The sequence below is a fragment of the Leguminivora glycinivorella genome, chromosome 20 (assembly GCF_023078275.1).
Source record: "Leguminivora glycinivorella isolate SPB_JAAS2020 chromosome 20, LegGlyc_1.1, whole genome shotgun sequence".
NCBI classification, from domain to species: Eukaryota; Metazoa; Arthropoda; class Insecta; order Lepidoptera; family Tortricidae; genus Leguminivora; species Leguminivora glycinivorella.
This window is the reverse complement of record NC_062990.1, coordinates 8,685,772-8,757,860: the sequence shown is the minus strand read 5'-3', so window position 1 is coordinate 8,757,860 and position 72,089 is coordinate 8,685,772. Positions and strand designations below refer to the sequence as shown.

The window sequence follows — 72,089 nt, the reverse complement described above, 5'->3', positions numbered from 1 at the left end:
AATTGATACTATTATATACTAATTCTAAGTTCTAACTAAAGTTAGTCAAAGATGTGTTGTTGATTGTAGAACGTATTGATTTGGAAATTCAAGTTAAATATAGCGATACCTTTGGGTTCAATTGGCGTAAAGGACAAAATGCAGGTTTTCAGGAGAAGCAAAAAACAACTTTTTTTTTAGAAAAATGTTAATATCTTTTTTGTTTTTTGACCTATATTTGTGACGTATATAGAAAAATATGTAGATTTTTAGTATCCTTCACCTAGTGTAGCAACCGTAGTGATAAACTAAACGGTTTAGAAGTTAGATGGTTGTAAAGGACACGTCAAAATGCTATGGACGTCCTTTACACCCACGATTTTTTTGAACAATTAGAGTTGATAGGGTCGTAAATGACGGTCTTAGATGATTTTTATACAAATTCGGGGCGTAAATGTAACCGGAATGGTACAAATGGCAACTGTTTTTAGCTTAGTTTACAATTGAGAAACTTGAAAAATGTATCAAAACGTAGTTAATATGGCATAGAATAGCCACATTAGTGTTACAGTGTATATTTATCTAAATATTTAGCAGAGACAAAGAACAAGACTATTTTATATCCAGTTTTGCAATAAAGAAACAACATTTGCTTAAAAACTATCTAATATTTTGGAAATTTATTATTTTAGTACTCGCCGCTCGGCTGTCTCAATAAGTTACGCATTCAGTATTTAATTCTAGCAGGGAAACGCTTTCGTAGTTTAAGTAAAACACTAATTGTAATCACGTAAACTTTAATCAGCAACTGTGAATAGTAGACTATATTAATACGACAGTAATTTTAAGTCTAAAGTAGAAAGAAGTTTTAAGAATAACTAACAATTAAGTACTTATTTATAAACGCAAGTTAGGACGCGTATACAAACTGTAGTCAAGACTACCTACTATGTTGATTCATATTTTTGATAATTTTAAAACAGAAAATTGTTATTTAGTCTTAAACCTGTTAAATAAGAATAGTCTTAATTATGAGTTCAATCCTAAAAATATTATAGTCAATGCTTTAAGTACCTGGGTACATAGCCAAGTCACCAAACGCTAACGCTCATTCGCTAGCGAAACGCACCTGTTATTGTCGCACTAAATGTTAGTGTAGTCTACTGTTAAAGTTTACTGCCGGCGTAGCTGAATGGCAATCGTCGATGACAGACGCCGACAAAAATGCAGTCTGGTGCAATACGCAAGAGCGATAAAGATATATAGCTACGAAATAGATATTATCGTGAGCGTTTGTGCATTTGGGTACGTACCCTGATTACCATAATGTTTTTTTTTTTAATTACCTACATCTCGCCGCAGTATAATAATACTACGAAAGCGTTTCCCTGCTAGAATTAAAGACTGAATGCGTAACCTACTGACTATTCAGACAGCGGCGAATACTAAAAAATAACTTTGAATTTGTTGCCAAAGTATTATAAGTAGATAGTTTTTAAGCAAATATTGTTTCTTTATTACAAAACTGGATATAAAATATTAGTCTTGTTCTTTTTTGTTGCTAAGATAGCTTAGATAAATAATACACTGCATTAAACTGATGTAGAGCTATTCTTTGCCATATTAAGTACGTTTTGATACATTTTTCCAGTTTTTAATTGTAAACTTAGAACAACATTTGTACCATTTCGGTTACAATTACGCCCCGACTTTGTATAAAAATCATCTAAGACCGTCATTTACGACCCTATCAAATCATGGGTGTAAAGGACGTTGTAACATTTTGACGTGTACTTTACAACCACCTATCTTCTAAATCGTTTAGTTTATCACTACGGTTGCTACACTAGGTTAAAGATACTCGTAATCTGCATATTTTTCTTATACACGTCACAAATATAGGTCAAAAAAACAAAAAAAAATGGGTTTATCTTTCTCTTGGAAACCTGCATTACATGTCCTTTACGACATTTGAACCCAAAGATATCGATTACAGTTGCGTATAAAATATTTTTAGTGCTGGTCGTAAAGGACGAAGAACAAAAAAACTTGTCCTTTACGCCCAACTTTAATACACTACTATAAAAAGTGATCCTTAGAAAGCAAGGGCTTAAAGGGCAACAATATATAACAAGGTGACTTACGATTATATTTTTATTTGTAGATTTCCTTTACGGCACAAATAATAATTTATAATTAATGACTTGATATTTACGCCCCTTCAGAAAAGCTATTTTTGCAAGTCCATAGTAGAAAATCTTGGTCGTAAAGGCAACTTTTTAAGAGATATCGAAATTTTAACTACACAGATCGATAGCGCTTGAAATTCTGAACAAAACTGTATATATAACTCATTTTCGCCAAAATGTTCTTTACGCCAATTGAACCCAGAGGTATCGATAGGTTTATGCAGTATGACGCGATTAATGGACGCCCCCTTAATTATATTATCTGACTAACTGAATGCTTGAAAATCTCGAAATAATAGTAATCCAATTAAATAATAGTACATTATGATACGAAAAAAAGGAAGTTCGAAAGTGGCGAAAAATGTTTTAAATCGACACGAGTTACGAATTTCCTTTTCGCACGTGTATCGTGCGAAGTTTTTCAGTATAGATGGCCCTCCGAAGCAGTGTTAGGGAAAAGTTATCTACTAACGATTAACGATTAAAATAAGACGATTAATTAGATTTAATCGATTGCAAAGGACGATTCATTAGTTGTAATTGAACAAAGAAATTGATCGTCGACTAATTGGACGTAGTTACGCAGAAACGTTCCAATCCATCTGAAATTGTCATTGAAATGAAAGACTTTTGTTCTTCATACAAGGTCTAAAACTTAATGACAATTTCATGTGGAATGCAACGTTTCTGCGTAACTACGTCCAATTTTAAAGATTATTTTTTTAATCGATTAATTAGTCGAATAAAAAGTTAATCGATTAAAACCTATCTCTGGTCCAGGCAAGGCCTTTAATATTTTATATACAGGGTGTGAAGCTAATACGGGCGATTGACGGCCGAATGGCACAAACGCTCACGAAACGAAACGGTCGTACAGTGTAGTGCGAAAACGGTTTCCTTCGTATTTTTCCGGAAGCGTTCGTATTTGTCATGCTAGTTCAATCAATGTCAGTACATCTTGTATTGACACTGTCTGAAATAGCATGACACGTTCGTACGTTTCCGTAACAATTCGAAGGCAAATCTTTTCGCAGTACATCTGTATGAATAAAACTATACATAATATATTATCATGATTATCTTTATTACTTTGCATTCATAAATACAACAGCATACAAATTAGATGAATAAATAGATCTGATTCGAAGGAGTTTCTTTCATTTCAATTCATCCCACTACGGACGAACTCTTAAAACTCGAAGATAGATAATAATTATGTACTACAACGGTATTGGCGACATTAACAACTGAAAAATAATTCTCCCTTTAAAATTATACATTAAATTTATACTAGAGGTGAGCAATTCCCGGCAACTTTGTACATAGGCACGTCAGCAAATTTTAATTGATCCTATTTTGTTACCAACATTTAGTAATATAAGTCGACTTTCGTAAGATATATACGGGTTAATTGTTATAATTAAGAAAATATAGATACTAGAGAACCTTAATACTTAATGAAATAAAACTTAATAAAATCTCAATTCATCAACAAAATCTTGGTAACAAAATAGGAATTAATAAAAACAAATTTAACTTTTTCCTTAATTTTTGTACAAACTTTTCGAGAACTGCTGAGGTACAAGTCACGGCACGTAAGTTTAGCGCTGACCGTTATTACTAGGCTTGTGTAGTACATGTAGGTACTAATAGTACAAAAGACACGATTCCCTGCACTGTACTAGACCGAACTACTCCCAAATGATTCTGCTCTCTAGTACATTTAGTACACTCACAAGCGCAACAGAATGGGAGTGAAGAGCCGGGATGTGACAATGACAGCAAAGCGACCCCTGTGATCCGACCGCAACCGAAACATAATCGACTGACTCGGACCGAGAGCGCGCGAAAACGGCCGATCAGCTCTTGGCTAGTACGAGCGAACGTTACTGTACGCCATATGCACAAGTTTTCTCGCTCTCTCGGTGTACTACTGTACTAAATGTCCTAAAAGAACGAACTAGTACACTTTGGAGATCGTACTAGTTGGGAGCGATCTTTTCAGTGAACGAGCAGGCACAACTCTGGTTATTACGCAGAAGTCAAAAAAGGTATCTCAGGATATTACAGGGGGCGAAAGGTATGCGTCCCCATGCGCAGCTATCTACTTCACATTTCACTCAGCGCTAAAGTTATGTGCCGCGACTTGTAATGATCAATAGAGTATAAACTATATTATTGATAGCTAGGTATAGCATGGACATAATATGTTATGTAACTCCGTATAGACTGATAGTCTAAGAAAAATTCGTACCTCGTAAAGCCGTTTTCACATTATCCGATCCGATATCGGATGTCGGAAGGATTTCAATAGAAAAATCCAAGATAGCGCCTATAATGCATGGGATATCGGTCCGACATCCGATATCGGATCGGATAATGTGAAAACGCACTAAGTCGTAACGTAACAATCAAATGTATGGTCGCTAAGGTAGCGCTACACGTTTAGTTGATACTTAGTATCTTGTCTTTATTTATTTATTTAGTCAAAGTAATCATCATTCTCTTGCCCTTATCCCAGTCACTTGGGGTCGGCGCAGCATGTCTTTCTCTTCCATACATCTCTGTCACTCGTCATCTCATCATGAACTTGTTTTAGTTCCATATCATGTCTCACACAGTCCATCCACCTCTTCTTCGGTTTTCCCCTCCCGTAATACTTCCACCACCTTCCACATTCATTCGTAATACCTTTCTCGTCACATGCCTTTCATACCTCCGCATTACATGTCCATACCATGCTAGTCGGTTCGCTCTTACTTTTTCAACAATCGGTGCTACTTTCAGGCTTCCTCTGATATACTCATTCTTTATCTTATCCATTCTTGTCACGCCACACATCCATCTTAACATTTAGTCAAAGTAATCATTGGTTCCATAATAGAAGTGGTTCATTATGACCTAAAAAGTCACTATGCAAAGTTTGAACGGTCCTTTTCATTTCACCGTGTATGTCTTTTGCTATACCTATACCAACAGTCATCATCATCACCCTCCTTGCTTTATCCCGGCATTTGCCACGGCTCATGGGAGCCTGGGGTCCGCTTTGACCACTAATCACAAGATTTGGCGTAGACACTAGTTTTTACGAAAGCGACTGCCATACTTACAGTCTAACCAAAAAGAGTAGAAATGAAAAAGTGGCAACATCGTAGTGTCGTCCCGTTTTCTCACACATATTGATTTGAAAGGGATGACACTAACAATGTTGCCAATTTTTAATTTCTACTCTTTTTGGTCAGGCTGTACAGTGTGCGTAGCTGAATGCACAAACGCTCACGAGAAGATAATATAATATATCTTTCGTAGCTGAGCATTTTCTTTTTTTTTTTCGCCACTTTTATAAAAAGTGATATTTTTGAAAAAAAAAAATGATATTTCTACTCAGAACCACTAGCTTTTTTAATCCTAGTAGTTAAAAAAATTGTCCCATACGATTTTTTCTTATTTTGTTACCATTTTGCGTACATGTTGTGTGGGGTAACAAAAAAGGAAAGTAACAAAACCGTATTCTGAAAATTCTGGGACACTTTTTGTCTCCCAGTGAGATTGAAATTACTCGTGATTCTGAGTACAATTGACCTAAAATTCCCTAAAAAAATAAAAATAAAAAAAATGACAAAAAAAAAGAAATGCTCCACTATCTATTTCTATCGCTCTTGTGTATTGGCGCGACAGAGCCAGACTACATTTCTGCGGCGTTTCGGTGGCGTTTCGCGTCGGAGAAATTCCATTCGGCTACGAGGCCTGTCTACGTAAATAGTTAAATACTTACATACATAAATACATACATACAATCACGCCTGTGTCCCATGAAGGGGAAGGCAGAGCACATGAAACTACTCAGGTTTCTGTGCCACTCTTGGCAAATAAGGGGTTGAAAGAAAACGAAACTGTGACATTGCAGTGACAGGTTGCCAGCCTCTCGCCTACGCCACAATTTAACCCATATCCCATATCCCACAGTCGCCTTCTACGACACCCACGGGAAGAAAGGAGGTGGTGAAATTCTTAACCCGTCACCACACGGGCAACGTAAATACTTACATGTCGTTAAAATGGTGAGAGGTATAGAGTAGTTCTTATTATCTCTTAAAACGATTACAAAAACACCAATCATTAAATGTATGATAGTGATTATCAAAACTTTTACAACATAACATCTTTTTGCCCATAGCTTATCCTGTAAAAACAAACATAATATATGCCACTTTAAATAATATGTTAAAGGAACAGAAATACCTACGTTTTTAGGGTTCCGTAGTCAACTAGGAACCCTTATAGTTTCGCCATGTCTGTCTGTCCGTCCGCGGATAATCTCAGTAACCGTTAGCACTAGAAAGCTGAAATTTGGTACCAATATGTATATCAATCACGCTGACAAAGTGCAAAAATAAAAAGTGGAAAAAAATGTTTTATTAGTACCCCCCCCTACACGTAAAGTAGGGAATGACTTTTTTTTATTGCAATCCTAACGTGTGATATATTGTTGGATAGGTATTTAAAAATGAGTAAGGGTTTACTAAAAATCGTTTTTTGATAATATTCATATTTTCGGAAATAATCGCTCCTAAAGGAAAAAAAGTATGCCCCCCCCCCTCTAACTTTTGAACCATATGTTTAAAAAATATGAAAAAAATCACAAAAGTAGAACTTTATAAAGACTTTCTAGGAAAATTATTTTGAACTTGATAGGTTCAGTAGTTTTTGAGAAAAATACTGAAAACTACGGAACCCTACACTGATCGTGGCCCGACACGCTCTTGGCCGGTTTTTTCTCTTGGAATTTCGAAAAGAAAGCGTTCTTACTGAAATACAGTGTCTTTCAGAGTCGGCGTCTAAACTACCATCTGGTTCGTTACGGTGCACCAAATAAAGAGATACAGGTATTGCTTACTTAGGGCAGTCCATTTGTATGGGCCTGGTTATCTGTGCTAGTATTATGTGATCAGTATCAGCGGCACACCTCGGACAATGGCGATCAAATATATGAAAGAGGCGCGTTCCTACGTACACAGTCTAAGCTCGTGTAAGTGAACGCTTACTATGCTTGTATGAGTGATATGACAGGTCGACTGTTCGCATTCTTGACAGGCGGTAACTGTGAGAAAACCGAGAGCGGGTGGGCGGCACTTTCAGCGGGGAGCGAGAGTGGCTATACTGTGCGATAGTACTCTTTATTATACTGTGTCAGCGGTATGGAAAATCGCGTCGTTCGACTTTAGGAATACAGTAGGCTAGTAGCTAATAGTTAGAGGTATGTCTAAAGTAGAATTAGTTATTACCTTCCAAATACCAAAATACAAATAAATCCCACTTTGGCATGCTATAATTATGACCCATGTATATATAATTCCGGCCAAGTAACCACCTGAAATAACAATATATGAAAAATTATTTAAGGTTCAGCCATGCTGCTGCTCAAAAATCGATCGATTACTTGTAGATTAAGTCCGCCTTTTGTAACTGTATATTTTTACTGTGCAATAAAGTTTAAATAAATAAATAAATAGATTGGTGTTAAGTGTCACTTTCGAGCCATAAATCTATGTCGAAAGTAATTCTTAACGCCATCCTACAAGTATAATCAATGGCAATAAGGCATTTTTTTTTAAAGATAAGATAAGATAAAAGACATTCATGACGCTCACAAACATGTACACAAGAAAAGAACAAAAAAAAACAGAGAACAGAACATTAAGTGCGCATCACGAAGTGGACCCAACTCAGCATGATACTAGCTGGAAGCCAGCGCTGATCTTCCGTAGGGCCCATTCGGTGATTTTAGTGGCGCCACTTACTTTGTGCACGATTTTACATACATACACACAACATACATACAATCACGCCTGTATCCCATAAAGGGGTAGGCAGAACACATGAAACTACTAAAGCTTCAGTGCCACTCTTGGCAAATAAGGGGTTGGCAAAGAAAACGAAACTGTGACATTGCAGTGACAGGTTGCCAGCCTCTCGCCTACGACACAATTTAACCCATATCCCATAGTCGCCTTCTACGACACCCACGGGAAGAAAGGGGGTGGTGAAATTCTTAACCCGTCACCACACAGGCTACGCACACACAGGACCACTTACAGGCACGCTTTTAGGCGGTCGCATTTTAATGTATGGGATGGTATAATTTTCTTATATTAAATCTATAGTTTGGGCAGCTAAAACAATTAGTATCGCTTATTTTAGACTTACTCTACGTGTCCTTGTAAGTTGTAATATGTAGATTAGAGTACGTACTAGTTTTATCGAATGCCATATAGGCTAAGGCAAGAAGCGGCTCTATTATGTATATGACTGCGATTATGATGCAGCCCGTTCTCAGGCTGACTGTGTAGAAACAGCTCTGGCACGAAAGCGAAACTCTGGGCGCCATCTCTGAAACATAACACCCGTAGTCTATTTTACAATAGCTTATACCTGGGTAAATCCATTGACTAAAAGGTTGCCATGCTAAAAGATGAATATTATATTTTTTTATATAATCAACTTTAAAGCAGAATGGATTTACCCGTTTGAAGTTAAGCGACACAAATATTGACGCTGAGTAACAATTTTACTATCGACACACCTCGGACACGGGCGATCAAATATATGAAAGAGGCGCGTTCCTAGCACACAGTCTAAGCTCGTGTAGGTGAACGGCTACCATGCTTGATACTTGTATGAGTGAAATATGCATTCTTGATAGGCGGTGACTGTGAGCTAACCGAGAGTGAGTGAGCGGCACTTTCAGCGAGGAGCGGGAGTGGCCATACTCTCTCCGATAGTACTCTTTATTACCTATACTGTGCTATCGACCCAGATATAGGCACAGAATTGTCAGTGTGTAATATATGTAAGTTATAACGTAATAAGCATATGTGTGTATACCATTATTTCATCTTGTAATAGGTACTTTACTCACGTTTTCAGGCGTTTCTTATCGTATAAGTACGTAAAATAAATTAGCCTGGAGTGTTAATAGGAATATAAATTATAAAGTCCACATTTAAAACGATTATGCCGATGTTTATTATTAATACAAACGTGGTATCATAATTTGACGTTATGTATTTCTTAATGTCATATTGGTTGACGGATGATCATAGATGCAAGGTTTCTAGATAGTGAAAAAAAAAACATGAAAAAAACCGTGAAAAAAAACAGTTCTTTTTCTGGAGTATGTTTTTATTCTAAAGTACGAAATCTAAAAATTTGCAAAGTAGTTAATACTTTTATACGGTTTTTTAGACTTAATGTTAACTATTAAACGAATTTAATCAAATAACTTTAATTTCTGGTCTTATAAAAGTAACATTTACGAAATCTGTAGTTTGTAGTTATCACTATTTACTGTTGGCAACACCACCGCCTCTCCACGCTACACGCCGCATCGGGGATTCCCCAATAAACGTTTGTATACTGAATTAAAATGTACGTTATTGTTATTGAAACACGTTACAACTCACGAAAAACCGTTATTGTCGTATTACTTGTTCATCTGAAAAAAAAAAAACATATTTAGAAAAAAAACCAAGGTGCTCGGTTTTTTTCATGTTTTTTTTTCATAATTCTGAAAAAAAAACATTTGGTTTTTTTTCTATTTACAACCCTAGTTGTGTGACTCCTAGAGTAAAAGTCAACTAAAGCCCGACCAACAGAAATAATTATATCGTCACTACTTTAAAAAAATCTCGTATGTCACGCTGCTCCTCAAAGTTAAAACGCAGTAAGTCTATATGCATTCCATACATACTTACTACAATTTTCTTTTCATTGACAGACGAAGATACAAGTTTTTTTAAAAGTAGTGATGATATGATTCATTGATTATTGCAAGGAGGTCGCTGCTATTCCGATGTATGGGGTGACAGTTCAGTTTAGTATGAAGCATCTATTCTCCATGGTATGAAGAAAATTAGTTCTAATAAAATGGCGCGTAGTCAAGTCAGGCTTTAAGAGCCCTGAGCCGCGAACTTCCTAATTTTCTCAAAGATGAAACTTTGGGATAATCTAGAGTTAGTATAGACATTCAATGTCTGCATATTACGTAATTAGGCCCGACGGCCATTTTATTGCTACAAGGTTTTTTTTAATCACTAACTCAATAGATCAAGAGCCCAGGCCCGCCAGACCTTCCTCAAATTCTCAAGGATGAAACTTTGGGACAATGTAGAGTTCACATCGGCGTTTAATGTGTGCATATTTTCTAGTTCGGCCCATCGGCCAATTTTTTGCTATCAAGTGATGAAGGTGAAAAAAAAAAGTGCTTACTTTCCTTAAATTCTCAAGGCTGATTTTTATATATGTGTTAGAGCACGTTGTTAGAAATTGGTTATCATCAATGCCAGACCGTTTCCGCCGGCCATAACTTTTACCAGACGCGACAAAGTTGGCAAAAAACGACTCTAACTTACCTCATTTTCTCAAGCCTGATTTTGCCAAGCCGTGCAATTTTTCTCAAGCCGGTCTGGCATTGATGATAACCAATTTCTAACAACGTGCTCTAACACATATATAAAAATCAGCCTTGAGAATTTAAGGAAAGTAAGCACTTTTTTTTTCACCTTCATCACTTGATAGCAAAAAATTGTCCGATGGGCCGAACTAGAAAATATGCACACATTAACCGCTGATATGAACTCTACATTGTCCCAAAGTTTCATCCTTGAGAATTTGAGGAAGGTCTGGCGGGCCTGGGCTCTGGGTCTACAACGTTCCTTAAATTTTCAAGGCTGATACTACTAAGGGTTGAGTCAAAGAGCATTGAATCACTACGTTTTGGGTTGAGTGGTAAAGCCAAATAAATCTTGACCAGAAATATATGACCCTTGTCAAATGGATAAGAGCTTATGGTCAATGTGGTTATATGTATATTTCTGACCAGGTTTTAGTGTTCTGTTATATTTTCTGCCTATTTTAAGTTAATTACTCATTTGACATATGTAGGTGTTTAAAAATGCAAAATAAGCTGGATACAATATTTCATTATAAAATATTTAATTCATGTCAATAAATCTTAAAGTTACATTAAAAAATAAACAGTTATAAATATATTTTGACGACAACCAAAACTCAGGACGAAAACTGACAGCGGGACTAAGTGCCGAGTTAGTCTTAATATATCTTAAAATTGAACTTAAACTGAATGAAAGATTTATGTTAAAAACAACTATTTTTCAACACTATTACAGTTTCGTTCAGTTTTCTTTCTATATGGTATCTTTACAATATTTAAGTAAAAAAAAAATTACGAGTAGGTATTGTAATTTAATGGTAAGTATTCGTAGTTTAAGCATATCACTTTTATAACTTACAAAACATGCAGTAATCTCTATTGTGAGGACAGTCACGTAACGTCGGCGGTACAAGTCGCGGCGCGTAACTTTAGCGCTGACCGTTATTGCGCAGAAGTCAGAAACAGGTATCAGAGGGGATTACAGGGGGCGAAGGGTATGCGTCCCCATGCGCAGCTGTTCCTTCCACATTTCACTCAGCGCTAAAGTTACGTACCGCCACTTGTAACTACTTATCTCGCGGATCGGTAGCTACTGCTGATTACAGGGGGTGAAGGGTATGCGTTCCAATGCGCAGCTATCCCCTCCACACTTCCCTCAGCGCTAAAGTTACGTGCCGCCACTTGTAACTACTTATCTCGCGGAGCCGTAGCTACTGCTATCAGCGCTGTAGCCCCCACTAGCGGAGCTGGACGCGCCACTCACAGAGCTCACGTTAGCGAGCCGGGAGTTCAACACGGCGCAATTCAGTGCCGAGTTTATCTCGTGCTTGTAACTGTGCGCCACTATGAAGAAGTAGAAGTTGAGGACTGGAAGAAGAAAAAATGTTTTTAAGACGATACGGTAGGGGCACAGTATAATAAAGAGTACTATCGTACAGTATGGCCACTCCCGCTCCCCGCTGAAAGTGCCGCCCACCCCCTCTCGGCTACCTCACAGTTACCGCCTGTCAAAAACGCGAACAGTCGACCTGTCATATGTCACTCATACAAGCGTAGTACGCGTTCACCTACACGAGCTTCGACTCTAACGCGCCTCTTTCATATATTTGATCGCCAGTGTCCGAGGTGTGGTAGGGGTCAATTCTCCATACAAACGCTCTCGACTATTTCCTCTCTGGTTTTTGAAGATAGAGCAATGATTTTTTCAACACAAATTGTTATTATTTTTATCTATGTCGGACCGTTTTGATTTTTTTGATATTCTGCTTTTTAAAGACTCTAGAGCCAATCAAAAATTTCCAAAAACGGCCTTTTTCATTGTGGCGCAAAAAAAGGTGTGATACTCAAGATTGGTAACAATTAACCAAAAAAACTAAACGGTCCGACATAGATTATTTCATTGTTACTCAGATTCTCAAATTTCGTTCCGATTGATTAAGTTTTGAAGGAGGAAAGAGTCGAGAGCGGAACCTCGATATTAAAGATTTTTTTGAAATATCTTTTGACTGAGTTGTTCTTAATGGACAATTTTTTTTCGATAAATCTAGTTAATAACACTTGTATATTTAACTAAAATTCCCAAGTTGAAAGGGGGATCCTTTCCATTTTAGCATTTTCGCTACTGTATCCTCTTAAAACTACCTAAATCCTACTACTACAATACGCTCTAATCGTGAGCGAATCGTGAAGCGTATGTGCATTTGGCTACGCACACTGGCTCTGTCAAGTAAAAGAGGCACTTACTTGTAATAATTATAGCTACGGAAATGGCGTAATAGTGTATATGTTCTGGGTCCCAAAGAGTGTCTTTATCCCCGACTCCTACAACCAGGAAAAATAGTGCCAACGCCAAATCCATTGCTAGTTTAACCGCACAAGCCTCCATGAAGAAAACTTTCGCAAAGTCTTCTACCTATAAGAAAATTAACATAGAACGGTCATTCTCAAGACGTAAGGGTGAATTCTAATTACCGCGACTCATTTGTTTTCAGTGGAATTTCAGTTCTAATTCTACTTTATCAGAATGCAAATTCCACTGCAAATAGAAGCGCCGCGGCAATTAGAATATAGACTAGACGATTGATAATTACCGAGACCTGGGGCCCGTTTCTCTAAAGGTACAAGCCTTGTATCACAAGTGCGGGAACTGTCAAATCGTATGGGTTGTCATGGAAACACTCTTGTAATACAAGGCTTGTACCTTTCGAGAAACGGGCCACGAGTGAGTGCATAAAAATTATGTGTGTATGTAGTGCATATTATTATAAATGGGCTTACTCTTGGCCACAGACTAGCCAAAGGCAATGACGTGGCGGACGATAGAGTGAGCTCGCCCAGAAGATGCCTCAGAGCATAATTAGAATACTAAAGAGCGGACAAGCCGCCGGTGGACGTGTCACAATTGTTATAGTACGAATTTTCTGAGATGTTTTTTGGCTTTTCCCGTAATCTGTTAAACAAAAGCCTTTGTTTCTATTATTCACGGCGGCTAGCTCCTGTTTCCACAGCACGTGCTAAAGTCTCAGTGTAGTTAAAAAGCAACTTCGTATTGTCACGGAAACGTACATACGAACGTGTCATGCTGTTTCTGTACTGACATTGACGGAACTAGCATGACAAATACGAACGTTTCCGGAAAAATACGAAGCAAACCCTTTTCGCACTACATCTGTAGGTACACTTAATATTTAAAAAATAGATATATTATGTACATTACCGGTTTCATACTGATAAGAAACGCAAGGCTGTTAAGTACTTCAAATGATGGAGGAAAGTATATGATAAAAAATATCCACCAGTAATCCATGAAGGGATCTGAAAAATAAATAAACAGTTCCGTCCATTATCTTCTTTAAAAAAATATTTTAATAGCGCCAGCTACATATTAAAGAAAATTTATTGCAATAACTAAGGAAAAGACTGAAGGGAATGTTTTGCGAGGGTCTGGCAGCGCGTTTTCACATTATCCGATCGGATATCGGATGTCGGAAGGATTTCAATGGAAGAAATCCAAGATGGCACCGGTAATGTATGGGTTATCGCTCTTACATTCGATATCGGTAAACATTCCCTTCAGTTTTACACTCCGCATTGCACTTGACTCTGTAGGGTCGAGCGCAGTTCGATATCAAGCACGCGACTTTCGTGCGTCAGTGCACTTTAGCCTGTAGGGTCGGGTCTAACCCGACATTTCATGCATGCGAAGCGCGCTATCAGGTATTCAGCAGTGCTCCTGGACGCTTTGGGCCTTCAGCTCTGGGCCAAGCTCGGCCTTCGGCCATCGCCTTTAAACAATTTTACTGTTTCTCCATTTGAGCACTGACTTTCTGCGGTTCCTGCCTACGTGGAGCGTAATATTCGTACCTACTTACTTACTTCACGGCTGCGGCCTCGGGTACCCAAAAATGATCTTGGCCTCCGACACAATAGATCGTGATTTCGCCCTAACCTGTGCCATTATTCGCCAAGTAGGTATTCCGAGTGTAATTAGGTAGATGTTTTAGGTGTTCTTTGCACCAGGGGCCTATTTCTCAAAACTGAAAGTTACAAAGTAACAAGCGGAAGTCCAATTTGTCATATTAGACATTTATTACCGCTTGTAAATTGTAACTTGTAGCTTCGACAATTTGGTCCCAGCTTTATCTGGCTGGCCCATGAACGTTTGCCACCAGGGTCCCCATTATGCTTTTCAGTTTAACTTTAATAGTTATTTGTTATACAAGGGGGCAAAGTTGTATTTTAACGCCGAGTGTGGAATTGAAAAACGAGCAAGTGAAAGGATTCTATAGTTGAACCACGAGCGAAGCGAGTGGTTCGAGAATAAAATCCTGAACTTGCGAGTTTTTTAACACACGAGAAGTAAAATACTTTGCACCCGAGTGTAACACAAAACTTTTCCCCTCACTATAGCGAGAAAACTACAACGCAAAAAATGCGTTTTCCCCTCACTAGCTCGGAAACACGTGTTTTGTCCTTTAATACCAGCGGGTAAAAACGCATTTTATCCACTAGTGGGTAAAGTAATTTGACCTTGAATAAAGTCAAATTGACTGCTTTAAAATTGATAAAAGTAGGTGAATCTAGTAATAAAAATGATTTACCACCTGTGGAACTACTGGAAGCAGTGATAAACGCATTTTTTGCGTTGTAGTTTCCTCGCTATAAGGAGGGGAAAAGTTTTGTGTTACACTCGGGTGCAAAGTATTTTACTTCTCGTGTGTTAAAAAACTCACAAGTTCAGGATTCTATTCTCGAACCACTCGCTTCGCTCGTGGTTCAACTATAGAATCCTTTCACTTGCTCGTTTTTCAATTCCACACTCGGCGTTAAAATACAACTTTGCCCCCTTGTATAACAAATAACTATTATCACTGCTTCCAGTAGTTCCGCAGGTGGTAAATCATCTTTATTACTAGATTCACCTACTTTTGTCAATTTTAAAGCAGTTAATTTGACTTTATTCAAGGTCAAATTACTTTACCCACTAGTGGATAAAATGCGTTTTTATCCGCTGGTATTAAAGGACAAAACACGTGTTTCCGAGCTAGTGAGGGGAAAATAAATAAAAAGTGTAGGTACTTACCGAATTCGCCAATATAATGATAACCGAACCCTATACCGAAGGCCGTAATCGGAAACAGCGAGATCAAGATGCACCCAGTACGCAGGCAGAAACAGAAAAAACAGGTCGACACCAGGCCCTCTGAAACGTCACATGTTACTGAACGGCAAGCTTGAGAAAAATAGGAAGAGATTATACTTTTGGAAATTAAAATAAAGAGATATGGCGTTAAACCCTGCCCTTTCATTCGCACTACCCGGCGGTACTTGTGATCGAGGGATGAATGCTAAGTTGGTATTCGTGCCTTGATCACAAGTTGCCAACACTTCCTCATTCTGATACCCCTCAGATTTTGTGCTCGGACGAAGGGTTACACAACAATCGTGATACAATTTGAAAGATTCTTAGTTCCCTCACCAGCCATTGTAAAATTGAAAACTGCGCGTGCAATAAACAGAACTTGAGGTTAAACCAAATTTACACATCACAGCGTTAGTTGTTTTGACATCGCATGAGCTTCAAAAACTATTTTTGTAAGGAAGACAGCTCTTGATTAATGGCATAGAGTAATGTCAGTTACCTCCAAGAAGTTCTGTCAGTTTAGTTTATAAGGTAACTTTGAGGCAATTAATTATCTATGTGCAGACATGTAATGTAAAAGTTGTACATGGGTTCTACCATATTTAATTAATTTTCACGTAAACGTTAGAACAGGGAATGCTTATACATTGCTTATACCCACAGACTATCATTTCGCTTACGCTTATCATCTGTTATGCTTATACCAAGCTTTACCTATAGCTACCAAATTTACAAGTGCGACAAAGTGGCAACTCATCGTTAGTCAAATATCACATAGTTCGCGACAGGCCCTCCACAATGTGACAGCAGAGCTTTTGTCCGCGGCTTCGCTCGCGTTAGAAACAGACAAAATGTAGCCTATTGCCGCTTTCCATCCCTTCAACTATCTCCACTTAAAAAATCACGTTAATTCGTCGCTCCGTTTTGCCGAGAAAGACGGACAAACAAACACACACACCCACACTAAGATAAGAGGGTTTTACCTTTTTAAACTATAAATATATTTTTATTTATTGCAAGTGTGATAAAAAACGTTGACATAATAATATAGAAAACTCGAGTCTTTAAATCGCTAATGATTTTTAACTAAGTATATGTACTCCAGTATTTCCTTACGCCCCATGTTGCACAATGTAGGTACTATTTTTTATTCAGGATTTTAGGAGAAAATAAAAAAATAGATTCTGTAAATGCTTTATTTACTTGCTCGGTTAATAATAATGTGACCTTATTCTAAATACTTGGTTTCAGCCATTTCATTGTACAAACAAATCACACAATTGCATTCCATTTATATGTATACACTATCATTTTTACACTCTCAAGATGGTATATAACAAGGCCTGTGTTGTAACTAGTTCATTACGATACAAGTGCAAAAGAGGAAATTAATAAAATCGCGATAAATTAAAACACGCCTGAAATAGTACATTACGATACAAGTGCGAAAAAAGGATCCTTCGGTCGTGTTTTCATTTATCGCCACTCGTTTCTATTTTTTTCGCATGTGTATCGTACGACGTTTTTCATTACAGATGGCCATCCGAAGTTTCGACCTGGCATATAATGAACTACTTCTCGCACTAATGCCAAAAAAATACACCATCTGTACAGAAAATAGTGTTTTAAATCGACGCGAGTTTGAATTTCCTCTTCGCACGTGTATTGTACGTTTTACAGTATATATGACCCTAAGTTCGACATAGGCACAAAAAGTACTAATTTGCGCAGTAGTACGATAAAGTAACATCACGTACTGTAACGCATATTTTAACCCTTTCAACGGCTACGTATAGTCGACTACAAAGAGATGTATCTACTTTTTCACTGTAATATGTTGTTATTTCATTGTATTTCATTGTAATTTGGTGAAAAAGTGGATACATCTCTTTGTAGTCGACTGTACACCAAATATCAGTATATTGTTTTAGTTTTACATTTAGTTTTCATTGACCAAGCGAATCAAAGTGTCTTCGCTTCAGTTTAGGAAAAATGTTTCACAAATCAATTTGACTATTCTCCTGTACAGGTTTTATTATGTTGGTTTTAAATGTAGTTTTTTTTTTTCACAATGCAACACTAATGCAGCAAAAAGTTTCAAGCCAATAATTAACTAAATATATTTCATCTAAAATTTTGGCATATGAATTTTTTGTGTATGGCAAAATATTGTTGAAAGGGTTACTTATATTTTTTTTTAAAAACATTACAAAGTTAACACATACATGCGTTTGGCAATGTAAAGTTGCCATTTATACATAATATATAGCTATGGTAACGTTATTATAACATTAGGTATATAAGCGTGCTTATAAAAAATAAGTTAGTTCTTCGGTAATGCGAATATGAACTTTAATGTATTGGTGTTTAAGGTGTTTTTTACAGTTTCCCTCAAAAACACCTTTAGATTTCCAATTTTTTTTTAATGTAAATCATCAGTAGCTTTACCACAAGTATGACATTATGAGTACCTAAGTCCCGGCGTACAAATTATCACTTGTACCAACCACTTAACCTCACGTCTGTATTCTCAAACGGGGTAGGCAGAGCACATACCACTGCTCTAGTTTCAGTGCCACTCTTGGCAAAAAACGGTTTAAAGAAAACGACATTTTGATATCATACATTTCGTTCGCAAAATGCCCGTACGAGAAATACGTCTTGTGGTAAACTACTGATATAGTCGAATATTTACCATTTACAAATTCATAACACAATGGTATTAATTAATTATATAACTGTACTTCTAAATTAGATCTTAATGTATTTCAAACACTCTTAAAGTACATTTGAAAATCTTAAACTAAATGTGAGCACACGAAATTGGCATTTAACTCGACTGTATAATTAAGGTACATTTTAATACAATTGTACATTAACACAGATTTCTTGTTCAGTCTCTTGCAAGGCACTAGATAAGAAATAGAAACTTGTAAACGTATTGTCACACAAGAAAATGTAAGATTAGCAACTATGAGTTTTCAATTCATTAGTCAATAGCGTTATGTAATGGAAAACGTATGGTAATTTTTATTTTAGTCAGTAACTGTTTGGTGGCGCTGTTTTCTTTCTCCATAACGAATGTTCGTTCGTCACGTTCTCGCTATAGAGTAACTTATAAAACCTCATGTGTTCTAAATCTCGAAAGTGTTATGTTATATTTGACAAGAATAATCGTCGTTCACTTTGATTGTGTTACCTAAACATCTTTTAACCATCGACACACAGGTGTATTTTTGTAGTGGGTAAAAGGTTAAAAGTTGTACACGAGATATATTTCAGATAATAAGCTCAGTCAACAGTCGACATCAAATATATCGGAGCTGTCATAAGTTCTCACAAATGTCGAAACAAGACGTCAGAGTGCGCGTTTCGATTCCGATTTTTGACAGCTCCTATACTGAATGCGACTACTAATGAATTAGTATTTATTTTAGTATATTTCCTTACATTTATATGTGTGACAGTACTATTTAGTTTCTAAAAACTACCTTGGTATAAAGCTGCCGTGTAAAATACGTTTATCATACAAAGCTTGGCACAGGGATCTTATTGTCATACAGGTAAGTAATACCTAATGATAATTTTATTTCATATCGAATTATGTATATTTTATGTACTAAAAATACTGTGATTTTTCTATTCGCGAATTCTATTATATTCGATATAAAAACACACAATTGAAAAATTGATATATACATATGTAGATATATGATCCGATTCTTAAGTTTTTTTTTTTCATGCGTGGTTAAAGTCAAAGCAAACAGTTAAATATGTACTTTATTAGGCTTGATTTTAGTGTGATAATATAATTTACTTATTTGTTAAGTATATCCACATACAATAACTGGTTTCAGTACTCCTTTCATCTGCCCGTTTTTTTTAAACTAAGAAAAACCAAGATAACTATTTCAACCGAAATGTCTTCAATTTGAAATATCTGTGACATTTTAGACCAAAAAGTCCGGACTCAAAACGGATCTACAAATATTATCAGACGAAAATGACTGATCCACAATTCATGCTTACCACTTAAGATGTCTGATGGCTCAAAAGTGTCCATACTGAGACTAAAAATACCTAAAATTTCGACAAAAACACGCTTTACAAACAATGTGTTTAACTCAATTTTCACAATGTTCAGACCAAAATGTAACATCATTGTCTAAAACGTCCCTTAAAGTCTCATAAAAATCCTGCTAAAAGTCAAAGTTCAGACCAAAATGTCTCATTCCTATCTAAAACTTTAAATATCTGCATGATTTTTGTTTCTTAAGAACATAATAATGTCAATAACATTGTTAATTAACCATCGTCGCACATGGCTGTATGTGTGTTGTGGTCAAGCAGTATATAATACGAGATATTTTTCCGGGTGACAACAGCTTTGTCTACAGTCGCTATCAAATATATCGTAAATATAAGTAAAGCAGGGTTCCCAATTTTTTTTAACCACGTCTCCCTTATTGCCTAAAAGCGGACACATCACAGATTACTGAACTATTTATTGTCCACTTGTCCCACGGGCGGCCCCCTCTCTCTAAAAAACCTCAGATTTAAAGTAAAAACCTCAGTCAGGATAGTCGGTATAGCCCTGCGCGCCGGTGAAGACCACGTCTATCTAGATCCTAGCCGCTTCGCCAGACGGCGCCATGAGGTAGTAGCTTGTTAACCATCGTCGCACATGGCTGTATGTGTGTAGTGGTCAAAAGGTTAAAGTACACGAGACATTTTGTAATTAAACTTCATCTAAAGTAAACACCTCAGTCAAGATAGTCGGTATATCCCTGCGCGCCCGTGAAAACGACGTCTATCCAGATCCTGGCCGCTTCGCCAGAGGGCGCCATGAGGTAGTAGCGCCGTTGACGCGTCTTCACGATGAAGGTAGTCTGCGGGTTAGGGGATTTTGACGTGTTGCCGTGGTCTAGGTATACTTCTTCTATTACCTGCAAATATATGATTAGGTTAAGAAAATAGGCATATTTTTATTAGACTTGAGTCCCACGGTAAGCTCAAGAAGGTTTGTGGGTACTCAGACAACGATATATTGTACAATACTTATATACATAGACAACATCCATGACTCAGGAACAAATATTTGTGTTCATCACTCAAATAAATGCCCTTACCGGGATTCGAACCCGGGACCGCGGCGTAGCAGGCAGAGTCACTACACGCTAGGCCAGACCGGTCGACAAAAGTATGGTGAACATACCTGGAAGTAAGCGCCGCCCCGCGGTTTTCTCTCGCTTTTATCCCAGTAGTATACAAAAGTCTTCGATTCCCGATCGAAGACAAACCACCTGGAACACAGAAACACATTTTTCTCCTCACTAGCTCGGAAACACGTGTTTTGTCCTTTAATACCAGCGGGTAAAAACGCATTTTATCCACTAGTGGGTAAAGTAATTTGACCTTGAATAAAGTCAAATTAACTGTTTTTAAATTAATAAAAGTAGGTGAATCTAGTAATAAAGATGATTTACCACTTGTGGAACTACTGGAAGCAGTGATAAACGCATTTTTTGCATTGTAGTTTCCTCACTATAGTGAGGGGAAAAGTTTTGTGTTACACTCGGGTGCAAATGTATTTTACTTCTCGTGTGTTAAAAAACTCGCAAGTTCAGGATTCTATTCTCGAACCATTCGCTTCGCTCGTGGTTCAAGTATAGAATCCTTTCACTTGCTCGTTTTTCAATTCCACACTCGGCGTTAAAATACAACTTTGCCCCCTTGTATAACAAATAACTATTATAAACAAGGCAAGTTCAAATGTTTAATGTGGATAACTTTCGAACGCTATAACTAAATAACTAAAACTTGGCGACCAAAACGCAGTCTGGCTCTGTCGCGCCACTACAGAAGAGCTATACCACACCTCGGACACTGGCGATCAAATATATGAAAGAGGCGCGTTCCTAGCACACAGTCTAAGCTCGTGTAGGTGAACGCGTACTATGCTTGTATGAGTGAAATACAGGTCGACTGTTCGCGTTTTTGACAGGCGGTAACTGTGAGTTAACCGAGAGGGGGTCGGGGAGCGGGAGTGGCCATACTGTACGATAGTACTTTTTACTATACTGTGGCTATACGGAGAGCTAGAATCGAGCACTCACAACACTTTGGATTCTATTATTGAATCTTGAGCATAGCGAAGCTTTCCTTCTTGCAGGATTATACGTCATCGCCGTAAATATATTATTTGGCTCCCTTGTGTCAGTCTACTATTCTTTAAAGCCTATGAAAATTACGTGTTTGAAATAAATACTTCAGAAAATGACATTATCCATACTAATATTATAAATGGGAAAGTGTGTGTGTCTGGTTGTTTGTCCGTCTTTCACGGCAAAACGGAGCGACGAGTTGACGTGATTTTTTAAGCGAATATAGTTGAAGGGATGGAAAGTCACATAGGCTACTTTTTGTCTCTCTCTAACACGAGCGAAGCCTCGGGCAAAAGCTAGTTTAGAAATATTTTATGTAAATTGGTAATCTCAAGTGATGTTTATGACATTATGACCAAGGTTATCCCCAAACATATAGACGCGGAATAAGCTTTGGCCGACCAAAAATCCCTCGTTAGTATAGTATGAATTTTCTGAGATGTTTTTTTGGCTTTTGCCGTAATCTGTTAAACAAATCCCTTTGTTTCTATTACTCACGGCGGCTACCTCCCGTTTAAACGGCACGCGCTAAAGTCTCAGTATAGTTAAAAGAGCATTTCTTTTTTTTGCCACTTTTATGAAGTGTGATATTTTTGAAAAAAAAAATGCTATTTCTACTCAGAATTACTAGCCTTTTCAATGCTAGTAGTTAAAAAAATTGTCCCATACGATTTTTTCTTATTTTGTTACCATTTTCCGTACATGTATGGGTAAGTAAGTAAAAAAATGTATGGAGATTCTGGGACACTTTTTGTCTCCCAGTGAGATTGAAAGTACTCGTGATTCTGAGTACAAATTGACCTAAAATTCCCTAAAACAATAAAAAAAAAATTATTGGCAAAAAAAAAGAAATGCTCAAAAAGCAACTATCATGATAGCAATAAGGTTTTCATAGTAACGAGCGATCTTTGGTCCGCTAGAGCCAATTCCGCGTCGATATGTTTGGGAAAAGCTTATTTATAATGAAATTTACCTTTTTGACCACGTATGGAACTTTGCACCGAGTTTATGTAGGTAGCCGCGGCACGCGCTGGCCGTCACTGTCACGTGGGGGCACAGCTCGATCTGGTGACCTGCGAACAACAAAAACAATGGTCCAATACACGTACAAACTCACGCTTATATTTCCTAAAAGGGAAACTTCAGGTTTCAGTAGCACTATAGGCAAATGACGCTATGTATGTCTCTGTATGACGCTATGAAGCGCTGTAAGACACTATGAAGCGCTTTATTGAGCCACATACTGTACGCTGTGTATTGTCAGTAGTAACTCACCCGCGGATTCAACATGGCGCCGCAGGTCGAAGTCCTCTCGGTCCACGGGCAAGTAGCGGGAGAGAGGGCGCTGTGAGGCGCTGTATGGCGCTATGAAGCGCTGTATTGAGCCACATACTGTACGCTGTGTATTGTCAGTAGTAACTCACCCGCGGATTCAACATGGCGCCGCAGGTCGAAGTCCTCTCGGTCCACGGGCAGGTAGCGGGTGAGGGGGCGCTGTGAAGCGCTGTATGGCGCCACGCAGCGCCGGTTACGACGAGGACCGCTTTGGAGTGGTACTGGAATCAAAAGGAATAATTGTAATATTTCGATAAATGTTCTTATTCGTCCCTCAAGAAAGATAGTTTTGAATAGATTCTGATTTGCAAGGCAGTAAACTGTTTTGGCTTGTACTTATGTCAAATAAGGCTCGAACTGTTTGAGTGTTACTGCACTGCCTGTTATTGGTGCATTAATATTAGGTATATGTGTCCTCTATTGGCTCTATTGTTACATTATATTGTTTGAATTGTTTTTGTACTGTTGGTGTCTCTTTTATAATAAAATAAAAACTAAGGTACAGTCAACCAATCTGAATCCTAGGCCACTGTAAAACCCTTTCACAATAAAAGTCAAACTGACTTCTATAGCAAATAGAGCACGGTGTCAATACGACAGGGTTCTAGAGTGGCCTAGGATTCTAATTGGGAGACTGTACCTATACCTAATGTAGTAGTGCAGCACTTTCACTCACAGTAAACCATAGATTAGCTTTTACGAACTACGAGTATATGCCTTGATGCAACAAGGTTTGCTTATACGTTTGACGTGTTGCTTTCCTGTTCCATTTATTTGCGAATTTACAAGAGTGACACAGTGGCAACACATCGGACAAGGTTCGCAGCCCTCCATTATGTGCAAGTGGCGCCCTCTAAATCATTGTAATAGCCATTATTGTCTATTTTCTTTTTCCTGAGGTCTTCGGTCGGAGTTCTACGCTCAATGCGTAAAATACGTTAATAAATACAACTATGACAAAATATATAGTTAGTTAACTAAAATGGAGTTGGGCGGGACATGTTGCTAGGCAGAGTGAAGGCAGATGGACTAAAATGTTAACAGAATGTGTGTGTGTGTCACAGATGTAAGAAGCGTTGGCTCGTTGGGTGGACGACATCCGGATAATTGCGGGTCACAACTGGATAAGACTAGCTCAGGACCGGGACAAGTGGCATAGTAGAAGAGAGGCCTATGCTCAGCAGTGGGCGATAAAGGGTTGATATGATGCTGATGATGATGATAGTTATAAAACTTACAAATGTTGTCTCGGCTAAAGTCGGACGCGAGGCTGAGCGGTCGGCTGTCATCGCTGCGTTTCTCATCCTCTGTAGACTCGGCGCGAGAGTTTCTTACTTGGAGCTGTAAAAGATATACGTGAAAATATCACTCAGATTCATACTCTTTATTGGTAAAAATATATTACATTTACACGTTATAATGTGTTTACCATTACAACATAAATCCTGACCAGGAATATATTGAGCATTGTCAAGAGGGCGCTGTTAATCCCATGTTCCATAGGCAACACTGTTAGCTGCGTTGGAGGTCGGTTTAATATGTAGTCATACGCGATTAAGTCCCGATTTTTCAAAATAATTACTTATGTGTAACAATCGTGAAAGTTTAAATCAGTGTTTTATTGAAAAGATGTTGGTTGAACACATAAAACTGGTCAAGCTTCAGTGCCACTCTTCGCAATTGTTGTTATTTACAAGGTGTACCGAAACAAAATAATTAATAATTATTACTGCACCAAAATTATACTCTGGCGCCCATAAAATACACCGGAGGCATAATAATTAGAATACCGTTGAGTTTATGAGGACACCGTTTTCAATATAAGTGGCTATTTTACTGCCCCGTTTTAAGTACGGTCGCCATCTGATATATCTAAGCGGGCAATGTGTTCACAACTGGTTCACAAATATCGAAATACGCACAACGCTTTGGTAAAAGGGGCGTATTTCGATATTTGTGAGCAGTTGGCTGCTTTGAGATATTTGATGGAGACGGCCTAGCTGCGTGCGTAGCCGAATGGAATTTCTCCGACGCCAAACGAAAACGAAAAGCCGCGCCAATACGCACGAGCGATAGAGATAGATATCTACGAGCGTTTCGTTTCGTGAGCGTTTCGTGAGCGTTTGTGCCAGTCGGCTACGCACCCTGAAATGACAATCGTTGACGCTAGATGCCGATGGAAACGCAGTCTGGCTCTGTCACGCCAGCACATTCCTACAGTTAATCCCAAAGGGGTAAGCGGAACACATGAAACCGCTCAAGTTTCAGAGACACTCTTAACAGTTAACGAGTTAAAAGAAACAAACATTGTGATATTACAGTCCTAGCCTATCGCCCGCACAACAATGAATCAATCATCCTCCTTGCATTTATCTCGGCATCTGCCACGGCTCATGGGAGCCTGGGATCCGCTTTGACAACTAATCCCAAGATTTGGCATAGACATTCGTTTTACGAAAGCGACTGCCATCTGACCTTCCAACCCGAAGGGTAAATAGGCCGTATTGGAATTAGTCCGGTGTCCTCACGACGTTTTCCTTCACCGAAAAGCGACTGGCAAATATCAAATGACATTTCGCACATAAGTTCCGAAAAACTCATTGGTACGAGCCGGGGTTCGAACCCGCGACATCCAGATCGAAAGTCGCACGCTCTTACCGCTAGGACACCAGCGCTTTTTTAGCACAATTAATCAATATCGCACATATTCTACAACACCCACGCGAGGAAAAGGGGTGGTTAAATTCATAACCCGTACCACACGGGTAATACCTTAATGATTACATGTAGGTACTATCAGCGAAAGTACATGGACAAATTATGAATGAATTCATTGATAAATTCGCCATTCACTTTTGCAGCTGATGGTACATACAAGTGGCGGCAAGTAAGTTTAGCGCTAAGTAACATTTGGAGGGGATAGCTGCGCATGGGGACGCATACCCTTAGCCCCCTGTAATGTCTTTTGGAAACAATATAAATGTTAACGACTTCCACGATACAGGCTCAGCCTAGTGTGGGAGTCACTGCCAACTGTTACTGTGTATTGATTCATTTTGGTAAATAAATGTTTTTACTTTTTTTTTAACTTTTTAATCCCCTGAGATACACCTATTTGCGACTTCTGCGCAATAACGGTCAGCGCTAAAGTTACGTGCCGCGACTTGTAACTATAATTACCTAATAATTATCGTAATAATACTTACAAGTAGTGGTTTAGGAGAGTAGAACGTGCCCAAATGTGATGTCTTCACGAACGTGAGCCACATAGACATAATGTTCTTATTCTTTATGTTTTACATCTATTCTATTTTTGTATACGATTCCTTGAGTATAATAATGGTTACAGTCTGGCAAAAAGGAGTAAAAATCAAAAAGTGGCATCATCGTAGTGTTGTCCCTACAATGTTGCCACTTTCAAATGTCTAGGTACTCTTTTTTTCGAAGCTGCACTTTGTATAAGAAACTATGTATATTTTTTTAAATTAAATTATAGGAAAGATTTTTGTCAACTTTAAATAAATTGTTTGTATATATGTAGTTTTTTATTTTGTTGTCTGTTTTTCTTTCTTTTGTGGGAAAATTTACTCAAGTCAAAATCTTCAGGTCTTGAGGACAAACCGTATCATTTTTTTTTTCCACTGAGAGACATCACAATTCGTAACTCGGGGGATGTAGTATTTGTAACATTTTTTGTCTCGTTTTTTATTAGGATTGAAAGAGCTCGTGGCGTGATTATGAAGAAGTAGATTTGTCAATTACTAAAAAGAAAAGTTAAATCGACAATAAAAAAAACTGTAAACTCTTACGATTTTAACAAACTAATTACTATTTACTCGAAAACAGTATTTTTACTACAAAGACTCACATTTTTCACACAAAACGGTCATCCATGTTTCATGTTTAAAAACACATAACTACTAGTAAAGCTAGATCGGTATGTGCGTAGGCGGCGTCTTTTATAAGCAAAATGCTTGTGGCGTTCCTACAGTAAAGGGTTTTTTATGCTTTGTCACTATCACTATGCCTTATAAAACGAAGTCCACCGCCACGTCTGTCCTGTCTGTTTGTTTGTATGTTCGCGATTTAAACACCTACTGCTGGATTTTCATGCGGTTTTCATGTATTTTTTATTTATTTATTTACTAGCTTTTGCCCGCGGCTTCGCCCGCGTTAGAAAGAGACAAAAAGTAGCCTATGTCACTCTCCATGCCTTCAACTATCTTCACTTACAATATCACGATAATTCGTCGCTCCGTTTTACCATGAAGGACGGACAAACAAACAGACACACACACTTTCCCATTTATAATATTAGTTTGGATTTAGAACACAAACAGTCATGTATTGTACATGTGGCACTTACGTGTTCGAAATAAAAAAAAAAGAAACTTTTTAACGGATTTGAATGACGCTTTCATTTATTAATAGGGATTTAATAGGAAGAATTTAGATATATGATTTGTTAAGATTTTGTGTACATTTGTTGAAATAATGACGTTATTTACGTATTTGCCGCAAATCGGGAAAAAAAAATTCTGGCTAAGAGCTTTTATTGAAAACGCTGTCCAAGCCGTCTGCAATATGTATAACAGCAACAAAATTATCTGTCTTTTATATCTACAAAAAAGCCCGCTATGGTATTTTATATCATATTATGAGCTGGGCGGGTCGCTAATCCAAAAAAAGACGGATTTCTGTAGGAATTTTAATGTCCTTATTGAACTTGGATGGACCTTTTTCTGTAGAAAGTCACAGATAGCAGTCATGTAAAGAGCAGACTTGCAGTCTCGCGATGTTTTCATTAATATCTAAAGTTATTATTTGGACAGCTGGACGTTTTTATAGCTTTGAGAGTTATAAAGAACCACAAAATTTAGTTTTTTTGGCGGCATTCCCAATGATGATATTATTTAAGGTTATTTAGTAGTTTTCTTTGAAATATCTATATGGCATTGTTTTGTTGTTGGGTTAGGTTATGAGCTGGGAAGTATAGACGCCGAATTTATAGAATGTTCATATCATATCAATAAAATAATGCTCAATTTTCAAACTAAAATAAAGTATAGACTTCAATACATTTAAATTGTACCTATTTAATTAGATGGTTTGTAGTCGCTGACGAGCTTTGTTACCTAGGTAACTATTAATCGTTTGCCCAATAATCTTAAATCTACTGAACTTGCATATAATATTTTTATCAATAATCTCAAGGAATATTTATTATTTAAATGAAGCTTTCTATTCAATAGAAGAATTTTTGAATAAGAATAATTGTATATGATTATTATAAAATTGTTATACCTATACCTATAGCTACTAAGATGGACATAATTGTAATTTTTGTAAATATGTATTGACATGTAACTTTCGTTATGAAGAAATAAATTGAAATTAAACAATTTAATAATTTTCAATAATTGTGTAACTTCGCATTTCACATGATTCCATGCCTTTAAGTTACAAAATTTATATTTGATTATTTTATAACAAAAAAATATTACTTAGATATCTTCCACTTTTGAACTTTTAAATATTGTAACACATCATATCAGAACCACAAAAAATAATCATAACTAAAATACCTATAAAATAATTTGTAATATATTTTTACAATATAACACTTTTTCACACTTATTTTAAAATCACTTCGCGTAACTTTTCAACTCCCTGCCCTTGACTGATTTGTTCATCAGCCGAGCACGCACTGACTTTTGTAAACGTCTACACTACCAACATAACGAACTCGAATCTCAAACAGTCTATTTCTATTAATATAGCGGAACGGGCAAAGTGCTCAAAAATCTACACAAGCACTTTAACGCTTTAGTAATAGAGGCGGGTTTCGATATTTCTGAACACCTTGCCCGCTTCAATATATCTGATGGCGATTGAACAAATATAGTCCATATTACAGTCGAGTTCATAAATAGTGTACATTTTTTCACCTTACTGAAAAGAGTTATGGTGAAAATATGTTCACATATTTATGAACTCAACTGTACGATTCGGTAGGGAGAGTATGTGTCAGATGGTTTCGTTTATGAAACGGTTTATTTTTGATCATTTCTGAACGGTGGGCGAGAGTGAATCGTTTTTACGGCCTACGGATTTGAGATTAGTAGTAATTATGATTAATTTGCGAAAATATCTGCGTTTACGCGTTATGACGAGTGTCATGTGAGTTTATGTCGTTGGTGAATCATTTGTAATAGATATTCAGTGATTCTGATTACAGGATTAAATCTATAGTATATGTTATGCTTTAACCTGAGGTTGAATCCTGAGGTTGATCCTCTTTTTTAAAGTCTATTTTATATTATTTATTACTGTCCAATTAACCGACAAAAAAAATACTACCATATTTTATTACGACTTGAAAACAAAAAACGTTTATAAAGTTTACTTTAACTTAATTAGGCAAAAACATCATTAGCCATGTTAATCTATAGATCGTCTGCGCATGACGTAAATCGAATTGAACTCAAAATTTTCTGATATTTAAGTTATGAGGCATAAAGTTCATCATGTCAGTGATTGACTCGACATTAAGTTAAGTTAGGTTCTATGCATAGCTAAGGAGGGAAACTGGCCTGCCCCTCGGGAGGTCCGCCAGTGGCGTGAGGAGGCGCGGGACGACCTATACCAGCAATGGTTAGAGCGTCTGGAGATCCCGGGAGCTAGCCGGGACCTGGTGACCGCTGTTCGGCCCGTTCTGAAGGAATGGGTCGAACGCAAACATGGCGCACCCTCCTTCCACCTCACACAGCTCCTGACGGGGCACGGCTGCTTCGGATGGTACCTGTGTGAGAGGGTTGGACGAGAGCCGACCCCAGAGTGTCACCACTGTGACAGGGGAGCCGTGGACACGGCCAAACATACGCGCGAAGAGTGCCCTGCGTGGGCGGAGCCTCGCGCTGCCATGTCCACGGTGGTGGGCGGAGACCTCTCACTGCCGGCGTTAGTACGCCGCATGATTCGCAGTGAGGAGGCTTGGGCGGCAGTGGCCACCTTCAGCGTCACTGTACTGACGCAGAAGGAGGCCGCGGAGCGAACGCGCGAGGACGACATAAATTCGCTCCCTCAGCGCCGACGCAGACCAGCTAGGCGGCGAAGAGCCTACGTGGCTCGTTTCCTGCCGCCATAGCGGGAACCTGTGGGTGATGGGTCGGGAGCCCCATCACCCGCCTGAAGAGGTTCGGGCTGGAAGGCCCTCTAGTGTTCCGAGGGCCTTCAGCGGAGAAGACTTTTAAGAGAGTCAAAGCGATGGGCCTGCAAGGGCAACGCTGACGGGGTATCGGAGGCCTGAAAACAAGTGCCCGAAACCCCGTCCAAAAAGCGAGCGGCGGAACACCCCAGGGGGTTTAGTCGGTGAGAGTCCGACATACCCACTGGCTTCTCCCGGGCCAGTGGGATCCATAACGGATTCCCCCTGGGTCAAAAAAAAAAAAAAAGGTTCTATGCATAGCTGGGCACCGTTAATCAAATAGTTAACTTCGTTAATCGTTAATCCGTTACTTAAAAAGTTAACTTCGTTAATCGTTAAAGCGATACATGTCGGTAGATTTAACGGAAGTTAAAGTTAATCGATAATCCGTTAACACGTCATAAAAATAAGACTTCACTGTAGGCATTATGTATTTGTATTTACTTAGTATCCACCAAAAACCATTAAAACCTGTGACGCCATCGGTAAAAAACCGAAATGTAATAATTACGGTCTCTTCGGGCTTTTACCGCCATTGGTTGGCTAAATCCTAGGTTTTACTTCGGATTGGTAATTATTGGGTCATTCATGCGGTCGCGATCGTGGTGCGTCGGTTCTTCAGATTGAGATTTGAGACGACAATTCGATGCTGTGGGCCACGATCACTTGGTAGAGTAATCTAAGGCCCGCCGGACTCGATTCGTCGGTTGCGCGATTTGTCTGTCATGCCTGATGATTGCACTCTATTCTCAGGTTAGTGATCGATCTAGCACGTCTAATAAGATTTAGAAGATCTCGAATAAGTGATCCAAAGTCGCCAATTGGTCTTTAGACTGTTTATAACCGACGGATCTGCTTTTACCGATAAATACTAGGTTTTGCCGTACGAGTACTACGGGCTTTTACAGTAGCAGTCAGGACGTGGTATTCGCGACGCAGCGAGCCGCTTGGGGTGCTGGATTAACGATTAACGGACTCGATGAAATTTAACGGAAGTTAACGAATCCGTTAACATTTTTTAAAGTTAACTTAAAAGTTAATCCGTTAACCGAAATGTTAACTTCGTTAATTAACGATTAACGGATTAACGAGTTAATGCCCAGCTATGGTTCTATGACGTCACTACCATGGTCTGACAGCGTTTTCGGTAGCCAAAGTTAAAAAAATATTACACACATTTTTAATCGAAAATACGTAGCCACCATACACTTTTAATACCCAAAATCTATAAAAATTGGTTTCTTATGTCAAATACTACAGGAAACAATAATTTCTTGTGACAAATTCGATAAGAGTCTAGTAGCCTATTTAGGACCGGTCTGGTGAATAGTGACCCTGCCTGCTAAGCCGTCGGTCCTGGGTCCTGGGTTCTTTTATTTGTGTGATGAGCACAGATATATGTGTCTGAAATTCTGAATCATGGTTTTTTTATGTACTTATTTATGTAAAGCAAACCAGAAACCACATTATGCATTCATGTTAGAATTCAGATTCTGGTTCAGACTGTAAAAGACCTAATTGGTTGCAGTTACTTTATAAAATCGCTAAAATAACAAGAATATTAGAATAAAATAGAATTCATTTTATTCGTAAACACACAAAAAGAAAAATATTACAAATATGAACATATAAAAACGAGAAGGATATTCGGTTGCATTTATATTTTACCACCAAACATTGATAAACATTATCTATTGATTGTAATGAAGGGCTTAACTATCTTATCTATTATCAGTTTCCGGGAAATAAATACATGTAAAGGATCATTATTATAAACATTAATAACTAGATACTTTATCCTTAGAGAATGATATATTGAACCTAATTGCCGAACTAAGCGTCCAGGTTCAAAGGGTTAATTTTCTACATATAAAACGTTATTGTGCTAGTTTTCTTTCAACCCCTAGCAGAGTAACACTGAAACTTAGCTTTTATATACTCTGCAAACCCGTTTTAGAGATACAGATGTACTATCACCTGCAAAAGTGCATGGAGAAATTATGAATGAATTCATTGATAAATTCGCCATGCACTTCTGCAGCTGATAATACGTTTACGTATAATGCAGTCAAACAAGTTTATCACTTTGTCACTACAACGCGCGAAATTCATATTTACTATGGAACGATAAACATTCGCGCGTTACATTTTGTTTTGTGACAAAAATGCCGCTTTTTAGAGACAAAAATGACTTCACTGACTGTGTTGTTTCAAAATAAAACACTACCTGTATCGCTACCAACTTCCTGTGCCATCGTTTAACACAAGAATAGACAAATCGTCCACACATCGTGTCATTCACGAAGACGCATGCCTTGACTCCTGTCGAGCCGGCCTAACTGAAACGATGATCGTTGACGCTAAACGCCGATCGAAATGCAGTCTCGCTCTGTCGCGTCAATACGTAAGAGCGATAGAGATAGCTAGCTACGATAACGATATCATCGCAAGCGGTTGTGTCTTGGGCTACATAGCCTGGGCTTTAAGGTTAGATGTGACAAATGTCCGCGTCTTAGTGAATGGCACGGAGTGTAATAAAACGAATGCGTCCCGTATGCACCGGATACAAATGCGTTCAACATGTCGTGACGAAAATAAAAACAGGATTCGAATAGGAAATCGATAAATCTTACATTACCTGACACGGCTTTTAGTTAAACCCTTTTATGAAGAGGTATAATTAATATTATATATCGTTGTCTGAGTACCCACAACACAAGCCTTCATGAGCTTACTGTTGGGCTCAGTCAATCTGTGTAAGAATGTCCTATAATATTTATTATTATTAACTATCGAGTCGAGTAACGTAAACTCAGGGCGTAAGGCCAGGGTCAAAACTGCTAATTTTAAACGCATGTTATTTTTAACCCAACACAACAGTGTGGGCGACGCGATCTCTGGGAGACACTGGTCCCACCAAAAGCGAGTAAGCGATGAGCTATCGGCGAAAGAAAGGGACAAAAGATAGTCGCTCCCGTGTAAACAAAAGAGCAAGCGAGCGATTTATATAGTTCATCGCTCGGCGACGAACTACAACTCGCTTGAGGTATAATAGGCTACTTAAGAGTCTCTTATCGAATTTGGCACAAGAAATGATTGTTTCCTGTAGTATTTGACATAAGAAACCAATTTTTCTAGATTTTGGGTATTAAAAGTGTACGGTGGCTACGTATTTTCGATTAAAAATGTGTGTAATATTTATTTTAACTTTGGCCACCGAAAACGCTGTCAGACGTGTAGTGACGTCATAGAACCTAACTTCATGTCGAGTCAATCACTGACATGATAAACTTTATGCCTCATAACTTAAATGTCAGAAAATTTTGTGCTCAATTCGATTTACGTCTTGCGCAGACAATCTATAGATTAACATAGTTAATGATGTTTTTGCCTAATTAAGTTAAAGTAAACTTTATAAATGTTTTTTTGTGGCTTTCAAGTCGTAATAAAATATGGTAGTATTTTTTTCGGTTAGTTGGACATAAAATAGACTTTTAAAAAGGGTCAAGTAGCCGCTTCTCTTTTATTTACACGTAAGCGACTATCTCTCGTTCGTTTCTATCGCTTTTAATGGAGCCTGAGATGCGTATTTGTGTAATTTTTAATAGCGAGCAAGTGGCCGGTCTATTTCGCCGTGTGACGCAGACATATCTGCGCATTGTTGTCTATATATATATCTAGGATTGTTTTGATAAACATTGGGACATTTTCAAGGAAAAGCGACCACGAAAAACCTATGGAAACGTGGTCGGGTATCACTGCAAAGGATTTGGAACGTCGGAATGTATTTTAAGTTCATTATACGTGATATATTCAGTTTGCGTAGTTTTGTTTCATGAGTGAAAACATTAATATTAAAATCATTGACTTACCTCTTCAATGGATGACGACATAAATCCGGAACTGCAACAAAAAAAAAACAAAAGTTAGTATGGAAGTCAACAAATAACTACAGTCTGCCAAAAAAAAATGAAATAAATAAATGGGTGTGAGTACCCGTAAACTGGACGACAATACGATGCCACTTCTTAAGTTTTAAATTTTTGCCAAGCTCTAGGCTGGCGCAAGTGGACAAGGCTGGAAGGATTTTGAATTAGTCGCCCAGAACCGTGAAAAGCGCCAGTATACTTACCAACATATGAACTTGGTTGATTTGTGCTTCGTTTTCGACATTTTTGGTTTCTAATGTAAACTTAAAGTCTGTTTCACTTCACTGACAATAGAATATATAAATAATTAAATCATTTTATATAGATGTGTATGTGGCAGTATTCTGTCATTGAAATAAGATTTTTGGCAGAAACTTATTTTTGGCACAAGCTTTTATCGCTGACTGTACCTTTCCTTTCAACAGTCATCTACTGCCAACGAAGTAAGATTAACAATCGCTGTCTACTGCTCTCTGAGACGTTTCTAAAAACCCCTTACTCGATGGGGATACGACGATTCATAACAGAGTTCCTATGATCACCTTTCATCAGATCAGCTCTATGATATCATATTGCATTGTCACGTGATTTACATGTGTGCAATTTCAGCTCAATCGGAAACCGGGAAGTGGGTCACATTTAGCTTCTACGTTTTGACCCAAACTAACATACTAACAAGGCAAGTTGAATAAAAGCTTGTAGAAAAAGTACCTAAGGTATTTACATAAACTTATCAGGTACCTACAATAAGGCCATAATTGAATTTATTTTAAGACAGTCACGGAAAATGTACATATAATTTTTGGTTCTAGTTAAAGCTGTTTACTGTCTCCAAACAGTGTCTATATCGTTCTCGCTATCGAGTAACGTATTCTGAACTCTTGGTAGCTACACCGGTTGTATTAGTTGATACTGAGACGAAAACTTGCTCATACTTTACTGAATACCCTGTATATCACGTCTAATCAACCTCAGCAGATTCATCAAATGTAACTTTTCATGTTGTCTGAGTAGCTGCAACACATCAAGCCTTCTTTAGCTTACTGGGACTCAGCCACTTTGTGTAAGAATGTCCTATAATATTTATTTATTATTTATTAATCATGTGAAATTACGACTAAGGCGCGTCTTCAATAGTCTTCATGAATGACACGATATGTATGTAAATATTACACTTTTATTATGTTTGAACAAATAACTTTCAAAGTCCGAATCCTTATTTGTTTTGTGCAATAATTTGAATAATGCTCCTCCAGCGAGTCGTTACGAAAGCAATGAATATTGAACTAGTACTCAAGATGTTTGCCGAGTCGATTTCACGACCCATTACACTTTCGGTCATCGGTGTACAGTCAGTATCGATAATTCTAAATATAAACAACTTGATATCTGCAACTATGGGAACAAATCTTTTTTATTATTATTATTATAAATGGGCTTAGGCACTGGTCCCATCGCGAGCTAGTAAGCTATGAGCTTATTGGCTATAAAAACGAACAAAAGATAAGCACTCCCGTGCGAATAAAAGAGACACGGCGATTTTGATAGTTCACCGCTGGGCGAGTAACTATAAACATCGCCGTGTCTCTTTTATTTGCACGGGAGTGATTATCTTTTGTTCGTTTTTATAGCCGATAGCTCATAGCTTACTAGCTCGCGGTGGGACCAGTGCCTTATTCTTGGCCACAGACTAGCCAAAGGCAAAGACGTGGCCTACGATAGAGTGAGCTCGCCCAGAAGATGCCTGTTCACTCTTGATTTGAAGGTTGCCAGGTTATAATTTATAATCAAATTATTTTAACAAATATTCAAAATATTTTTTGTGTTTTTAAGTACTCTACTATACATAAATTAAAAATCGAAACGAGATGACATATATTACAGAAAAAATGACGGACACCACCAGTGGCGAAGGCCGGATTCGAACCGGCGTCTTTAGAAATCCGGGCTAACTCCATGAACCCCTAGGCCACCCCGTCACAGCGGAAGCCGTCGAAATTTCTCTTCTATATGCCATCTTTGTAAGACTAGGCGTCTTTGACCAACTCTAAGGGCAAGCATGCTATCTGTTAAAAACTTGATATCTGTTAAATTTGTCAATCGTGTGTCGTCTAAGTGCGTTTTCACAATATCCGATTCGATATAGGATGTAGGAAGGATTTAAAAGACGAAAATCAAAGATGGCGGCTTAAATATTAGTTATATGGGATGTGACATCGGTCCTACGTACCTAAAGTCAACCAATTGTAACCCTAGGCACTGTAGAACTATGTCATAATGACGTTATAAATCGGATAGTAAGACATGTCTTACTGCTTGTCATTATGACATGGTTGTGCAGTCTAGGGTTCCAAGTACAGTACACTCTACCAGATTTGCATTTGCCAGTTTACAAATGCAAATCTTGTCTATTGAATCTAACAATTTTCCTAGAAAATGGATACGTTCACTATGCAAAGTTGGCATGTGACATTATTAAGAGGGCATTCAACGAAAACGTCGTAATAATGTAAAATTGATAGTTTTAGTCGGCAAAATGCTACCCTTTCCGTCACCTAAAAGACTTATTAAGTTCAAGATTCGATTAGGACATCTTCTTAACTTACATGTTGTGAGACTGGATTTTTAAAAACTAACTCACTTAATTAATTATGATTTTTTTTCTGGTGCATGTTTAGGAAAACCCGCGAAAAGTGCTGATTTAGTCCGTCTAATTTGTAAAATTTGGATAGTTTTGAATGCTTCAAGTGGTAAATTTGTATTATGTATATCCTGTACTACAATCTTCTGAGACTACTTTTTTGTTATAAGGCTTTAGAATAGAGTAAATGAGGATATGATGAATCGAATTTGTTTCAGAAATCACCTCAGAATAAGTGTCAATTTCTTCGAAAACTTACGTGTTTTTGAAGTAGTTTTAATATTAAAATAATCTGCAACGCTTACTCAAACAGATTTTATGCAAAAGTTTTCTATTAATTGCAATTTAATATTTTTGACGATTTTTTAAAAATGCCTCCTTATTACCGGTTACGCGCGCTTGCGATGTCAGTACCGCGGCAGAGCTTGTAGAGGCAGGACGTATGTTAGTCCGCTCCGCACGCGGCTCGACGATCGCGAAGTTATTTTGTCATTGTGTGCGGCACCCACCGTGTCCAAAACCGCACTTGTGTGCGTGTTTGGCTGTACTGTTGCATGTATACTGCGACCGAAAACTTTGATCCTTGGGTTGACGACTTTGGTAACTAACTAATTAACTTGATTAATATTTTTAGTAAGTATTATTTATTATTGAATATCATTTTAGGTTACTGACTCGTCTCAACAAAATCTTTGACAATAGATGGTACTCAGGATCTGATGATGAAGTCAGATGGTAGTCTTGAGTTCTCATCAACCAGGTCTTGAAACCATTTCGTGTTTAGGCTCGTTTGATTCGCCTCAACAAGATCTTTGACAAGAGGTGATGGTACCCAGGATCTGATGATGAAGCCGGAAGGTAGTCATGAGTTCTCATCAACCAGGTCTTGAAACCATTTCGTGTTTGGGCTCGTTTGGTTCGTCTCAACAAGATCTTTGACAAGAGGTGATGGTACCCAGGATCTGATGATGAAGCCGGAAGGTAGTCATGAGTTCTCATCAACCAGGTCTTGAAACCATTTCGTGTTTGGGCTCGTTTGATTTGCCTCAACAAGATCTTTGACAAGAGGTGATGGTACCCAGGATCTGATGATGAAGCCGGAAGGTAGTCATGAGTTCTCATCAACCAGGTCTTGAAACCACTCCGTGTTTGGGCTCGTTTGGTTCGTCTCAACAAGATCTTTGACAAGAGATGGTACCCAGGATCTGATGGTGAAGCCGGAAGGTAGTCAAGAGTATTCAACAACCAGGTCTTGAAACTCTTCTGTGTTTGGGCTCGTTTGATTCGTCTCAACAAAATCTCAACAAAAAGCGTAGAGTTGTATTTCCTTACAAAAAACTAATACATAGATGTGGACCTTCCTGTGCTCCATGCAATTAAAACAACATTATATTTAAAAACCGGCCGAGAGCGTGTCGGGCCACGCTCAGTGCCTACACTGAGCGTGGCCCGACACCCTTTCGGCCGGTTTTTAAAGCCGCGTTGGTAAATAGCCGCTCGGCTCTTCCGTAGTTTTCCATATTTTTCAAAAACTACAGAATCTATCAAGTTCAAAACAGTTTTCCTAGAAAGTTTATAAAGTTCTACTTTTGTGATTTTTAAATATTTTTTAAATATATGGTTAAAAAGTTAGAGGGGGGGAGGACACACTTTTTTTCCTTTAGGAGCGATTATTCCCGAAAATATTAATATTATCAAAAAACGATTTCAGTAATTCATTTTTAAATACCTATCCAACAATAAATCATACGTTAGGGTTGAAATGAAAAAAGAAATCACTCCCTACTTTACGTGTAGGGGGGGTACCCTAATAAAACATTTTTTCCACTTTTTATTTTTGCACTTTGTCGGCGTGACTGATATACATATGGTACCAAATTTCAGCTCTCTAGTTCTAACGGTCACTGAGATTATCCGCGGACGGACGGACGGACGGAGGGACAGACAGACAGACATGGCGAAACTATAAGGGTTCCTAGTTGACTACGAAACCCTAAAAACACATTTTAAATATAAAAAAAAACTAAAAATTTAAGAAAACCGATCTTAGTTCCATTATATGTACTTAGAAAACATCATCATCTTCCTTGCGTTATCCCGGCATTTGCCACGGCTCATGGGAGCCTGCGGTCCGCTTTGACAACTAATCCCAAGATTTGGCGTAGGCACTAGTTTTTACGAAAGCGACTGCCATCTGACCTTTCAACCCAAAGGGTAAACTAGACCTTATTGGAATAAGTCCGGTTTCCTCACGATGTTTTCCTTCACCGAAAAGAACCTAGAAAACATATCATATACAAAATGAAATAAAACTAAGAAAACGGATTATATTCATTATACGCGATATAATCTGATTCCATAAATTTATTTCATGAGTAACTATCGCGGTGACAGAAGACAATATTATATACACAATTTATTATATTATAAAAGTTTTTTTAAATTATTTCTTCCAAGGCTACACACGTTTTATTAAAAAAAACTGTGATAAGTTTAATAATTAAACTAAAAGGTCAAGTATTTATGCACGAAATCATGTATGCAAATATGTAATTGTTCGCGCCCTTTTCATTCATTATCATTCATATCGTCCATCCCGCTCGCTCTTCCTTATGATAGGTTCAACCTCATTTTTAATTGTCATGTCACCCGCCTCTTTGCCAAACTTCTTAAAAAATATAAAATACGTCAAGTGTCAATCCGCAAAAAGAAAGTAGTTGTCAATGGTGAATAAAAATATCCGCAACGAATTAAGTTATTAATTAATTATATTATAATAGAACGATTCGCGAGTGTGCAGTGCAAGGAAAGAGAGAACCAAGCTTTGCAAGGGTGGCCACCCGATAAACTCTCGAGACGACAACATCGGTGAGTTTGGCTCCCCATCAATCTCCATAATTTTATTTTCCGTTTTGTTTTATTTTATTACAATAGTTCGTTAGGAACTTCGTATCCGCAGGTCCTTCAACATTTCTGGTCTTCGAACCTGATTCTCTTCCCTGTTCCCCTATTTTCTCCTCATACATTCATTGCGAATCGTTCTCCTCCCGCACCGCCCGTATAAATATTACCTAAATTATTCTTACTTACTCGCTCCCGCAGTTTAGGTATTTATTTATACGTGTATAACTTTATTCGTCGCTCCGCCCTTATAAATTATTTACCTAAATATATATTATTAACCGCACCCGCATTTTAGGTATACGTTTATAAGAGTTTATCCTTCATAGGAACATAAATTGATTTACCGCATATTTAACCCTTCTCATGCAATATGGCAAAAGAAACAAAACGTCGCTGCGCGTGCATATTTCGCTATGTGTTTTTAACCTACTTTACAGGAGACACAAAAAACTGTTTATTTCGGCAATTATTTAACATAAATAAATCAATATTTTTATGGCATAAGTATTTTCACTTTTGCATACATTAAGAAATTACTTGAAATTATATTTTAGTTATTATAAGGTTAAAAAAATATTTTTTCATAAATATGTTACATAGCGATTATAATTTGAGTCGTAAATAACCGGTATGTGTCTTACAATCACATAACTAGATTTTATTCTTAAGGAACAAAATACAATTTGTGCACTTTATCGTCACATAGTTATTTAATCATTTATGATTTGAATTAACTATGTTGTTGTTTATTTGTAATTTATCAATTCATTTTAGAATAAATTATTTCAGAAAAAACACGATTTAATACTATAAGTTTAATACACAATACTATAATAAAAAACTCGATTTAATTAATATATTACTTTACTACCAATATATTACAACTATAATAATATATTTATTCCATTAATTTTTATGAATGGAGGTTATTTCAGTTACAAAGTTGCTCAATGTGGTATTTTGTAAACATTTACGTATTGAATAAGTTTTCATTATGCATGTTTAACTTGAAAAAACCGGATAATGCTAGTCTGGCTCGAACACCGAAGGTTACGTGTACATTTTATTATTTTTTTCTCACAACTATATATTAATAATCATGTACTGATGTATGGTGTAATACGATTTATTTTCCAAATTTTATAGTTTAGGTCAACCGGAAGCCCTCAACCCTATTAATTTTGACTTCCTTGAGAGTGTAGATTTTTTTTCAACTCAATTAACCTATGTTGTATTTACTTAGAAATAAGGTTTTTTTACAGCTTCAAGGAACGGTACAGTACCTACACTTGAGTATAGGGTTTTTCCGAAATAAAAAATATTGACAAATAGATAAACGGATAGACAAGAAAGTACATAATTGTATAAGGGTTTCATTTTCCCTTTTGATCCGAAAAAGATAAAAAATCTTTGTCATTCAAAACTTTATGTGATTTCTCAATTCAGCTTTTTTTCATTTATTAAACATTTCATTTTCATTAATTTTATTTATTGTAAAATGTTTCCAGAAAGGATAGGTAGATCTTATCACACAAAATTTCATACAAAACGATGTCTTGCCACTTCAAGGCAATGATAAATCACTTGCTATTTTTTTTAGTTACTTAGCATAAATTTATCTTATTTCGATAGTTTGTAATATACGTTTACACACACTGAACCCTACACGAAATTTGTCAGTATACTAAATAAACACTATAAATTTCTGACAGTTAATCTTAAAAATCAATTTGAAATGATTTATTTTTAACTAATATTAAAAAATAACTATTCGGTCAGAGTGAGTACTTTCAGACATAGTCTCAATAAAAAGGGAAACTACACTCTGTCTCATTTATAGAGGTTATACTTGACGACAAACCCAGCTACCATACACCATTTAAACAAGTTTTAAGAGATTTTTATAAGAAAAGCCTGCTATGTGACGCAAAACACACGATCTGGAAACATTCACGATTTCTACAAATAGTACTAAATTACCGCTATGTATGAGATTGTACAAATCGGGCACAAACATCTAACACATCTTATTATACAATATTTCCAAAAATATAGCTATGTGTCATAATTCACATAGCAGGCGCAATTCCAAAACTGCTGTTATAAGAAGATAATGTAGTTATGTGATTTATTGCAGTTAGCGATTATAGGAAGAACATTCAATGTATGGGCGTCACATACCTACTTTTGATAAAACCTGTAATACTGAAATGAGCTCGACGCTGTTTTTGGAGCATATGTATCTAGAAATAAGGTTTAAAATGGCATTAAAAACGAAAAATCGTTAAAAATCACATACCGAATTTTGCACGCGCAGCGACGAAAAGCCGAAAGCGTTGACAGCTGGTGTTATGAAGACGAGTTGTCAATGCTTGAAGCAAAACGCAACGTCTTCTTTGAACTCGTCCAGGGTATTTATAAAAAGTCGCTAGTTGCCGATACAGATGCAGTGAGTCGCGAAAGTTTTCTTGACGCTGCTGACACTATTGACGAACTTCGGACGGAGTTCAAAGAAGTGGTAAATGAGTACAACCGCACGCTACTGAGGACTAAGACGGCTGCTGTCCCTAACTATCAGCCGCTCATAGCCTTTGAAGATTTGTACTGCCGCATCAGGAGAGTGGTCAAGCGACTGCAACCAGCCGCACCGCCGGCCTCTTCGCCGCCTTTATCGGTGGAGAGAGCTAGACCTTCTTTGCCAACGATGGAACTGGTAGCGTTTGATGGAGACATACGTAACTGGCCGCTGTTCTACGCTAGTTTTAAATCGAGAGTGCACGACAATCTGTCACTTACCGACGAGGAGAAGCTGTTTTATTTAATTGGGAAATTGTCACCAAAAGCTCAAGCCGTCTTTGCAGGTATAACTCCGAGCGCTGACAATTATCAGCTTATTCTAGATAGTCTACTTGACAGATTTCAAGATAAGCGCACTCTTGCCTCGACTTACATGGATCAAATGCTCAATTTGAAGATTAATGGTCCCGCTTCCTCGTCTAACTTCCAGACATTCATTGATAAGTTTGTGACAGCTGCGAATGCGCTTAAATCGCTTAAGCTGGATGATTTAAGCGATTTTATGCTTATGCATATAGCTTTAAAGAAGTTAGACCAGGAAACTCTTCGAGCATTTGAGATGCTGCATCGAAATACGAAGTTGCCTACATTTCGCGATCTGTCAGATTTCATGAAAAGTCAGTTTAGGATTTATCAAAACTCGCAACCATGTACCGCCGTCTCCGCCGCCGTAAATCCATCGCGCGAAAAAGGTGTTAAGTCGATTCAACCGCGTAGTGCCGCACCTAAACTACAAAGCTACGTTGCTTGCGCGAGCACTACTAAATGTATTTGTGACAATATTGTCCATGAACATTTATTCAAATGTCCTTCTTTCAACGACTTAACGTCTTCTGATCGCTTCAAACGCGCTAAAGAGCTTAAAGCATGTATTAACTGCTTAAGCATTAAACACCGCACCCGCGAGTGCAATCCGAGGTGAAGTGTCGAGTTTGTCATCAAAGGCATCATACTCTGTTGCATTTTGACAAGAACAAGGATGAAAAAGCTACGACCTCTGATGAGTCAAATGCATCTACGAGCAACGCAGCTATTAAAACATCCTCGCCGCCGGAAGGCACGTCCTGTAACACGTCTATCGTGACGCAAGCACTTGCTGCCTCTAACAATAAAATGTCAAATCAAGACTCAGCATCTTCGTGTGACACGGTTTTGCTGTCCACCGCAAAGGTCATCGTTCGCGACAGTAAGGGTGAAACGCAGGTTATCAAATGTCTGCTTGACACCGCGTCACAAAGTAACTTCATTACTGAAGAATGTTGTAGGCGCTTAGGTTTAACTTTTGATAGGAAACCAAGCTCTGTATTTGGCATTGGAAAAACCAAGAAAATTGTTAAGGGGAACGCAAACGTAAAAGTATTTTCGCGATTCGACGATAATATCAACTTCGACGTTTCGAGTTTGGTGGTCGATCGCATCACCGACGACCTGCCGTCAGTGCCCGTGGACATGTCAGCACTGACACATGTTCATGGTCTCCCTCTAGCTGACGACACGTTGGATACGCCCGTCGCCATTGATGTACTGGTCGGTGCAACTATATTTCCACATTTGCTGCTGCCGCACATCGTCAAAAGCGAAGTGGACTATATGCCACCAGCTATACAGACGGTACTGGGGTATATTTTAATGGGTTCGGTGCCTGCTTTACAGCCACCGCGTAAATATACTTCTGCTTGTTGTACTTCCGTGGATTCCATGGACCACCTCCTCAAAAAGTTCTGGGAACTTGAGGAAGTATCCGCTCCGCCCGCTCAAAGCCAGGATGACTTTGAATGCGAGGAATATTTCCGCGCCACCACTACGCGCGACGCTAGTGGTAGATATACTGTGGCATTGCCTTTCCGAGATGACGTATTCAAGCTCGGAGAGTCGCATTCGGCTGCTAAGAGGCGCTTTCTTTGTCTTGAAAGAAAGCTAGAGTCATCGAGTGTGTTACGTGCCGCCTATGACGATATAATTCGTGAATACGTCAGTAAGGGTTATATATCGGACGTGACTAACTCTCTCAACGCGAACACCTCTTCAGCCCTCGCATACATAATTCCTCATCATGCTGTCGTGCGTGAGGATAAGACCACTACCAAAGTTCGTATGGTCCTGGACTCGAGTAGCAAGACAACTACAGGCCTGTCGCTGAATGATGTCTTGCACTCAGGGCCCAATCTTCAAGGGGATTTATTTTCAATCCTCTTGAACTTTCGCTTATTCAAAATAGCGCTTTCAGCCGATTGTCGCCAAATGTTTTTACAGATTGGTGTTCGCGAATCGGACCGCCAGTTTCAACGAATCTTATATAGATTCCGCCCGGCAGATCCCATTTCGACATACGAATTTAACCGTGTGTGTTTTGGTATGAAGTCGAGCCCATATCACGCGCTCCGCGTCGTTCGCCAGCTGATTGCAGACGACGGAAATAAGTTTCCAATGGCAGCAGCGATCGCATCGTCCTGCACATACATGGATGACGTATGCTTCAGCATTATGTCAGATGATTCGCAACAGCAGGATGAATCTGTTGCTATCGCTGCGGCTAAGGAGCTTATTGACCTATTCAAATGCGGTCAATTTGATCTTGTCAAATGGACCTGCAACTCAGAGACCGTGCTACGTGAGATACCTGCTTCTCATAGGGCTTCCGTAGACTTGGAAATAGACCCAGGAGTCTCGCAAAAGGTCCTTGGCTTGTGTTGGAATAAATCTGGCGATTATTTCCATTTCAAGGTGACAGAGCCAGATCCAACGTGCACTAAAAGGACAATCTTGTCTGCAGTGGCTCGCCTATGGGATAACGTCGGCTTAGTAGCTCCAGTTGTCCTCTACGCAAAACTCCTCATACAGGAGCTTTGGTTGATCAAATGCGACTGGGATGAGACTCCCCCGACCCATATTGTAAATTTATGGGAACGGTTTTGTTCTGAGTTGCCAAAATTGAATGAAATTCATATACCGCGTCATCTCGGGGTAGTACAAGGTTGTACTATAAACCTCTTAGGCTTCGGTGATGCTTCCGAGCGGGCATATGGAGGTGTAGTTTATCTTCAGGTCATAAACGGGAATGAAGTGACAGTTCGATTGGTGTGTTCCAAGTCGAAGGTCTCTCCCTTGAAGACAGTCTCTGTAGCGAGATTAGAGCTGTGTGCTGCTGTCCTCCTGGCAAAGCTCATGCGGAAGGTGCAAGATAATTTCGAGCCCCGTTACAACATTAACGAGATCTACGCCTTTACCGACTCGAAAGTTGCGCTCTGCTGGATTCAGTCATCACCACACCGCTGGCAAACATTCGTTGCCAATCGCGTTGTTAAGATAATTGAAGCTGTACCGGCCAGCTGCTTCCATCATGTGGCGGGCTTAGAAAATCCCGCGGATTGCTTGTCGCGTGGCCTGACGCCTGCTAAGCTTGTGGATCATCCTTTGTGGTTTACAGGACCGGCTTGGGCATCCAAGCATCCATCAGAATGGCCTTTAAGGGAGCTCGATCGAGAGTCCATCGGAGAAGTGCCGGAGCTTAAGCCTCTTGCACACGCTACTACTACGGATGTGTCAGAGTCACCACTTTATTCCCTCGCGCAGCGGATATCGTCGTGGTCTCGATTACTGCGCATCGTCGTATACGTGTACCGCATCCTTAATCCGAAACCGCTCCCCACGGCCCTTACCCGATCCGACTTAGAGTTTGCTGAAGGCAAAATTCTCTCATCGTTGCAAAACGAACATTTTTGTGACGATATTGAGAAAATTAAGAGCAAGAAATATTGCTCACCTGCTTTACAAAAGCTCAAACCGTTCTTAGACAAAGACGGTCTAATTCGTGTTGGAGGCAGGTTGACAAATACAGACTTGCAGTATTCTCAGAAGCACCCAATTGTGCTCCCGCGACGTGATCATGTAGTCAATATGATCGTTGACTACGTTCACAGAAAGCATTTGCATGCTGGTCCCGAGTCAATGATGACTATACTTAGGCTTCAGTATTGGATTCTGTCGGCTCGTCGTGTCATTCGCGACCGTATTGCCAAATGCAACACTTGTTTCAGAGCGAATCCACAATCGTCTTTTCCGCTCATGGCAGACTTACCGGGCTGTCGCGTGAATCAAGTGGATAAACCGTTTACGCATACAGGGTGTGATTATGCAGGCCCTCTGCAATATACGCCTACTCCTGGCAGAGGAGTGAAGAGTCGCAAGGCTTGGTTATGTATTTTCACTTGCCTCACTACGCGCTGTCTTCACATTGAGATAGCGACGGAATTGAGTACCGCCAACTTCATGGCTGCATTAAAGCGCTTTTTGGCACGCCGTGGTCCCGTCCAATGCATGTATTCGGACAATGGAACCAATTTCGTTGGCGCCAATTCTTATATGCGTGACCTCTACAAGTTCTTGGATGCTCATCGTCCACTTATAGAGATGGAACTAGCGGAGAACCGCATTGATTGGAAGTTCATCCCTCCTGCTTCTGCTCATTTTGGAGGCGCATGGGAGTCTATGGTGAAAATAGTAAAAAATCACCTTTTCAAGGTGATCGGTACGCAAATACTGACGTACGAAGAACTTCTAACGACGCTTGCTCAGATAGAAGCGCTCGTTAATTCCCGGCCTCTAACAGCCTTGAGCAGTGACCCCGCTGAGCCATCAGCTCTTACTCCTGCTCATTTTCTCCATACTGCTCCACTGTTGTCGTTACCTACTCCATTGGTCGAGTCAGGTAACTTACGTGAACGACATGCCCTCCTAGATAGGATAGTGCAGTCTTTCTGGCAACGATGGCGAGCAGAGTATCTGCATCAGTTGCAATCTCGAGCTAAATGGACAACGCCATCAGTTCCCATTGCAATTGGCACAGTAGTCGTCATTAAAGTAGATAATGCGCCGCCATTCTCATGGCCATTGGGTGTTGTAGACGCAGTGCATCCTTCAAAGGATGGCTCAACCCGCGTTGTTACTGTCAGGACAAGTAAAGGAAGTTTCGTCCGTCCTGTCGTGCGGTTGTGTCCTTTGCCTAACCAGTAATGGAATGGGTATTATGTTAGAATAATATTATTTTTTTTCGCTATTATTTTACTCGAAGAAAAGGGTCATTATTTATTTATTTTATTTAGTACTTCTTTCCTTTAAAGGAACCCTTTAAAGCCGGGGAGAAATGTTCGCGCCCTTTTCATTCATTATCATTCATATCGTCCATCCCGCTCGCTCTTCCTTATGATAGGTTCAACCTCATTTTTAGTTGTCATGTCACCCGCCTCTTTGCCAAACTTCTTAAAAAATATAAAATACGTCAAGTGTCAATCCGCAAAAAGAAAGTAGTTGTCAATGGTGAATAAAAATATCCGCAACGAATTAAGTTATTAATTAATTATATTATAATAGAACGATTCGCGAGTGTGCAGTGCAAGGAAAGAGAGAACCAAGCTTTGCAAGGGTGGCCACCCGATAAACTCTCGAGACGACAACATCGGTGAGTTTGGCTCCCCATCAATCTCCATAATTTTATTTTCCGTTTTGTTTTATTTTATTACAATAGTTCGTTAGGAACTTCGTATCCGCAGGTCCTTCAACAAATATATATGGTGGTGTTTTTACGCAAGTATCAATAATGGTTAGTCCGCAACGCTACTGACGGCGTGACGGTACCGACCATGAATGCTATCCCTTTCGCTCTAGCCGCACGTAAGGTTGGTTCGAAGAGGATCGCACGCTATGTCTGTACCGCAGGCTACAATCGTTATGCTTCTGGTTATAGTGTGCGTCTGCACACAGGCGCACGCCAGCGCCGCCGGCGTCCAAATGCGAGCAAGCAGATTTTTTGAAAGCGCTCTTAATAACCTTCATTTTAATCTAGTTTTGGTAATAGACTCTGAAAAAATAAACTGTGTGGTGTGCAAGATTCATTTTAATAGCATTGATAAGAACGGAAATATAGAGTCTGTTACCAACATAGAGCCTAGACCAGATCTTTCACTTTTAGACTGTGCAAGTTTCTGTTTCTGATATTTTTTTGTTTCTGGTTTCTGTTTCTGATGTCTTATTATTTTTCTGTTTAGTTCTGAAATGTATGTCAGCTAAACCTATCTAGTCTATTTTAGTTCTGGAATGTATGTCAGCTAAACCCATAGTGTGGAAGGGTCTTCATAGTGTGGAAGGGTGCAGTGTGATGAAAAATTTAAAAAAATATTTGCGTTTAAAATATTATTTATTTTTGAACTTAATTGGTACAACGAATACAAGGCAGGTATAAATTAAGGCAGAAAGCTACAATGCAAAAACTTAAATTAAGTACAATGGTACAATGAAAAAAAATTAGAAAAACCTAACTTAGGTACAATTAAAAAACTTAGAAACTAGCAGGTAAATCAACATATTCACAATACAATTTCACACTATACTAGCAATATTTTTTACAAACTAACAATCCTCCTCAATGTCACTTATTATCATATTTCTATTCCCTATACAAATCTTCCATGTCAAACTTGGATTTATTTTGTTTAAGAATGTCATAGATAGAATTTTCATCATACGACTCGCCATCAACCCAATCGCCAGCCAACAAGTCCCAAGTTAGGTATTATTATAAATGTAATAAATAATAATTTTAACATGTTTATATATTGTGTAGAGTAGAAAATACCATAAATTAATTTCAAATGCTTGTTACGTGCTAATTCTGCGGACTGAGCATCTTGCTTGGTTCTTGATCCACTTAGGTCAAATAACAGTTTATTAATAATCTTCTCTACCCTACCATTAGATATCATATTAGTTGTCGATATTAGTTTATTATTTTTAAAATATTCCTTAATTAAAGCACCAGACTGTATAGCGGCATGCACAGACCTCTCAGTAATATGTCTATTGTTATTGGCCAGATTCTGGTGTATTAACTTATAATTAATCAATTGAATATATTCCACAGCACAAAGAGTAATAAACTTAATATTTTGTACGTTACAAACATCAAGTACCTCTTTTTTTGACCGACCCGAATACTCTACTATTAGATCAAAAGTTTTTTTGATATGCATTATGTTGTTAACTAAATGCTTTTTCTTTACAGTGAGTTCATAGCCAGACGAAGTCACACCGTCAATCATGGAAACATATCTCATATATGTTTTCATCTTGTGAATTTTGGATTGGCTCAAATGCTTTAGCCGATTTTTACTTTGTTGACGTCTGGCTGTCAACTCCTTAGTTAGAGTCTTTATTTTGTCTTTATGCGTCTTCTTCTTTTCACTTATTTCAGCTTTTACGCCTTTAATTTGTCCCCTAAGGGCCCTGAGTTTTTCTTTTTCAACTGTATTTTTCATTGTTTTCAATTCAGTCGTTAAAACTAGCAAATGTGCCGACAAGTCTGAAGTATGGGACAAGTTAGCGATCCTACTATTTTGTTCAGCCTTTAATTCCGCAAATCTTGTCTTTTCTTCCGACCTAAGGTTCTCCAAATAAAGCTCTATGTCTTCGTCACTTTCTTTAGCTATAGACTTTACATTTTTCTTAAGAATTTTATTAGACTTGTCGTGTTGTTTTTTTTGTTCGGTGCCCGTGTAGTTTTCCCTTATTTTTGCTATGATTTTAGCTTAATTCTCAAAGAGATCTGCTATTTTGTCATATTTTGAATCAATATGCATTACAAGTTCAGGTGACTCTGGGGCTAATTGATTAATAAACTCGACACTGTTCAAATCTACTTCCGTTAACAGCGAAACATGATCTTTTTTTCTAGGTGCATTTAAGATTTCGATATTGTCATTACTAGTACACGGGTTGTATATTAATCGCGTCTTTTCATTGTCGATTTCATCAAATTTAGAGTTTATGATATTGCTATTTATTTTATCACCTACCTTCCTGGGCTTTGCTACTTTTTTAACATTATTAGACTTAGTGTCAGTGTGTTTTTTAGCATTTTGTTTATTAGATTTATCAAACTTGGTAACTTTGGAATTAATTTGTTTATTAGACTTAACTTTGAAATCAGTTTTAACTTTAAAATCAATTGGCTTAATCTCTACGCTACTGTTAGTCCCTACACTATTGGGCTTAGTCCCAGACTTAGCCTCTACGCTACTTTTAGTCCCTAAACTAGTCTCCACGCTACTTTTACTAAGTGTCTTTGTCGTACTGTTGCGTTTTTTAGTGGCCTTCTTCCTCTTCGTAGTACAGACATCATCCTTATCTTCTATTTCAGTATCTGTTGTGTCTGGGTCCTTAATCAACTTACGTTTGCGGTCAATTTTCTTAGTGTCTTCCGTTTCCTTGCGAGTAATCTTCGTCTTTGTAGCTAAATCCTTGTCACCAATTTTACGTTTCCGATTAACCTTCTTCTTTATAATGTCTCTGTCTTCAATCTCGGTGTCTGTTGTGTCCGGATCTTTGGCCATTGTATCAACCACCTCTTCCGTGTCGGTGTCTGTTGATTCATTGTCACTTTTCTTATCAACCTGTGATACTGCCTTTGTCAGATAAACCTCTGGTAAATCTTCAGTGTCTGTAGACTCTGACTTTGTCAGATCAATCTCGTCCTCTTGTTCAGTGTCGGAAGGGTCTGCCGGTTCATTGTCTATTCTTGACTGACAAATCTCTTCATACGACAAATCTTCCAAAATTGGTGTTACAACCTGTGATACTGCCTTTGTCAGATTAACCTCTGGTAAATCTTCAGTGTCTGTAGACTCTGACGGTTCATTGTCTATTCTTGACTGACAAATCTCTTCATACGACAAATCTTCCAAAATTGGTGTTACTGCCTTGTCTATCGGTATATCTGCCATCTCTGTTGCCTGTGCAGTGTAAGGCAACTGTTGAATTTGTTGGCTATAGCTCAGTTGTATAGAATTTACAGCCATAGCCACTTCATGATCCATTGTGAATGTTGTAAAGTACTCACCGACAGCAACCTTACTTGGATACTTTTTGTCGTTCATAGTGTTTAACACCTCATAAGCCAAATCATTTCGTTGATCTTCTATTGGCGTTGGGCTATAACTATGAGCCTGGTGTACTAGACTTGGAATATATGGCTCTGGCATCTTATTTTCGTGATGCGAGCTCAATATATGAGTAGACGTAAGGCTCCAATGTTTTGTCACTTTTGAACAAATTTTGCAAGTGTACTGCTTCTTGCATCATGCATCTTGGTTGACTGTACATCCGAAATCGGATCGGGTAAGGCCGTTTCCACATTATCCGATCCGATATCGGATGTCGGACCGACATCCTACATCCGATAAACGCTTCCGATAGTGTCGGATGTCGGTCCGATAAAACGCATTGTTCCAAATCAATGAAGTATGATTTTGTATCATAAAATATTAAAAAAATGTTTTATATTTAATAATTATAAGCACTATATCCTAAATATTATATTGTAAAATTAAAGTAACGAGCATAAAAAATACTCAAGAGTGTCAGGCAAAATAAATAATTTTACATTCAACTATATCTACTAAAAGATGAAAAAACTAGTATCCACAATTCGGACCGATGCATTACAACCTTCTTTTTTCCATGGAAATTGTCAACTATTTTGAATTTCGATCATTAGCAGCTGTTTAATAGACGCCATTTTTTCACGCATACTACTATACAAACGTATACATACATTATATACGCACACAAACAAATATTATCGTCCGACAACTGGCGGGGGGTCCGGCATGCCAAAAAATGTCGGAAGCGTCCTGCCGATATCGGCAGTTCGATGGTGCCTCGGACAAAAACTGTTGTAGGAAATTGCCATCGGCATTAAATCCGCAATTTTTGCGTTTTAGGTATATCGTTTTTTAGGAATAGCTATTAAATACATAAATGAAGACCTGGAAGCGCATAAATCTTACATTTTACATCCTTCCTACATCCGATATCGGATCGGATAATGTGAAAACGGCCTAATGTGCAAATGCGCTAAAGGTGTAGCGCCATATTGTATGTATACAGGCGTGTCCAGATATTTGTGAGCACCTTGGCTGCCCCGATATTACTGATGGCGATTACCAAATGCACAAACGCTCACGAAACGCTCACGAAAATATCGTCACTACTTTTAAAAAGTCTTCGTCTATCAATGAAAAGAAAATTGTAGTAAGTATGTATGGAATGCATATAGACTTACTGCGTTTTAACTTTGAGGAGCAGCGTGAGATACGAGATTTTTTAAAAGTAGTGACGATATTTCTTCTCTTTCGTATCGTAGCTCTTGCGTATTGGCGCGACAGAGTCAGACTACATTTCTGCGGCGTTTCGCGTCGCAGAAATGTCAGCTATGGGGCCTGGTGGCGACTATAGGTATAATATATACATACAGAGGTGAAAACATCTGCGTTCTCAATTGGTGCCGAGGATGTTTATGAACGCAGTGACACTGGGCTATACAGAATGATCTACATACATATAACTCACTCGATATTTAATATTTAAATTAATTATTCAGTATTATTCACATGGTTTTAAGGTTTTGCCTTTTATCAACTGAGACGTAGACATTGTCACGTAGACATGAAGACTCTCTAAGAAATTCGTATAAATAGACTGGCAATTTTCATCCTTATGGTAAGCGACAACGTGGAACAAAAGTTACAGTCACCAGCATAAATAAGTGATGATTTCTGTACCTTGTCACATTAACATCTTGATTGAAATTTCATACGACAAGGTACAGAAATCATCACTTATTTTTTATGCCGGTGGCTGTACATTGGAAGCAACAGCTTGTACACGTTATTACGCACGGCACGGATCGACCAATTCTTTTATTGTAAAGTTCTTAAATTTGCCCCATTTTGCGTTGGTCATATATTCTTCATTCGTCACGTTTGTCATTACTGTCAGTAGGTAGTCTTTATCGGCTTTGATTATACGAGTTACTGGTTTTTTTTCTTTTGGTATTTTCGCTTAATCTACCTAAGCCTGGGGCCCGCTTTGACAAGTAATTCCAAGATGTGGCGTAGGCACTAGTTTTACGAAAGCGACTGCCATCCGACTTTCCTAATTGGGTTTAGTCCGGTTTCCGCACAATGTTTTCCTTCACTGAAAACTGTAAAGCATAAGTTCCAAAAAAATCATTGGTACGAGCCGGGGTCACAACCCGCGACCTCCGGATTGAAAGTCGCACGATCTTACCGCCAGGCTACCAACGCTTTCCTTAGTTCTACCAAAGACATATGTAACTCCGTATAGACAGATAAGGTCTAAGAAAAAAAACGTACCTCAAAGCCATAGAGAAAAAGGTACGGTGGCCTAGATGGCGCTAATATTAATATTTGACATTTTAATACATAAGACATTTTAATAGCTAAGAATATGGGCCAAATTGTCAAAACTGAGGTTCAAAAGTTTTAAGCTTGTGTCGAGAGATGGCTGTCTATGCACTGTGATTACACACTTTACTTTGACAGTAACTCTCTATAATACTCCTTCCTCGTTGGTCCTACGTACGTACGACATACGAACTTAAAATGATACCAAAAAGAAACGAACATTGTTCATACTTTATTAGTCAAATGAAAGCTACACCCTGTACACGTGCGGCTCGTCAAATATGGCCGCTCCGAATCCGTGACCGTATTAAATTATTAATATGTCACCGAGCGCGTTCTATCGCCACGTATGGATGGAGTGCATCGCATTTCCTGATTCTTAATCATATGCGTCGTTCTAGAGCAAAAGGTACAGTCAAGTATAAAAATATGGGTGTACACAATACACATCTTACTCAAAAATATGTCCTATAGCATCTTAGTCCGGTGTAATAAGAGCGTAATACCTTATTTATGAGACGATTATTTCGATACGTACTTTTGCACTTGACTGTACCACATTGGCATTTAAGCTTTAATAAGTGTGAGTTCGTATGTAGATATGAGCTAATTTCGTGGTAAGCAACAGTGTGGTTCTTTTTAGTTGAGAGCGTCACATATGGTATTGTGATTTTTGTTCGGTTTAAAATGTTTAAATTTTCAAAAGTATGATCAATAGTAAACATAATAAAATTTTAAAAAACCCCCGACCGCGATATAGTGGACCGATTTTTATGAAACATGGCTAAGAACACTCCCGACTAACTCAGCTTTCAAACAAAAGAAACTAAATCTAAATCGGTTCATCCGTTCGGGGGCTACGATGCCACAGACAGACACAGATAGACAGACAAACAGACAGATGGACAGACAAACAGACAGAGAGACAGACAGACAGACACGTCAAACTTATAACACCCCTTCGTTTTTGCGTCGGGGGTTAAAACGTCTAATAGTCTTGTAAAAACACGGGATCCGTGTAAAATTAAATCATCCTCCTTGCGTTATCCCGGCATTTGCCACGGCTCATGGGAGCCTGGGGTCCGCTTTGACAACTAATCCCAAGATTTGGCGTAGGCAAAAGTTTTACGAAAGCGACTGCCATCTCACCTTCCAACCCGAAGGGTAACTAGACCCTATTGGAATTAGTCCGGTTTCCTCACGATGTTTTCCTTCACCGAAAAGCGACTGGCAAATATCAAATGACATTTGGCACATAAGTGAAAAACTCATTGGTATCAATGTGTAACAGTAAATATACTTAAATAATTATAAAATAAAATTAAACTAAAAATGAATCTTTTCATTACCATATGTAATGAGCTAATGAGTAAATTAATAAGAGACGGACAAGTTTCATATTGAAACTCTATATCATCTACATAGGGTGTAAAACTAGGGTTAACCGGTTAACCGTTAAAAACCGGTTAACCGAGACTTTTTGGCCTCTGTTAAAAACCGGTTTTTATAGTCTCTAACCGGTTAATAACCGAAACTGTATTTATTTCTCAAAATTTGGAAAATTAGGCATTAAAAGGTTCAAAAATACATAATTATTTAATGTTTTGTAATAATAAAGATTCATTCATTACGTTTCATTGACAACATTATTATCTATACAACTAGGGAACAAATCAAATTATTTTATTGAATATTTTTGATTTGTTGTTTTTGTTGTTGTTGTTGTTTTGGTTTTTTCTTTCGTGTATGATATCTATTTCAATTTAACATTATTATCTGTAATGATTTTATTTTAAAAATTAGTCCCGAGTCTACTCAATTATACATTTTATACAATACAGTAGATTCCGGTTAGTATATTACGACTCCGCATAGACCTAACATCCAACCTCTTACAACGACATAAGCACAGGTATTTATTTGGTTTTCGTATGTGATAGTATGAAAGTACATCCGTTTATTACGACTCCGATTTTAACGACCAGCCGCTTTTTACGACACATTTTACACAGAATCCGTCCATCAAGTCCGATTGCAACGACGAGCGACAACGTTTTTAGTTTTACTAGTAAATTGAGGAAACAAAGCTACTTCCACCCAAGCACGGCCCCCTGTCTTGCCTACAACAAGTAGCAAGATTACATTGTGGCCACGTAACTTTTTGGAGTATTGCTTTTAAAATTTTAACAATTTGTTCGCCTCGGGTAACTTATAAGCTAAATAGAACCCAATTTGTATTTTTCGATTGCGTATAAACTAGCTTTACTTGAAAATGATGAGCAAGCACGAATACTAAAAAGGACTTTTCTAACTAAACAAGTCACAATAAAATAAGGTATTAATACTATGATGATAATAATAACCTGTAAATAAACCTATTGATTGAAATGTTTTAGTAATAGAGATGTAGATATTACTTTTAATTAAAAGAAATGAAATTAGTTTTGTACGACATCCGGTTAGTACGACGTAATATCAGTGGTCCCTTGAGCGTCGTTGTAACCGGAGTCTACCGTATATTTCAAACTATATTTTTTAAAAGAAAGGTAAAATGGAGATCTTGGTTTTCTTACATAAATTGCTTGTATTACTAGGGGCTCTGGGAGCTGTAGACCTTCGCGACATGCCTAGAAAACGCAACTGACGAATCACATTCAAACCACACAAGCCTTTTTTAGCAATTTCCGCATTTACCAAATTTCCAAAAACTGGATAAAAATGATCTTCATCGTGCAAGTAATACCTGCTACGATATCATCAACATCAGAATTCTTAAAGGTAATGGTAATTATTGCGTAGTACGGCCATTTACTAAAAATCCTCAAAACCGGTTAATAACCGGTTAACCGGTTTTGAAGGAAAAGTCTCGGTTATTAACCGGTTTTTAAGTTAACCGGTTTTTGCAGACCCTAGTTAAAATCGGGGCATTTTCAGAAATCGGGACACAAAATTAGTGACAGTTGTTAACAAAAATTAACTCGATGTCAGTTTTGTAACGACAATTAAGAATTAAATTTGTCTTAAAACCAACCTTTTTCATATTATAAATGTAGAATATTGCGTCAAGTTTATGTAATTAACACAAAAGCAATATTTTTATTAAAATGTCATGCTTAATTGTCGTCACAAAACTGACGTCGAGTTAATGTTTGTTAACAACTTTCACTAATTTGGGGTCCCAATTTTTGAAAATGCCCTTCGATCGGCGTCTAAAGTCAAGGATTGTCATTTCGGCTAGGCCGACTGAGCCTCTCATCAAAACCTAAGTAAATATCACAGAATAATTAAGGTACAGAAAGGTTTCCTATAAACCCCAAGTATGACAGTTCAGGGTCCCTTTCTACTATTTAGGGTTGTCAAATACCACATATTTTTCTTATACTAGCTTTTGCCCGCGGCTTCGCTCGCGTTAGAAAGAGACAAAAAGTAGCCTATGTCACTCTCCATCCCTTCAACTATCTCCACTTAAAAAATCGCGTCAATTCGTCGCTCCGTTTTGCCGTGAAAGACGGACAAACAAACAGACACACACACTTTCCCGTTTATAATATTAGTATGGATGGTAGCGCTCGCAATGTCAAGCTGGACCAACGTCAAAAACCGATCGAACTGACTGTAGTAGAATTTTGTTCCTTAAATGGTCTTAAAATCAAAAAAATATCATTAAAATTAAAAAAAATGGAGAATTGGAGAATGGAGATTATTGCACAAAACAATTAAAAAAAAAAAACCTAAGCCTACCATACCATAGCCTGTTGTCTACCATAGTTAAAGTTATGTGCTTAATTTTTTGATATCATCTTGTTATATTGGTGAGCAATAAAGAATATTTGTATTGTATTGTATTTGTATTGTATTGTATTTGTATTGCAAGCCTGTAATCAATAGTACGAACGGTGTCTTTTGGTTCAACAACATATACATATAGGTACTATTATTTTCAAAAGATTCAAATTTTATGATTCAGTACGTCCACGTACTTTAATGACTCAAAACAAATATGCACACAACACACACTATATTCTCAACGCAGTCACGTACAGTCGACTACAAAGAGATGTATACACTTTTTCACCTTATTGCATTGTAATAAGGTGATAAAATGGATACATCTCTTTGTAGTCGACCATACGTAAAATTCACTGCCACAAAGCACATAAGAAAATTACAAACACGGTTGTCATTTGTTTATGCAATAACGCTAAACTATTCCTTCTCAAACTTTGAGCTCCTACACAAAGGTATGCTATCTCAAAGAAATCACAAAATATTACACTGTAATAAAGCATAGAAGAATATCACACAAAAGATTGTCATTTGTTTATACTAGAACACTGTTCCTTGTTCGATTGTGAGCTCTTACACAAAGGCGATAGAATCGATATAGACTATTATAGACGTCAGCGTTTATACGCGTTGGTCGCGAATGGTATACGCGAAGAGACTGACTATCTTATCAGGCCGATACGCTGTGACCGGGTTAGCTCTATCGATATTCGCGAGCAATAGGTATACTCGTATATACTGGTAGCACAGACGAGTATCAGATATAATAAATAAATAAATATTGGGGACACCTTACACAGATCAACTTAGCCCCAAACTAAGCAAAGCTTGTACTATGGGTGCTAGGCGGCGACGATATACATACTTAACTAGATAATTATATACATATATACTTACATAGAAAACATCCATGACTCAGGAACTCTGGTCCTCACACAAATAAACGCCCTTACCGGGATTCGAACCCAGGACCGCGGCTCAGCAGGCAGGATCACTACCGACTGAGCCAGACCGGTCGTCATATATCATTTAACTTTCCAAAACTTAAATTAGGTCTTATTTCGGTATTTTTAACTTACGCCGTGCGAAGCCCCTGGGCTTGCGGAGTCGCTATATTTGTACCTAAATGTTTTTTTAATACCACATCGGTGGCAAATACCTATTAATCACACAACCTGTCTGATGATAAGCAGTCGCCGCAGCTTATGAACGCCTTGAATGTAAATGAAATTATGAAATACTTCTCGTCAAAAACGTTGGTAATGTTGAAACTGTCGTCCATGGCAGTCGTGTGGTCAACTTCCACAATGTGGCAGTCGCTGTCGAAAGACTATGACTGCTCGTTGCGCGTGCGCTGGTCCCATAGCTTCTTGGTCTCTTGTGTTGTGCTGACTGTCTGAATTTACAGTAAAATAATTCTTACCTCTCGTCAAACACGTTGGTGATGTTGTAACTGTCGTCCATGGCAGTCGTGTGGTCAACTTCCACGCTGTGGCAGTCGCTGTCGAAAGACTTGGACTGTTCGTTGCGCGTGCGCTGGTCCCATAGCTTCTTGGTCTCGTCTTGCACGCGGCGCTTCAGTTCTGAGATCTTCTCTCGCTCGTTTTCTATTACTTGGCAGCCTGTTAGGAAAATGGCCGATTTAAACTAAAGCATACAAAAAAAGCGTACCGCTGAAAGGTGGGCTTTTAGGCTTAAAACTAGATGGCGCTGTTCGCAGCCTGGAAGTGGCCAAAATCATATTTTCCCCAAATAGTTTTGCGTGTTTTTATTTTTTTATAAGAACAAATGACATGCTTCTTTGTTTGAATATCATGATATCACGTCAATACACATTTTGAAAAAAAAAACCGGCCAAGAGCGTGTCGGGCCACGCTCAGTGTAGGGTTCCGTAGTTATAGTTATATATAGTTATATATTTTTCTCAAAAACTACTGAACCTATCAAGTTCAAAACAATTTTCCTAGAAAGTCTTTATAAAGTTCTACTTTTGTGATTTTTTTCATATTTTTCAAACATATGGTTCAAAAGTTAGAGGGGGGGGGGACGCACTTTTTTTCCTTTAGGAGCGATTATTTCCGAAAATATTAATATTATCAAAAAACGATCTTAACAAACTCCTATTTATTTTTTAATACCTATCCAACAATATATCACACGTTGGGGTTGGAATGAAAAAAAATATCAGCCCCCACTTTACATGTAGGGGGGGTACCCTAATAAAACATTTTTTTCTATTTTTTATTTTTGCACTTTGTTGGCGTGATTGATATACATATTGGTACCAAATTTCAGCTTCCTAGTGCTAATGGTTACTGAGATTATCCGCGGACGGACGGACGGACGGACGGACGGACGGACGGACGGACGGACGGACGGACGGACGGACGGACGGACGGACAGACAGACATGGCGAAACTATAAGGGTTCCTAGTTGACTACGGAACCCTAAAAAGGCATCATCAGTGTAGTTATGACAGTATTTAATAGGTGGCGCTAAAAATCGAGGTACGATTCTTAGAATGAAGATTGTAAACCCTATATAAAGTATCCTTGCTTAAAGTATTTTAAAGTAAAATTAACGTAAAGCTCATAAAGACAGTATTAGACAAAAGGAACTAATCTACAAATCAACCTATAAATATATTTCTGGCAACAGGAAAAGTCGTAATTAAAATGACGAATCCCTTTCCTGATAATACTATTAAGAAATTCAAGAGATATATGTATTTGTTATTTTCTGTTGCCCAAATAAACATTTTCATTTTCAAATAATAAATCGCGTAACTTTAGAAATACCATGTCACAGTGTATGACTCTTGATTACTTAAGTTTTTTATATCAACAAATATATTTGTAGCAATTTCATGAGATGTTGAATCAAACTTTTCTAAAGCAATCGAGTAAGCTTCTATTACATACCTTGTTCTTCCAACATCTCCATCCTTTTCCTCTCAATCTCCATCAGACTATCCAACGTTCTCTTCCCCAAAGAGTTCATATCAGTATCACTGGACAATATGGGAGCATCCATAGTAACCTTCGATATCCTATCTATATCGTCCTGCGACGGTACTTTACCGGACTCCGATATTCTGCTAAACTCTCTCACGCTAGGCTCGTCCCCACAACTCTTTCTATGTAAAACTTTATTATTCTTATCTTCTGTTTTCTGCTCTTCATCTTCTTCTTTAATATCATCTTCTTTCATTAACTTGTCAGGCGATAAAGACTTAGCTTTATACTTATTGTCAAAACTGGGTTTAGCGTTTTTAACGTATCTGTTCTTAGGTTCTTCATCTTTAATTTCGACTTTTACTTCTTTAGATTTCTTGAATGAGTCTTTTTTGATAATTTTACCTAAAGCGGCAAACGTCGGGATTTTAGACGAAGACGCGCTTTTAACTGGACCATTCTTGCCTTTGGAATGTCTTAAACTATTAAACCTATCTAGAGCAACATCATTTTCAATAGTATCATTATTGTAAAACATGTTCTCGTTCAAACTCTGCGACATTATGTCTTTATCTTTCTTTTTACTTTTCCTTTTCAACGAATCGAAGTTCCGTTCCCAAAATCCTTTCTTCTCTTTAGAAGTTGAGGACTTAGATGGACTTTCGCTGTCTTCATCGCAAACTCGTCTTTCGATGTCTACAATCATGGATTGTGACATTTGATCGATGGAGTTAAATTTATCTTTTAGTATGTTAGTGTGTTCTTCGAACTGGGTGACTTTTACGTCTAGATCGTCGCTGTCACTACTTTGTGGAGAATATCCGAACTCTCCAGATTTAGCTCTGGTTTGGTCTGTGTAGAAAGCGCTATCTGGTGATTGTGTTCTTTCTAGTTCATTCAATTTAGCTACCATAGGTTTTAATTCTTTTTCTACAGTTTGTACTTTACCAGTCAACTCTTCTACTTCGTTAAGTAGTCTTACATATTCTGCTTGTAGTATTTTAGTTTCGTCTAAGGCTGAAGTTAAGTTGCTGTTGGCTTCGGATTTGAGTGTCAGTATTCTTGTTTTTTGCGCTTCTATTTTCTTTGTTAGTTGAATTATTTCGTTTTGTAAGTCCTCGCGGTTCGCTAGTCTGTAACAAAAAAGTTATTAGAATTGGTATAAACAGAATGTGGTGACTAAATGTGACTTTCTCAATTAAAAGGTACCAAATAATCACTGAACATAAGAACGAAATTTGAAATACAAGAATAATCTGTCTCTACTTTTTAACCCCCGACGCAAAAACGACGGGGTGTTATAAGTTTGACGTGTCTGTCTGTGTGTGTCTGTCTGTTGCATTGTAGCTCCCGAACGGATGAACCGGTTTATATTTAGTTTTTTTTGTCTGAAAGCTGAGTTAGTCGGGAGTGTTCTTAGCCATGTTTCATGAAAATCGGTCTACTTTGTCGCGGTCGAGGTATTTTTCAAAATTTAAATTTTGTGGTTAGGTAAGGTTATTATTAGCGCAGGAGACAACAGTGGTGGGACTAGTGCCATATGGTAAGCGATAATGTGGTACCTTTAACTAGTTTGATAACGTCGCAGATAATGAATAAAATAACTTACAATTCTGACTCCTCTTCCAAATGCTGGAACTCCAGGTCTTCGAATATCTTTGTCTCGTTGTCCAAAATGTCCTGCGCGTTTTGAAGCTCTTCCACCGTCGCTCCGTTGTCTAGGTCCTTCTTTATCCTGGAAAAAACTTGTTCATTATACATGTGTGTTTCGGGTGTTTATGGGCGACAGTGGTCGCTTACCATCAAGCGACCTGTCTGCTCATTTGCCCCCTATCGCATAACACTCCCTCCGATCGTGTTTTTATTTATCGCCACTCTTTTTGAAATTCTTCTTTTCTGCACTTGTATCTTAATGTACCTACTTAAAGCGCTATCTTACCGCACTAGTGCAATAACTAGCTTGTTATGCAAATATATCAAAAATGAAACGTAGTACGATAAATTTGTTAGATTAGTTAAGTAGATTAGTTAATTCGATAGATTCTACTTAGGTGGGCCATTTTTATGTGGTTTCCACTCAGAATCGCGAGCTCTTTCAATCCTAATAAGAGAAAAAAAGGGTCCTAAGTTTTTTTTTCCGTTACCATTTTTTCATACATTTTGTATGGCGGTAACGGAATGGAAGATTTGAAAAATGTATGAAAGTCTTGGGACATTTTTTTTCTTTAATCAGGATCGAAAGACCTCTCGATTTTACTTGTCACTCTTTTGAGTATGAATCGCGTAAAAAATACCCATGTTACAAAAGTGGGGTGGACAACTTTGAAAAAAAATGGCCCAGGTAATCCGCAACTCTTCTTAAAAAAATCATTTTACATTAGCATTTTGATTTATAGCCTCTACTTCGATTTATTTAATGATATGCAGCAAACGAGCAGACGAGCCGCCATAAGGTACCATAACCAAACTGAATACAATCCATAATCCATACTAATATTATAAATGGGAAAGTGTGTGTGTCTGTTTGTTTGTCCGTCTTTCACGGCAAAACGGAGCGATGAATTGACGTGTTTTTTTTTAAGTGGAGATAGTTGGAGGGATGGAGAGTGATATAGGCTACTTTTTGTCTCTTTCTAACGCGAGCGAAGCCGTGGGAAAATGCTAGTAATATTACAAAAGGGAAAGTGTGTGTGTCTGTTTGTTTGTCTATCTTTCACGGCAAAACGGAGCGACGAATTAACGTGATTTTTTAAGTGGAGGTAGTTGAAGGGATGGAGAGTGACATAGGCTACTTTTTTTCTGTTTCTAACCGCACTTTTCCCTAGAATAGGGGGTACAAGTTTTTATGGAGCATTCCGTAATTTTCGAAGCGATACCGCGGGCAAAAGCTAGTTTTCTTATAAATGTATACTTACCACTCAACCTTCATAGTAGCAATATCGACTCTCTCTTTCAGCTCCTTCTGCCGCGCCTCCTGTTTCTCCTTTAACTGCTTAATATCTTCTTCTATCTTCTTCGCGTTCTCCGCTAGCTCCATCTTCTTCCTCTGTTCTATGTTTAATATCGCGATCTCTGAGTCGTATTCGCCTTTTATTAGGGCTTTCTCCATTTCGAGCTGGAATTAATTAGGTTTTATGAGTATTGATTGAATCATTACTATCATTAGCTTTATTAATGAGATTAGTGGGCTATTTTACCACAGTGACCTTGACACTTGACACTGACATGTGCCTATTTCTGGGTTGATAAGTAACTTTGTTACTCAGCGTCAATATTTCCTTGTTCAACAGGCAATGAACGGCAAAGTGTCACTGTCGAACGACAATTCGTCACTACTTTAAAAAAACTTGTATCTTCGTGTGTCAATGAAAAGAAAATTGTAGTAAGTATGTATGGAATGCATATAGACTTACTGCGTTTTAACTTTGAGGAGCAGCGAGAGATACGAGATTTTTTCAAAGTAGTGACGAATTGTCACTGTTGTGAAATAGACCACAGGTGTATACAGGATCGGGCCAGTCATTAGATAATAGGTAAGGGTTAATATAATTAATATTATCCGTGAGTAATATAGTAATTATACTATCAGAAAAGAAATTATTGTTAAACAATGTCCACTAGATTTTTAAATACATACATATACATAAACTCATGCCAGTATTCCCTAAAGGGCCAAGCAAGATGCATGACACTGCTCAAGTTTCAGTCTCTTAGCAATTTTTTTAATTAATACATCAGTATTTTAAGGAACTAAGTATGTAGCCAAGTATTTTTTTCACTGATTTGGTTTGGAATAGAAAATGTGGAAAATTAATGCTTTGAGATTTGAACTCATGGCCTCTGAATCGATACTCAAGCGTTCTGCCAACTGAGCGACCAAGATCACAACCAAGCCAGCGATATTTTCCGCCATATTGGTATTATCGGTCAATGGAACCAAAAACTTAAATTTTTCACTGATTTATTTAAATGTTCATAAACTAAAAAGTGTGACTTACCTCTCTCAAAATGTCATCTTCCTGCGACCTTATTTCAGACATCTTACATTTCAATTCATGTATTTTTGCAACTAACTTCTTCCTCTCTTCTTTGAGACTGTCACATTTGCTTTTCAGATCAGACATATTAACATCCAAATTACTGTCAATAGAGTCAGCTTCAATATCTATCTGTTTCAATCCATCCTGTATCTGTTTCATCATCTTCTCCCTCTTATTCTGTTCTAGATCTTTCTCGAATTCTTCTAACTCTGGTATGTCAGCCATTAGTTCTTTTTTTACATCATCGAAACTTTGGTTCTTTGTTAACGTGTTTTCATTTACGAAAACTTCGTCAGATTCAGAATTTGAGTTTAATCGTTGTAAATCATCTTTTTCTGTAACTATAGTTGAATGTCGTTGTTCAATATCATTAGTGATATCAGCATCGTCTATCATTGGTATATCTTCTTCTAAACTTAATTGTTTTTCAATGCCAGAGAATTTCTCAGTGTTTTCTTTTTGTGTTGTTGTGCGTTCTTTATTTTCATTAGGAATATTAAAGTTAGGTTTTTTAGTATTATCTACAGGTGGTGGGGTGGGGAATATGAAGTATTGAGGGGAAGGGATGGGGTTTTTGTGAGCGAATGTCGTCTTTATCCTCGTTCTAGGGCTTTGGGAATTGGGCGATTTTGGCTTGAGGTTACCTCGGTTGTAGTAGACGTTTTCGTATGGACTACCTGTAAAATAAAATAAGAACTTTAGTAAAGCGAATATCTTTAAAACATGCTTTGCCTAAAGGTTGACTGATAGATAATGCCTTGTGGCATTAAGTTGTTATTTTACAGTTATAGGTGAATTTTATTCAGCTTTCTAATAAGCACAGGCAGGCAAGCACGGCCACGTGATAAACGATATAAAGTCAGGCCGTCCTTTTTGCACTATTTTTAAGTGCGACAGGGACGTACGGATGCGATAGTTTATCCATCTAATGTGCTACGCCCGCAGAACTGGATAATTCTTCAAATACCGGTATACCGATTTCGTCCATGCGGCTTCTATGCTCTATGGTATCTTAAGTTAATGATTGTTATTTTTAGGCCTATTTATATTTTAAATAAAGTAATATATTTTTCAGTACAGATGGTCGTTTTTTGACGCACTAGTTCGAGAAGTGGTTCATTATATGCCAGGTGCCAGGTCGAAACTTCGCAGGCTCATCTGTACTGAAAAACGTCGTACGATACACGTGCGAAAAGGAAATTCGTAACTCGTGTCGATTTAAAACACTCCCTTCGGTCGTGTTTTAATTTATCGCCAAACGTTTCGAACTTCCTTTTTTACGCGCTTGTATCGTAATGTACTATTTCAGTACAGATGGTGTATTTTTTACGCACTAGTGCGAGAAGTGGTTCGTTTTCATTATATGTCAGGTTGAAACTTCTGAGGGCCATCCGTACTGAAAAACGTCGTACGATATAACGATACACGTGCAAAAAGGAAATTCGTAACGAGTGGCGAAAAATTTAATCGACACTTCCTTTTTTACGCACTTGTATCGTAATGTACTATTTTTACACTTACCTATAGGTGAATTAACTTTATCCAGCTTCCTAATAAGCACAGGGCTGGACAATTCGTCTTCAAATACCGGTATACCGATTTCGTCCATGCGTCCTCTATGCTCTATGGTGTCTGGCGTCAGTGGCTCTATGTTTTCGTAGCTGGACACGTTTCTTTGGGGAGGTAGAGACTGGGACATGTTCTTGTTGTGACTAGTTTCGAATCTGAAACGAATGAGAGTTTAATAAGTGTGGTTGTTGGCGACTAGCCTTAATCGTTTGAAATCATGTCACTTTTTATACTTTTTTGAAATATATTTAAAATTGCAAACGGGACTTAATCGCGTATTTACTATGTTTTAAACACTATGTTTTAAACACTAACCTCCGACGTTTCAAGGACGGCATTGTCCCCGTGGTCTCGAAGCAGACTGGCTGAAGTTGACATCAACATCTTCTAGCTGTACGAGTTTTTCTAACTACCCGCACCTGGTCCTGACTACCCACTTGAACAGTTTGTGCACTAGGGATGTCACCTTGTCGACACACAACACTCACGATATTCGGATTTTCAACCCGCGATATTTGTTTCTTCTTGCATTTACTAATGACCGGGTTCCATGTGGATGAAATATTAAAACCTTCGTCTCGATTGAAATTTTTATACTTCTTAATTTCAATGGCTTCACGTATTTTTCTACTATAATACCCACGATCTGTAGAGAGAATTTTAGGGTTGTGAAGCTCAATCCAATGGTTAGGCCCTGACTGTAGCAAGTGTTCAGCAACGGCAGACTTGTTCACCTGGCGATTTTTGACAGCTGCGATATGTTCCTTGACCCTTTCCGCTATGGTACGTTTCGTCTCACCAATGTAGGAACTACCACAACTGCAATCAATCTTATAAACGCCCGGTGACTGGTACGGAATAACGTCCTTCGGGGACCTCAGGCTCCCTGCAATTTTGGATAAAGGGGTGTAGACCGTTTTTATAGAGTATCTGTCTAGTACCGTGTCTACAGATCGTGGGTATTATAGTAGAAAAATACGTGAAGCCATTGAAATTAAGAAGTATAAAAATTTCAATCGAGACGAAGGTTTTAATATCTCATCCACATGGAACCCGGTCATTAGTAAATGCAAGAAGAAACAAATATCGCGGGTTGAAAATCCGAATATCGTGAGTGTTGTGTGTCGACAAGGTGACATCCCTAGTGCACAAACTGTTCAAGTGGGTAGTCAGGACCAGGTGCGGGTAGTTCGAAAAACTCGTACAGCTAGAACATGTTGATGTCAACTTCAGCCAGTCTGCTCCGAGACCACGGGGACAATGCCGTCCTTGAAACGTCGGAGGTTAGTGTTTAAAACATAGTGTTTAAAACATAGTAAATACGCGATTAAGTCCCGTTTGCAATTTTAAATATGTGTAAAAATCGTGAATGTTTGAATCAGTGTTTTTTGAAATATGTCATATGTGTCGCTTAACTTCAAGCCTGGGTATTTCAATTCTGCTTTAAGGTTGAATATATATAAAATATAATATGATCTGAAAGATAACCAACCTTATAGCACAATGTATTTACCCAGTTTTGAAGTTAAGCGACACATATTATGAATCAGTCTACCTATTATCACCGAACTATCTGATTGTTTACCAACTTAAATAAATTAGAATAAGTGTTTTCATCATCCACATTAAGTTATACAGTCCACAACCCCGCTAGCTATCAGTAGTTTTTGTTTAAAATTAGACGGAAAACGATAAAAGTGGAACCCACAAGAATACAAACTCATGTATGTAGGTTTCATATTATAATAGTACTGAAAAATTACAAGATTTTACTAAGCAGCAACTTTTGGCAATGTCCGAAGTCTAGGAACTTCATTAAGCAACGGCTGATCTTTACTTGTCGAGAATATGACATTACATATTGCATTACATGTAGAAACCCTTAGATGACGGCTCTGTGACGTCATCATGGCACCACTTTTCGATATCTTTAATATGTTACGAGTATGGCCGATAGTCCACTATTATATGTATATCATAGAAATAAATGATCATAGGTCTGTATGCCTCCCTTTTTCTCCAACGTGAAGAAAAAGGATAGCATGTTGCCTATGATCATATTTCTATGATAAACATATGATACTGGACTATCGGCATGTTCTAAGTTGTATACCCTAGCAATAAGGACTTTGTTCATGAAGATTTTTTTTATTAATGTTATACCTATTCTTATTGTACATATCATGGTTCGCAATAAAGATTTACTTTACAATTTTCATTAAGTTGGAGAGAGAAAGCGGTATCATAATACTGATCGAGGAACGAGTAGAGTAACATATATCTCTTTTAGTATACCATCGAGCTAATTTGATGATGGATATAGGGTAAGAACTTTCGGGTTTTACGAACTGTCTCGATAAGTAAGGTGTAGCGGGGCAAATCTTGACTGGGGGGCCAATATAACTGGTCCATTTTTTCCGTGTTTTACAATGTTTGCATTATTAAATAGAGTATCCACCGGTTATATATGACAGGCGTGTTCAGTGGATACATGTAGAACTCAACGTCATAGTGTAATAATGGAAAAAACGGATCAATTACAATTGCCCCCCAGTCGAGATTTGTCCCGCTGTACCTTATTAGTTGCCCGCCAGTAAGGAAAATATAGTCATCGATAAAAGGTTAGTTATACCAAAAATTTGCGGGAAAAACGTACAATTACAAGGTATTTAGGTACTTACTTGTAATAGCCGTCGCTGGTTTGCACAAAGTTCGGGTTATTCATGGCGACGCTTCTAGGGAGGGAGCCATTTGTGATGATTTTGTTGTGAGGCCGCTTTTCTGTGGGAGTTATCGGTAAACCTGAAATTAAAAATAATTGAGTAAAAATTAAATGTCAATTACGGACAAACTTTTGTTGTAATTACTACTACAGTATACGACATAGGAACGTAAAATTAGCTGCAAAAATACATGGAAAAATTATGAATGAATTCATTGATAAATTCGCCGTGCACTTTTGCAGCTGATAGAACATTATCAACCTTCCACGTAATTAGTACTATTGTGAACTAGGATGATGCGGGCAATTTTTACCAATTTATATTACTACGTTGTATTTTCTAAAGTCTAAATCGTACCTGATGCGATCTGCCTCTCGTACTCTGCGCACATGTTGAGAATCTCTTCCAAACGCGCTGTTTCTGCCTCTTTCTGTTCCTCTTCTTTTATCCTATCCTGGTATGCCTGAAACAATATAATCTAGGTAAAAAATAAATAGGTTGAAGTTACACTTTTCGCGGCTAGAGGGTTTTTCAGGATTGGGGCCTAGTAGATATTACGAAAAACTTTGCTCAGAGGGCGCAACTTGCACTAATAAGGAGGGCTTACCGCGAGCCTTGTTCAACGTGTTGCCACTTTGTTGCACTAGTAAATTCGCACGTTGGTGTGACAGGGAAGGAAACAGAATACTTATTTCAAACGTGGTACCTTTGCACTCTCAACAAACCGCCGCCTTTGGAACTTTACTGGATTCAATTAATTAGGTAATTAAATATTGCGCATTAGTTAATATTAACACAAATGTAGTTGGTAAACAATAAAGCCCTAATGAATTAACTAAATATGCACCTAATACTTTAAACTAGGTACATATATGCCAGAGTCGAAATTGAAAAGACATCTCTAGAGTGCAGCCTAGGCCACATCGGCGAAATGGTGGATAACTGATTACCTAATATATTGGGTACAAAACAACGATAATATTACTCTAAACGTTTATTTTCATTTCGAACGATTTACTTACCATACCGCAAAACAGTTTGTCAATCTTCTTAATAATGCTGTTATAAATCTCATTTCTAACATAAAACTGATTATAACTCTTACACCTCATATCATTCCCAACTATAAACACATTATCATTTCCAGCTTTTATTTCTCCCATCTTGTTATTAATAATATTCTTCAATTCATCATAAGATTCTTTAATTTGAGTTTCGAGTTTCATAATTTTGCCATCCATAGAGTTTTCATGATTTTTAGTTTCTTTTATGTAATGGTTCGTCAAGATAGTGTTGACAGTTTTGTATATTTTGATGTCGTTTCGTAGTTTGGTAACGATTTCGAGTTTGTCGTTCACCGCACTGGTTATATCGATTATTTTATCGAATCTCGCCGCTTCTGATTTCTTATCGATTGTCAGCTTTAGCTCTTTTAGAGCTAGAGTGTTTTTCTTTAGATTTCTCACAAATAACTTCACTAGTTGCTTGTGTGATAATTTTCTTTCTGATACCGTCATTTTTTTCAAGTTCTTCGTATTTATTTAAAGTATTTGCTTATTAAAGTCCTGACATCGGTAGAAAAGTCGGTCGACTACTGCATTGGATGCCCGAGTTTCAGTAACTTGACATGCTCAATTAATTTTAAAATTACCGAATATAAGTTTAGTTCTACTGGCGTAAATGATTTACAAGATTGTAATGAATTATACATTTGCACGCACTAGAATTTCCTGATTATATTTTATTGGAAGTTATGTCATAGGTAAGTCTTGATATATTTTGAATTTTTTGATATTCAATTTCACTCGTCATATTTGTTTTAAACACAACACAAGCACTACTCGGCGGCAATCTCGACAAAAACTGATCTAAAACCGAATAAGACGAAATCGATCCGACGTTGATCACAGGTATTATATTTCGGACACTTTTGTTTTTAATCTTACCGAACGTTCAATTACTTGGATATTAAAGACTTTAGGCCATTGTGTTGGGGTTCATTCTGCAGACATGATTGTGTTTTTGATGTATCGAGTGACAATCGTTTGAGAGTGTGTTACTTCCGACATGATGACATGAAATGCCGATTGTTCTTTAGTAAGTATTGTTTTCAAAAGGTAAACGCTTTGGCAAGTTAAAATATTGACGAGACGTTTATGTACGTGCAACTTTCGTATGTATTTATTTATAATTTAAACATCAATTATAACATGTTTATTGCCTTTAATGCTTTTGCTTGATGCATTGCCATAACACACTACTAACACTTTCACTATTTTTTGTTGTTTTAATCCATAGTCGCATATATTCTGAATGATGAGGTATTACAACTTCATATCTTTGCGACGATGTTAACGTTATAACCTCCTCACTTCAATGCCTACAGATATATTTTAAGCATTTTTAGGGTTCCGTAGTCAACTAGGAACCCTTATAGTTTCGCCGTCCGTCCGCGGATAATCTCAGTAACCGTTAGCACTAGAAAGCTGAAATTTGGTACCAATATGTATATCAATCACGCCAACAAAGTGCAAAAATAAAAAATGGAAAAAAATGTTTTATTAGGGTACCCCCCCCTACATGTAAAGTGGGGGCTGATATTATTATTTTTTTCATTCCAACCCCAACGTGTGATATATTGTTGGATAGGTATTTAAAAATGAAAAGGGTTTGCTAAGATCGTTTTTTGATAATATTAATATTTTCGGAAATAATCGCTCCTAAAGGAAAAAAAAGTGCGTCCCCCCTCTATCTTTTGAACCATATGTTTAAAAAATATGAAAAAAATCACAAAAGCAGAACTTTATAAAGACTTTCTAGGAAAATTGTTTTGAACTTGATAGGTTTAGTAGTTTTTGAGAAAAATACGGAAAACTACGGAACCCTACACTGAGCGTGGCCCGACACGCTCTTGGCCGGTTTTTTATGATTTCTTTTACTGTTTGCACGCAAGTCTGTCCAATTTATATTCTTTATGTTTTTTATCACAATACCACTTATTTTTCACAAAATTTCACACACATTTTCAGATTTTCACTATATTTTCTCTTCGCACACAAGGTTACGTCTTTTGACACGTTTGTCGCATTGACTTCTGCAATACGTTATCACAAGGTAATCGTTGATAACATTGTTTCCTTAATTTAGGTTTTATGAATGTAATTAGGTATTTAAATAGCGTATTATAATGTTACATTATCATGAGATAATGATAGTTGTTTAGCGATTGTTTCATTCG

General features: G+C 37.9%; 1 protein-coding gene and 1 long non-coding RNA gene across 2 annotated transcripts; both read right to left on the bottom strand.

The window, feature by feature from the left end:
- Positions 1–7,452: 7,452 nt before the first annotated feature.
- LOC125236989 lies at positions 7,453–9,175 on the bottom strand. The gene is made up of 3 exons (XR_007178264.1): positions 9,088–9,175; positions 8,421–8,558; positions 7,453–7,539 (listed from the first exon to the last, which is right to left on the bottom strand). It is a non-coding gene; the product is annotated as an uncharacterized LOC125236989 (long non-coding RNA).
- Positions 9,176–16,945: 7,770 nt separating this feature from the next.
- LOC125236884 (pleckstrin homology-like domain family B member 2) lies at positions 16,946–70,723 on the bottom strand. The gene is made up of 15 exons (XM_048143792.1): positions 69,874–70,723; positions 69,209–69,314; positions 68,810–68,930; positions 66,081–66,283; positions 64,518–65,236; positions 63,435–63,634; positions 62,129–62,254; positions 60,487–61,652; positions 58,988–59,186; positions 34,342–34,372; positions 24,501–24,603; positions 23,352–23,483; positions 22,901–23,000; positions 20,979–21,066; positions 16,946–20,709 (listed from the first exon to the last, which is right to left on the bottom strand). Exons 1-15 carry the CDS (start codon positions 70,366–70,368, stop codon positions 20,527–20,529), a joined length of 3,972 nt encoding a protein of 1,323 aa, XP_047999749.1. The 5' UTR covers positions 70,369–70,723; the 3' UTR covers positions 16,946–20,526.
- Positions 70,724–72,089: the final 1,366 nt, after the last annotated feature.

Excerpts from the sequence above, each read along its gene's own strand:
- LOC125236884 (XM_048143792.1), bottom strand. The coding sequence starts at position 70,368 with ATGACGGTATCAGAAAGAAAATTATCACACAAGCAACTAGTGAAGTTA. Across the intron at positions 69,315-69,873 it reads ACAAACTGTTTTGCGGTATG|GCATACCAGGATAGGATAAA; the intron begins GTAAGTAAATCG and ends ATATTGTTTCAG. Across the intron at positions 34,373-58,987 it reads ACCAACGTGTTTGACGAGAG|TTCCGGATTTATGTCGTCAT; the intron begins GTAAGAATTATT and ends TTTTTGTTGCAG.